Raw genomic sequence first — 62,541 nt, 5'->3', positions numbered from 1 at the left:
TAAAGCGTGTCATGGAATAAATGCGATGACATTGTTTCATCTCTTTAAACAATGATAGAATATGAAGACGATCACTCGACCTTTGTTCTTGCATTTGAAGTGATCATCGACCACCGTAGAATTCGAACCGGTTTCTATAAGATGATTGAGACAACGATGACGATGATGAATTGCGGTGTACATGTACATGGGCCTAAACTTTGAATTTCTTATCCCCTCTCCCCACTACTCCCTTGCTTCCCTACCTCCATGAAAACCACACAACATCAAACACTAAAACAACTTTGGGAGTTTCACCCAACCCCTAACCCTTGACCGGACCCAAGGGAGATATTGGAAAATCGAAAAAAGGAACTGCTACATTAATTGTCCACTTCAACTCTCTCATCGCTGGCCAAGGGCGCCACTGTGACGTCACGCTAGTAGCGATCACGGGGTCACGACATTCAGCCAATGACAAGCCGATCTGAGGCCGTGACTTGTCAATCAGCGGGCGTCAGTCATCGGGCCTCCATTAGAAGTGACAAATTGTCTGCAGCGTAGTGTGCCAACAATACCGCACCTTTCCCCGCAACTCACCCGTACACGACCGCACCAAAAACATACAAGGGCACTGACAGATTCGAACGCTAAAGAGGCGCGATGGGGGAAAAGTCAAAGCCATCGCCAGCCAACACTACCCCTCCCCTCTACCCAATCTCGATCGCCCTTTCTTGCCAGTATTTTCACTTTTATATGACGAGATTTTTGTGTCGGGGAAGCAGGAAAGATTTGGACTCGACATTCCAGTTTTCCCGGGGACCGGAAACCATGTTGGTCTGGATGTATATATTCAGCTGTTGGCATGCTACCCGGGTTGAGCCCATTTGTTTACGTACCCTGATCCCCGATCCAAACTTGGCCATGATCCCCTCCTCTCCTCAAAATCTCACCCTCAAAATCTTACCCCCTTCCATCTACCCACCAACAAACATCCATATTCCCAATGAAGAATGAGAGTGAGAGGTGATATATACGAGGGAGAGTGGAGACAGGTCCAGAGGTAGGGGGATGAAGAAAGAGATGGAGAAAGAATACAAGAGAGAGAGAGAGGGGGAAGAGGGGGAGAGAGAGCCGAAGGAATACACAGAGATAGGGAAGAAGTGAGAGGGAGATACAGAGAGGAGAAATAGTAGAGAGATTGAGGAAATGTGAGAGAGAAAGTGAAAGAGAAAGAAATGGGAGAAGGGAAAGGAGTACCGTTTTTAAGAAAGAGTATAGGTGGGAAAATGATACTAATACATTTATGATCGAGTCAATGAGGGAGAGACATGTACACATGCGAATGATGGAGACACAGAGACGAAGAGAAAAGTAAAGAAAGACATGGATACAGAATCAGTGAAATATGGGCAGAGACATTTAATGGAGGAAGAGTTAGAGTGAGAGAGAGAGAGAGAGAGAGAGAGAGAGAGAGAGAGAGAGAGAGAGAGAGAGAGAGAGTCGAGTGCATCAGAAGGATCGATATATAAAATAACGGATAGAAAATACACATGAAGAGTAAATTACAGTAAAAGACTGCAAGAGAATTTAAAGAATGAAAGAACAAGTTGATTATAAAGGGATGTAGAAGAAGAGCGAGTAGGAAAGTTAATATAGTGAGAAAGAAAGAGAAACGAGAGAGAGAGAGAGAGAGAGAGAGAGGAGGGAGAAAAGGAGAGTAGAGGGAGAGAGGTAGGAGAGAGAGGTAGGAGAGAGAGAGAGAGAGAGAGAGAGAGAGAGATACAGCAGCAGGTACTCTTACCCCCTCTAGCGAGAGCGAGTGGCGAACACTCGTTCCGGTACAGGCCCGCGGATTGGTCAGTTGACGGATCCAATCAACGCCTCCATAAAGTAAGTCGTCGTCGAGTTTTTTTGTTGTGTGTGTGTGTGTGTTCTTCGCGATCCAACCTCCGTGCGGGTCCTTAGCAAGTGAATCAATAGAGTGACTAATTGCTCGATAAACGCTCACAGCAATCCAACTCGAAGAGACTTTTTTTTTACCCCCTCTCTCCCGTCCGTCTTCGTACAACTCTTGAAGCAAGTTGGACGTTCGGTCGGTTGCATTGCAAAAAGGTCCGTCGTCGTATAGCAGCATCCCACGGGGGAAAGAAGATAAATCTAAAAGAACTTAGATAGTGTGACCGTTGTTACTTGCTAGCTGGTCATTCTCTTCGGAAGATATTTATATATACCCACCGCAGACTCGATCATCTACCATTTCGATGCCCTTTACAAGTGCCAGCTGACACTTTTTCCTGATTCCTACAGCAAATTAGCTATATTCCATCTTCCTTCATTTCTGAAAATGGATTGCTATTAGTGAGAGTTTTTAGAAATAATGTATTGAATATTTGATACTGACGTCGATGATACAACTTTAAAGTGTTCTCAGAAACTTTGTTTTGATTTCCATCGTCGTACTATCACTTCGGAGGAGGGAATATAAATCATCATTGATAACAAAAAAGAAGAAGATATATTTCATGCAAAAGTGTAGATGAGCATGCATTGAGATACTGTCTCACTAAGACTACTGAAAACGTCGAGTTTGAAGACATTTTGCTAACTAGGAGCTGTGTTTGACTCAAAGGAAGTTCTTCAATCTGTGCGTGTAACTTTAAGATAATCACTTTGAAAGGGACATCGTGAAATTACCGATTCTTCATCGTGGCTCGTTTTGACCTCTTCCGATCTCCTCATCATCCTCCTCCTCCTCCTCATCCCATGCTTAGAGACACGAAATCGTTGATGAACCACCATCAAGACATGGATCGGATCGACATCCGCACGCTTTCGCTGCTCCGTGGGCCTCTGACCGAAAAAGGCGCACGGAAGCCCAAGTGCGCCCGGTGCCGAAACCACGGCATGATATCCTGGCTGAAAGGGCACAAGAGACATTGCAGGTTCAGGGACTGCCGATGCGCCAAGTGCAACTTGATCGCGGAGAGACAGCGAGTCATGGCGGCCCAGGTCGCGCTGAAGAGACAGCAAGCAGCAGAAGACGCCATTATCCTCGGTCTCAGGGCCTGCTCGCCTAGTGGGCCTTACAACTATCTCCCTCAGGGTCCCATCTTTGGGGCTGCTCCTCCAGGCAGTGGTGACGGGTGCAACGCCGACGAGGACGACGATGATGACGACGATGACATGGGCCAAACGTGTGACTCACCCCTCGATGACGTTGACATGCCGCCCTCCCCAGGTAAGAAACATTCTCTTCGCCTTCTAAACAAAACTGGATATGACCTGAATTAGTGCTGCCTAATCATGTTTCTTATTGACTAAAAATTAATATTCATGGTGCCAGAGAAATACTGACAAAAGATGCTGACTAAAAATATTTCTGAGGTATCCATTTCTCAAAGTTCGTTATTTCAATAAATAATTACGCTAAACATGCTTAATGTATAATAATTATTGTACTAATTACTTGTAGCTAAACGTCATATAATGTCAAATTGTCGCCACTGAATACGGACATCTTTATGAACCAAATTTTGCTTTGCTACATTAGTTTGATGACAAGAAATATCTCTTTATTGACGATAAACGCTTCTGTTGTATCCATTCCCTAACTTTGTAGTTAGTTTCTAATTAAAGAAAAGAAATTAAGCTGAATAATTTACCAACAGGAATTTTGTAAAGTAAATCTACCCATTATTTATTATGTCGTTGGTTTATCATTTTATAGATACTTCGACAATAAAGGAACATAGACATTATGACAAGATTCAAGATTCAAGATCTTGAATCTTGACAATAAAGGAACATAAACATTATGACAAACACATAAATTAAAAAAAAATATGGTAAGAAAAGCCCAGGACTTGAAGCGATTATTGGTAACTTAAACAAGATACGAATCATTCAAAATAGCTTTTAAAAATCAACACGGTTGCTACACATAATAGGTAGCTACGTAATGTGCTAACATGTAATAAATATTGAAAACTAGTCAATATTACAGCGTAAAACTGCCAACAATGATTAAGTACAATAGCAGAATGGAAGTTTCACACAATAGTATACGTGTCGTCGTCTCTATTGTGCTTTTTCAGCATGTGGTTGCAGAACAGAAGATTTGTTTCGCAATATTTAAATTTCGCAAGAAACTCGATATTTAGCAACAAAAAGGGCCTTCATAGAATCACTGAAGGGGAAGTGTACACTTTTCTTTATTTAAATCATAACCGTTTGAATTTCATTTGAATCACCGTCAACTTTGTTATGGTATGGGTGACTCCTGTTAGAAAACGAGTGCGTGTATAATGATGAAACAAATAGTTTGGAAATAATTGGGATGCACAATTGTAACACTATTATCACCACAGTGTCAAAACATTGGAATCTACAGTGGTGAACTTAACTACTGTAAGGTGTTACTCCTACGGGGTAAAATACTTTGATTTTAATAAACATGGTAAATACTTTTTTGAAAAATACACACGGGTGTTACTTCACTCTTTCCTGTTTATGTTGCTTTATAGACCAGAGTAATAATTATCAAAGCTCTTTGGAATAGCATTTGGACATTATTTCATGGTAAATTTATTCCCCATAATGTTATTTCTCTTTTTTTCCAAAGGCATATAATTATAATCACCGTGAAGGAATACATTTTATTTGGTAGAATATTATTGTGCTTCAGCGAAAATTTATTACAAATATTAAACTCAATTGTATAATCTTGATTTGCAAGTCAAACTTTATTACGAAGGCATTTGAAATGGAATAAACCAGATAATTAACATCAAAAGTCTAAACCTTTGAAATAATTTCACTTTTATTGTAATCTTTAATGCCTTTTATGACATTGCTATTTATTAGTTTCATCAAAATCAACATATTTTGACTATATTTGAATATTTTATTAATGTGCAAGGAATAAAATATAATAAAATAAAGTTTAAAACACTAAGTAGAACGTGTCAGAAAAACAACCCAAGCAGTTATTCCTGTAATTAATCATTTTTAATTTTTTAAGTTTTGTTATTCGTAAAGAACTAAAACATCTGACCATGGAAATAATTCACTTTCTTTTTTCTCATTACTTTTACATTTGTTATATTCATTTACACAACAACATTACTGTGTTGAGATATTATTCATTTAGGCATACGGAATCAGAATACTTTACAAGTGAACAATTTAAAACTTTGAAGATTGTTCATTAAAAAAAACAAAAAAAAACATTAGGTTTGATTTAACGTAATACTTCAAATCTTCCGTCCAGGATATCCTTACTGTTTATAATAGTATATTTATGATATTAAAGATACGCGCTATATATTAAAAATGTTTAGATCCTTAGTTTAATCAACATGATACGATTGTTGATCGCGTATCTACAGATATACAGAGGGGATTGAACCATCATTCTAGTTATCAAAGCTTGTATATTCAATAAATACTATCATTATGAGCTTGTAACTACAATAGAAAAAAAGCATTTGAATTTTGGTTACACCTTGAAGCCCCTCTAAATTGGGAGCCACCAATTCGCTAAAATAAATTGAGGGAAAATTTCACTTAAATTGTGAATGATGTGAAAGAGGATGTCATATAACACTCAACTCTGCAAGGATTTTCAAAACAAATGTGTTGGAAGACGAATATTGGTGAAAGAATACAAAGCTAGGGTTTTGTTTTGTACTCAGTAAAACCTAAATTACGTTTTTGTTCATCAATATTCGTCTTCAAACACATTTATTCTGAAAATCCTCGTAGAAGTCATTGTTAAATGACATCCTCTTTCCCTTCATTATACAATTAAAGTGAATGTTTGCCATCAAATCTTTTGGTCTCCCAACACTTTAGAGAGGCTTTAATGTAAACAAATGTCATGCTTACCTAAGATATACTTGTATTTATGCTTCCAAGATGTTGTGAACCATTATTCCTCATGATATGTCCCTAAAGATATGTTACTAGTCCTTTAGACGTTTTAATTAAATTGCACTGGCTAATTCCCGCTTTGCGTATACACAATTTTACTAAGGACTATACACGTCAAGAAAACGATTGTAAATAATTGATAAGTATTAACAGAGGAACACCAGAAATACGATGTTAGTTGGTTTGTTTCCATTAATTCTGATAGTATGTAGGTTTTAGTCATAATGTAAACCAGATTATGAATAATATTTGAGAGATAGCATGTATGTGAGCGGCATCTAAATATTACTTTGGTGGGAATTTTGATTCTCAACATATCCTACTTATTCTGTTTTATTCGTACCTCTGGTCAAAGTTAAAGTTAATAATCTATTTGCTCCTTTCATACCTACGATTTTTTTCTTCTCATTGATACACAAACGAGGCTTTATATTTCCCGTATCTTTTTACATTACATTTAATTATCATTGATTGAATTCAGATGGAGATTTATTTGAATATTTGAAATAACCCAACAAAGCAAGAAATATTTAGGCATTTGGGCGGAAGATGCAAATATCACAGTTGCAACAAAAATAACTCGAAGTTCTTGAATATGAACCTAGTGCCTAAACACACTTAGAAACATGGTCAATTTATATACATACATACATTTCACAGAGGCCATTGATTTCTCTGTATGAGCCATATAGGAGGAGGCAAGATGGCTCAGTGGTGGAGCAGTGGTCTCGTAACCCAGAAGGTCCCGGGTTCGAAACTAAGTCAGTGTGCTCGTGTCCATTTATAAGGTATACATTCTCATTGCCAAGTCCACCGGAAAGGACTTACAACCGTCGGTTCCCTCGGTTGTTTATTTACAAGAATACACATGCTTTCTTAATAATACTAATACTACTAATATTAGATAATAATAACGATAGCAGTAGTAGTCAGGGGCGGATCTAGCTTTTTGCTAAGGGGGGGGTTGACCAAAATAATGACGATGCGGAGCATCGTCCACGAGCCGCGAAGCGGCGAGCCGATTTTTTTGGGGGGGGTTTATTTGAACCCCGTAAGTGATGTTTTCCTGGCATCTATTAACACAATGGAGACCATAAAAAGCAGTGCATGATAACGTCTTTTTAAATCAAGTAACAGTTAAATACACAGTTATATCCAGAGTTATCATGTGTTTGGTTAAGTTACCAGATGAGTTGAATATCTTCTCACAATATTTGCACTTGAAAGGGTTTCTCTCCAGCGTGCGTTCTTTTTTCTTTCTTTTTTTTCCTTTTTTTTTACCCCTTTTTTTTTGTTTGTTTTTTTGGGCCGCCCAAGGGGGGGGGGGTTTAAACCCCCTAAACCCCCCCCCCGTAGATCCGCGCCTGGCAAGGGACTCTGTGACATTTGTTCGCCCAACCCCCCCCCCCCCCCCCCTCCCCCCCAAAAAATAATAATAATAATAATAATAATAATAATAATAATAATAATAATAATAATAATAATAATAATAAATGAAATAAATACATAGAAATAGAATAAAATAAAATTACAAGTTTAAAAAAAAGATAAGATTTAAAAAAATGGTCCCCGGATTTTTTTTTTGGGGGGGTTGCAACCCCCCCAACCCCCCCTCTAGATCCGCTTCTGAGTAGTAATAGTAGTAGTGATAGTAGTGATAATCATAATGATATTGTGAACAGCGACAACTACAACGATAATAATGATTATGATAATAATAATAATACAATAGTTGATGATAGCATTTGTAACAATATAAGAAGAGAACAAGTGGACTGAACGAGAAAAGGAAAACTGCATGATGAGGAGTACGAAAATGATATGAAAAGTACAAAGAGTTCTTCAAACCGTTGTAATGTGGCTGGTTGTTCTAAATTGATATTCGACTCCTTTAGAAGTTGTAGAAAATATATTATGAATACCATTAAGGAGGGACTTTAAATGTCAATATAGCTTCTGTAGATTATAGTCACCTTTGTACCGAAATGAAACTTTGACAGCCTATACACCATGCGAACCACATTGATACCTTTGAGATTTCTTTTTCTTTTAAAACTTTGAATCAAGAAAAGAACAAAAACAGTTTTAATATACTTGTATTTGCACACTTTTGAAGGACAAGCTCAGTTGATAACCATTCTTAAACCACAAAACAGATGATACCTCTTATCTACATACATCATGATTTACCCAGACTGGATTTTTTGAATGGGAGAAGTGGATGGGAAATTGAATGCTTGCAGGAGAGATTCAGCTTTGTTCTACATTTGGAAGAACGGATAAACCTAAACATTACCTTTGTCGTAAATTAATTAATGAATTTGAAAGTGTCTTCTTAGTAGCTGACATGTTTCTCTTTTTTTTCGAATATTTGTTATACTTATGCTTCAGTGTTTATCAGTTAATGGGCGACGAAGAGGAGGATGGGATGAGAAGGAAGAGGAGAAGGGGAAGGAGGAGGAGAAGAAGAAGGAGGGGAGAAGGAAGAGGAGGAGTTAAGAAGTGAAAGGAGGGGGAGCACGCGAAGGGATGTGGTATCTTGATTTGTACCATTTCTTAACGAGATTCAACTTCGTTCTTTATTTGGAAGAAAATGAGAAGGTTGAAGCCTAAACTTCAAATATTACTCTTTTCAATTTTTCTTTTATGCATGTGAAAGTGTATTCTTGGTTGCTGAATTTCGTTTACTCTTTTTCATTTTCTCATATTTCCTATACATTATGCTTCGGACTTTATCAATTAATGAGCGAGGGGAGGAGGTGAGTAGGGCAAGGAGGAAAGGGATGCATGGAGGGCACGTGTAGGGGTGTGGTATCTTGATTGTACTCTTTCTTAACGGTCAAGGTGAAACAGCTCGTGCCCAGTTAACACCCTCGGACGTGGGTGCCACTATTGGTAATGATTGTGGTCAGTGGCCAGCAGTCTGTCCAATACACTTGACCATGAAAGGTACCCGTGGTATCACATTTCTTTCTGTCTACCTTCCCCTGCGGTGGTATGGCTGTCCCCGAAGGGGTAGGAAGGGGGATGGGGAGAGGGGCTTGTCCGTCCGTCGTCTAGCTAATGCCACTTGGATAATCCGCAATTAACATGCAAAGCTCCGAATGAGTGACCATTAAAACAAGGTGTTCGGACATTCGAAAGTGCCTTTCCGTCACGCCCATTGTCACCACCTTCCTGACCACATCGTCATTATCTTCACCCGTCCAACCCTCTCTGAAGAGTCTTAAAATCTGCTTAACCCGTTTCTTACTAGGCGCTTCGCGCGCTCGCATTGTCCACCCATTAGCAGATTACCCTCGCGATATTGAGAGGGTTAAGGGGGTTACGAATCGTCTGCACTTGTTGACACGCGCGTTTCACCGTGAAAACCTTTTAAGCCATCAGAAATTATCTCGCAGACGGAGTTTGGATCGGGGAGGGGTAAAGATATGACACGATACACGCTTCATGTTAACGGGTTCAAGAGACTGTGTCTGTATAATGTCTGAGCGTCGCTACCGTGGTTCCTGCAAAACACACTTAACACCTTTTCTGAAATTCAGTACGGTAGTGACGTCACTGAGCGGAACATCCAATACCGCCGATACAAAGTTTTCAGGGGGTCAATGTCTCCCTCAACGTCAGGAGTATGACGAGAGATTATTATTGATGATCAATATATTAAACAAAGTATAAACAAAAGTATTGATTATCTAATTCAATTTGTATATCATGTCAAACTTATCGAGTCTATTCCTATCGATAAGGAAAAATTAGTTATGACCATATTCTAATTTTGATTCCTACTTTTCAACAGAAGATATAATTATTATAACATTCTTTCTCGAATAAACAGGAGAAAATTATTAATTTTTGTCTCTTCAAAATTATAATAATGTGTCATGACGATCCTTTTGAAGAAAAACATTTATCTTGCACATTTTTATTTTTGTAAGACGAATCACTGTATATTACCCTTTTTCAGACAACTTGAAAGTTTGAGGGAATGCAATTAATGAAAATATAGTATGACCGATACAATAATAATATTGTTACTGTATTTATATAAAAGAATATATTTATACATGTATATCTGAATCAAAATGTTTGAAAAGCAATTTAGAAGGGAAAAAAAATCTCTTTATACATACAAAAATCCATATTTGGAGATCACACGGGAGTTAACACATTTTTGTCAAATATTTTACCTCTTTTGACTCTGGTTCATTTCTTCCCTTTACATTTTGCTCGAATCCATTTTCGCTAAGTCACCAATTATACAAACATTTCCTTCCGAGCGTATAGTTGACGTGAATAATGACGTTCGTCTGCAAATCCACGTCAGATTTGTCGACTAAGAAAATAAATACCGATTCTTCAGTCTTTCCCCTCGCTTAGAACTTGACACTTTTAACACACAAAAACGAAACAACATGGGAAGTGATATTTTACCTGCCGATTTTGGCTGGCCAAATAACGGCTTTTATAACGGGGGTGAATGTTTCCGCGCCCAATTCTTGCCGCTCGCTGTGTTTATTTCACAAGGATTTGTGGCAGATTTGGGGACCGCGGGAAACGATTGGGTCGTCTGTCTAGCTCAAAAGTGCATTTACACCTTGGACGATGAAGGCGGTACCGTGTCTCATCGCTGGTGGGAATGATGGAAAATAAAGTACGCATGTACTTTGAGTTACTTTGCTCTCATTTGGGCAATGTGTAACTTTGATTTCATGGGGGTGGGGGGGGGGGGTGAGAAGAAACAAACATAACATTGTATGAGCCTTGTTTTGCCATATCATCTAGTAACTTTCAATTATGACAACAATTATTTGATTTTCTGCGATAAGGACAAGTGAGATTAATAAATTATGGAAAACACACACTGGGGCAAATTTCGTTTTCTTCAAATAGTATCTCTTAATTCTATTGTACCCTCTTTAAAAAAAATCGTCCTATAAAGTCCCTGTAGTCCCCACAGGGCCTGTCTCCCTCCTCATTACCTCCTCCTTCTCATCCTCCTTCTCTTCCTCATTAATTTCTTGGCCCTTTAACACAAAGCTTACTAATATTCATACGATTGATTTTTGTGCAATAAAACGCAAGCAAATATCCTACGATCAATTGCTAAGCTTTGTGTTATATTAAAGAGGCCTCTGTTTCTTTTATTATGGCGTCTCTCTTTGCCTCATCTAATTAATACGTCATTGTACCCATCTCGCTTTATCTTCCAGTCTCTCTACACTCTCGTATATTAAGAAGGCCTTAAGCACATCTTAATGTAGATGACTCCGCATCGCTCTCTCTCTTACTCTCTCTCTCTCTCTCTCTCTCACTCTCTCACTCTCTGTCAAAAACATAAAGAAAAACAAACAAAACAAAGGTCCATTGCTGTACCCCAATGCTGATAAGAGGTGACCCCTCTGAAAGTCATTTTTTTTTTAATTATCATTGTATTTAAATTAATTCGTTTATAGTATAGTTATATTCCGAGTACTCTCTTTTATGATTAGAGTTGACTCCCCTAAAATTATAATTGTGTAATCTTTGGATCAAACATAATTTATACTACTATATAATTATAAGCCGAGTACTTTCTATTTTTATTTATGTTGCAGGGATAATCTTTTTATTATTGTCATTTTGTATTAGCTTAACGGGGGAGGGATAGGAGGGGGTGGTGGTAAGATTAAAAATGAATATCATACATTCTTAAACAGAACGACTGTGTTACTAAATTATTTAACAAAAATATCATCTCTTTCGAAAATATCAAATTGTTATCAATATGTAGAGGTGGAACAAATGTATTTTTCGTTATAACGAGGGTGCTTTTCGTTCGGATTGACAGAATATCCAGGATGATATCGTTTTTTAAACGAAAATCTAAATTACCTTTCAGTCATTTAATACATGACTTGCAGGCAATTCGGTTCAGTCGATTTGATAAAGCGAGAGAGGAGTAAATTCTTTGATAATTATTACTGAGCATTTTTGTAAAATGTCACCGCGAAAACCAATACCAAATAGCTATAGGAAACGTCTGGGAATAAACTAGTACCTTGCAACATGGATTTTCAGAGTCCTAGTTTTCTTATGATGCGATTATAGATATATATACTTTATCAAAACATACCATTTTGTATTGTGTACTAAACAATTAAGCTTTCGCAGTCATGCACTAGAAATACATTCAATCTTTAAGCAACAGTAAATCTTGGACAAAAAAAGAAGAAAAATCAATAATGGTGAACTATACTGTTTTGTGTCGAAACGTCAATCATAATTTTGTGCCTAATATCCTAACATTTACTCGAATAATCCCGTTGCACCATTTATAATTATGTATCAACTTCTCACTGTCCAAGCTTGGTGGGAGAGAGAAGAAAGAGGAAAGAAGCAAAAGAATTGAACTCAATATGCCCTCGCTCTGAAAAGGTTTCCAAGTCGATGATTTTAACAAAATGAAGACCAAAATTGACATGTATTTTGTAAGCGTTCAACAATGCAAGAATAGACCACCTAAGGGACAGCATACGGATAACAAACGTTCGTTTCCCACGCCCGAACCCCCTAACAAAAATGTCTCTCATGGCGGCTACGTTCGTTGTATCGCATTTCTGCACGTGCACGAATGTCCTTTGGAGCGGCACGGCAGGGCACACGCACGCCTGCCGCACCGGCGATGTTACACCCAACCTCCCCGCCTTCTCATCTGTAAAGCAGAATCAATTACACGGGCTTTTGCCTATTGAAGGGGGTGTGCTCCAAATTTACACGGTGTTGTCATATTTCCTACATCCAATTTCTTTTTTATTCTACATTTCGTCATCCCAAGTATTGGCGTTTTTAAGAAGAGTTTGTTTTGCCAATCATTGAGAAATTTAGTTACCATAAAACATAAAATCATAAAAAAACATGTAGAAATTTCCCACTATACTTGCATTATTAGATTATAACCTTTTTGTTTCATTTAATTGAGATCCCAACCAAATGAACACATTAATACAAACTCTTTTCAAATTAGCTATCATTTTTAGGCCAATTTTTTTAAGATCGAACTTTTTTTTCACGAGTGGTTTGATATAAACCCTGTGCCATCTTAATTAACTATAGCAAGAATGATAATGACTCAATATTTCAGTGTATTTACAGCTTTTGAGCGTATGCAATATGAACATAAGAACGTTTCTAAAGTGAATTTCTTCTTTTTGGTACTTTCCTGTACCATTTCAAACTGATTTATTATTCTAATTGTAATTTCCTTTCAGTAAAAACATAACACAAAGGCAAAACAAAAATCATATGGATCAAATATAAACCTTAGTGTAGTAGTATATAATTTCCCCTTATTATTTAGCTTGTATATATATTTTTTTTGTGGAGGCCTGTACTAATAATGTTAACATCGAAAATATTACCGGTTATATTTTCCTTGTATATTTCTTTCTTTATTTCATTATTCAATCTGTATTTAATTTTTAAAGCTAAATTTTTTTTCTTCCAATTATCTTTTCACGAAATGTTATCACCATTATAAATTTATTTTTTCTCCTTTTATCAATAACGAATCACGGTCATTATTTGGGTATTCAGTATTTCATTGAAATGCTTTTAAGCTTTATTTTTTTGAACGCTGTATTTCTATTTTTTATTTTAAATGTTATCAATATAGTATATCTGATCATACAGTATAACTTTGGTAAGGTTGTGATATTTTTAAAGAGGTCAATATATTTGACACCTTCGTCACCCTGTACGAGATCGTCGATTTTCCAAGAAGTCATTGGAAACGAATCATTTATGCAAATAATCGATATACCATTTCAGAATGAGAAGTAAGTACAAATTAATCATTGCAAATTCCTCAAATATACTGTTTAATCAATACACCATTACAAAAGGATAGGCAAATATACTAATTGAGAATGTCTTATACTTACTAGTAATAACAAAAAGAATAATCAAAACATCGAAAGCAAGAAATGGGGCGGATGGGGGGGGGGATAATGGCGTCGGGACATTTGAAAGTGCCGTTAACCCTGGACAGTTTACCGGAGTAAACCCTATTCTGATTTTTGTTTTCTAAAATCCCTCGACAAGTCATCGACAGTATCCGCGCGTGACTCAACTGTTAATTCCATTCCAAAAATGTGTGACTGAAAAGTGCACTCGTTGACCTATTCCAAATGAAGATAATCCTCGACCTGAGATGATGAAGTCTTCAAAAAGGTTTCAAAAGTTGATCGTAAAATCTTATCAATCCTTGTAGTGACTTATTTATATCAATAACATCCGACAAAAGTGATGATTAAAATCGATCGAAGGGGGTAGTCCTTTGAACATTGTATCTACCATATACCCGTATATTGGATATTCAAAAGATGATCGATTTATATCGTTAGATGCAGCGTGTATGAACGTACTTATGTGTATACATATTGAACAGGTGTAAATTCCACGTTAGCTATAAAATGACATTTAATATTACCTCTATACATTAGGAAACCATTTATAATTACGTCATTGATCTAATAATGTACTGTTGCTAGTTTCTTGTAGACTTAACACACACACACACATACACACACACACAGTAGTTTTGGAAAGGGCGGGTTGTTGAATAAATGCATAAGGATATTGGGGTAGGCGCCCTGTGTTCTTTGAAGGGGCTTAGGGAGCTAGTGCGTTTACGCGTGGGGTTCTTACGTGGACTGTGGGGAGGGGCACGTCGGATGGCGTTTTATCCCCGCGTCTACCACCAAAGAGTCCTCGTGTTGAGCTGACTCACGTACCCTTCGGCTAGAATTGGGCTGGAAACCGGCGGGATGGGGCGGCAAATAGTCATCAAGAGGTTATGGAGTGAGATGAGTCGGGGCGGACGAGTCAAGCACGTCCCATGATACCCCATCACCTCAAAATCGCCCCTAGCAACGATGATAAGGATGATGATGGTGATAAAGAAGATGAAGATGAAGGAGGGAGAACATGGTCTTAGGCTGCTATTAGACACATTAGAGAGACAATGGCCGATACGTTTTTAGCAGTGTTAGATGTAGCCTAAAGGAAAGTCTTAACATGGATCTCTTAAAATAAGTTAATGGCGACGATGATGGTGATGGTGATGATGGTGATGATGATGATGGAAAAATGCCTATAATTAGACACATTAGTAGGATAATGGCTTATACGTATAGTTATTAGCCGTATCTTTAAGTAGAATCTTAAAATGGATCACTGAAAATAAGTTAATGATGATGATGATGATTGCGAAAAACGAATTGTCTTCGGCTATATCATTAGACACACTAGACGGACAACGGCTTATAAGTGTTTATTAGCTAATTGTAGCTTAAAGAAAAGTCTCAAAATTGCACTTAACAAGCTAAGCTCAGGTGGTTTAGTTTTCCAAGATTCTTATTGCTATAGAAGGGGTGTATATATGGTATAGTATTCAGGATGCCATGCATAAGATGGGAGACATCCTGTGTTGGTATGCTTATAATTTATATTACATGTATATGTTGTGTTGTTCATTATAAGAAATTAATTTACAGTGGATAATTATATCAACAAATACAAATTAGATTGAAAGGAATCCAGGGCCTTGTCTTATATATAAAGAGTTGATAATAATCGAAACTCATTTGCGGTTGAAATCAATCGCAACTACATGTATGTACATAAGGGATAGGAGACTGCAAACTTGCGATTGATTGGAGGACTTGCGATTGATTTGGATAATCATAAGACGAGACCCAGTTGTGATTAACCAGTCTCACCCCAAAGAAAACAAGAAAGAAATGCCTTCCAAAGTTGTGAATAACCATCCGGGCACCTCCCGTGTAGTGATACAGAATAGAGAGCGCCAATACTGACAATCGAGAATTGGAGTATATTATGAGGATAACACTAGAAGATAGCAGGACCCAAATGTGCATATTAAAAGAAGAAAAAAATGAAAGATAAACTAAGTTCGAACGGGAAGAGGTTACATCGTTTACGGTCAAACGACATCGACCAAAATATTCTCCCAATGACTTTCAAGGCTCGCATTATACAGCAGCAACACTGATATAGCACCGCTTCGGAGTTGCTTTAAGAGGAAACAGCAACAAAAATTCCTTCCGTTAGAAAATACTCCAACAGCCACTCGAGCAATTTTTGCAAATTCATCAATGCGGTTTCTGCTGTATAAAATATGGATTTTTGTGTGCAAGATACAATTGCAACTTGCGTGTCTTTTCACAGCGCTGCATAGGAAGGAAAACAACCGTGCGTTTCGAAGCGCTTCTCTTCGAAGACGAAGACGAGAAAAAGATTTAATATTCGGAAAGCGTCGTCGGGGTCTGGTTTCAACTTGACATGTCTTATTGGGTGCGCAGAAGTTTGGTCACACACCAGTTGAGAGAGATACAGTTTCATCTTAAAAAGCGCGCCAAAATGACGACAAGTGGGATTAGAAATTCAGCATGCAGACGATCACCGGGTACTCTGTAGTCTGCTGACGCACAACACTCCTTTCTGTACATGCTGATAGGGCATGATATGTAGATCAAGGTGAGGTACATTCTGTATCCAAGGAGAGCACATCTTGGCCGGGTTGTAAAAGACATGCGGGCTTCGGAGATCTCTCCTCTGAAGTTTTGAAATTAATTGAACTCCTGCATTTAACGCTGGACGAAGTAATATACAGCGAACACTATCCTAGCATAAAGCTAGTATAGTCTTACCCTAAAACGTAGTTTTAGCCCAACTTTGAACCCAATCGCAATTCGAGCCATTTATTTGATTACAAGTAGGTCTATACACCCCGGACAGAAACCCCAATGTTTGGTTGGATGGTTAGTTTTACCTGACTGCTACGAAAGCATGTGTATGCTTGTTAGTAAGCAACCAGAGGACGGATGGCTTTAAGTCCTCTCCGAGGGAATTAAATGTATCCTAGACATCTCGAAAAATTACCTATGAGCGGAAGGCCAAGTAGACCCGTCACCGGACAACCAGCCCTTAAGGAACCTATACCCCAAAGCGAGAACTGTTTGATGCTACCCCCTGAAACAAAAAGTGCTTGTCTGGTGAATATCGAGTGGTTAGTTTGCTGTAGAACCAATATGAAATAAAATATCAAAACTATAGCACATACTATTATATTACATGTTTTTAAATATTTTGTACAGCAAAACCTATAGAAACCCTGAAATATATTGGTGACGGTAGACCTTTTAGTTCACAGTGGTTGAATCAATGACAGAAGCTGTGGTATTAATTTGTGTGGACTTAGATGAAAAGTAAATTGGTAAAACCAATTAATTAGTAGAACAGTACTTTGGTGAAATCGCTGCTTATGGACACGGTAAAATGATTCGACTTTGATAGGAATCGACGGAAGGGCGATGTATTTGGGTATATACCAGCAGTATGTTTCATCTGATTAAGGCTATTCTATTGCCAATCTATCATTGAGATCGTTACTCTGTACATGATACAATTTTCCTATCCGTCGTATCATCCATAATCATCATCTCTTCGCTGTATGCATAACAACCATCCTCAAGGAGACACGGTATGCACGGCAAGGACCACAATTATACGAGAGCTTCCCTCAATAAGTAGTAACGTGATAGTGCTCTTGAAAGGATGATACAACCTGGCTGTGAGAGATTCTTAAAGATCTTATAATGAAGCAAACCTGAAACCTTGTTTCCACGTCAACAATCGTTGGTTATCATTTGATACCGTGCATTTTCTTCGGTTGTTTGCGGCAACAAGACAGACCATTCGCACTTGAAGGAAGTAGCTGGATAATTTTGAAAGCATATTTTTGTGAGTGATTCCGCTTTGAAAAAATATCAATTATAAAAACACGGTCGCAACTCCTTTAAAAATACTCATGCAATTTTGGAAGCCATGTACGTTAAATTTTGAAATATGCAAACATGACAAATAAGTAATCGAAACATGATCTTTTTGTTGGATGTACGAATTGCCCAAGAGTTGATATTTTTCGAAAATATTTGTAATCGTGTTAAAGGACATCCGATAAACTGTGTGCTTGTCGTTGTGTTTGTGTTTTTGTTCCTGTCCATGAATCAGTTTTTGATGCTGTACAAGATCAGTTTTGCAATTTAAAAATAAAAAACTACTAATTAATATTTGAAAAAGGTCACTGGGAAGAGTACTCCTGATTTTGTAGTGATGTCAGGGACAAGTTGCGCCTTAATGTAAAAGGGTGTTTTCTTGTCACCCTGATAAATCGAATGCCGTGACAGCGACAGAGAGAGTGAGAGAGAGAGAGAGAGAGAGAGAGAGAGAGAATGAGAGAGAGAAAGAAAGGGGAGCAAAAAGGGAGGGAGAGAGAAAGATTCACACAATACTGATCAAGTTTTTCAAAGAGGTTATATCACCATTTCACTACAACAACAAACATAATTCCATAGAAAGCACTTCTATAACTTGTGCCTATTATGTTTCGGTATAATCTATTATTCGATATAAGTTCAAAGAATAACTTCACCATTCGATCGCAAAGCTGATTCGACTTTAAGCTTCAGATAACTTTGTAAATAGGTTGACTCAAATATAGAATAAAATATATCTGAAAGAAGACAAGGGTAGAAACCGATGGAAATGCATTAAAACCCGAGTCATCAAAATGGACAGAAAAGTGGATGCCGATGCATGACGATTAAAGACTTTCGGGATTTTGGCACGTGCAAGAGTTCTCTTGGAGGAGAACAAAAGTTTAAAAAGAGTAATCTTAGAGTATTAGATTTGTTGCCTTTCTTTGATGCCTTTTATCGCGTTGTTTCACTTTCAACGATTCAGTTTCACTTTAGATTGAATGTGAAGATTGGGGCAAATGTAATGAAATACTCGCCAAAAATATCAAACGGCACTCGAGCACGAATCCAGCTTTCTAAAAAAGAAAGAAGAGCTCGGAGCGGATACGGACTCCGATCTGCTATTTTATCACATTTTGAAGTCTCACAAACCTGCAGTTCTGGATGTACTCGAGCACGTACGTAGTCAGCCATTAGGAGGAATGAAAGTTAAGGCAAAGGCAAATTACGATCGGGATTCATTTTTTTTTCTTCTTCTGTTCCATCGCTGCGTCGTTTTGTCCAAGCTATGAATAAGATTGACGGAGCTAGCAAAGCGATGGATGGAGGGCCAAGAGTGAGAGGGTGCACTCGATACTCTACTAAAGATGTTACCCGGAGCTTGGTGTGGGTAAGCGTTACCCTCATCCTAGGAATCCGATCCGTTGATCGCTGGCAATTCCGAGCTCCGAAATGTTTCCAAAGTGGTTCATGTTATACGAATAGAGGCACGCGAAAGAGAGAGGGAAATATAGAGCTTTCGACAACCAAATCGCCTCGAAAAATGTGATATAAGTATATCATATCGAAGACATTTCCTCCGGTGTTGTAGGAGAAATTGGTGGTATTGATGATGAAGATGGAGAAGAAGATGATGGATGATGATGATGATGATGGCGGTGGTGTGGATGTTCCGATTGTGTTCGAGTTGTAGTTTCGAATCGACTTACAGGAAGTGGGTCGGAAAAGTGGCGATGTTGTTTCGCGTGCAATTGGCTAACATTTACAGCTGAAGTATCCCCGTCGTTTTGTTTCGTCTCATCGCGGATGTCGTTTCAAGAGATGACAATATTTTTCTCCCATGAATACTGAAGACATATAATAATGTCTCGCTGTTGGTTTTGTTACTCAACCTCCCCGTTAGATCTCCATCGGCAAAGATGGTTTGTGAACGTCAGTTGAAGCGTTGAAGTGTCTCCCGTATCATTAACAATTTTATTGTTTTCTCCGTTTCATGATATCGTTGGAGAGCATATACTCGTCCTAGTTCGAGTGATATACGAGTATCTCTTCCATACCTCGTCAAATAAATACGATCATTTTGTGAAGAAAAATTCCATAAAGCCAAGCATTAGAATTCTGTAATGCAATTTAAACACAAATGCCGACACCTTGTTATTTTCCTTTCAAAACAAAATCATCTATCAAAATTTGATGTGATGCATAATCAATTAATAGAGGGAGAAAGAAAGATAGATAGAGAGAGAGAGAGAGAGAGAGAGAGAGAGAGAGAGAGAGAGAAGAAAAAGAGAGAGAAGGAGAGGGGCATACTTTTTTTAAGTTGATGGATGTGAGATTTCGTCAGTAAATATGACAGTTTGCCAACATGTAACACTACACCTTTTGTTTTAATGATAAATTTTGGATGAGCAGCCCTAAAAACTGAAAAAGAAAAAGCTGGCTACGTGAAGAGATCTATCAATTAGCGCCGTAATATGCCACCATTGAACGATAATTTTCTCTGGGGATTTGTTTTAAATATATGACTGCGTGTCATGACAATCAGACATGACGAATCAGAAATCATCCTAGTTTGACACGAATTTCTATATTTGCCGAGACGTGGACTGAAGTCACGTCTTCGTTCTAAGACGCAGCACAGTGTAAGCTGAAAATCATCTTGTAATGAACCAACACCGTTTTCCTTTCTTAAGAACAAATCACCATGTACACAAAAAAGAGAACCAAAACCGAAATGATATTTTATGCCCAATTGATTCCTCATTTGCATTTCCAACCATTTACTTCAAAATGACACGGCCCTTTCCTCCCTTTCTTCCCCTCTCTCCCCTCGCTGAATGCACGATCCGTTTTGGGTCGGTTTTGTTAGGACCTCAAACAAAGCCAATATTAGTTTTGGAAAAGAATGGTTCGCAATTGGGGTGTTACCCAGTCCCGACTGTTTGCTTAAGTTAGTTCTAACAATTCCACTTAAAAGAAACGACAGTGTGTCGAGCATGTATATACACACAAGCGCCTCCTTGAGTAGATAATTCGCCAAAAGAGAGAAAGAGACGGAGAGAGAGAGGGAGAGAGAGAGAGAGAGAGAAGAGAGAAGCAAAAATGTAGACGATAATTTGTGTGTGTTTCTTTCTTTCAGGTTACGCGCCAAAACAAACTGGCAGTGTTTAAAAGGTGTAGCACGCCTGGTCAAATGACGATCAAAAGAGCATGTTCGTATGTGTGTTTTTAAGCCCCAACTTGTTGAAATATCAGGGACTAAAATATGCCAATTTTTGGGGTATGTCACTATTGGGGTATGGTTTCACCAGTTGAGGCTCGTAATGAAGTGAGTAAATCGCTCAAATCTCACGCAACAATCGCCTCTCGTGCAAACAAAGGATTGGGATCGTCGTTTAACATAGCAACAAAACAATACAATTAGGATTAGGACTTTTAACGATACCTATCATGAGATCCTATAGTGCAAACGTTGTGGTAAGGTGATATGTCGTCTGCACATATTTGATGTCAAATCTCACCAAAAAAAAAACCCTGCTTCGATATTTTTTCCTCGTTCCACCTTACTTTTAGTATTTTGTCCTACAACCCTGTTTCAAGGACAGAATCTCGAAAGGTAAATCAAATATCAAATAAAGCCAGACTGATATTAGTAATTGCTATATTAGGAGTGTGTCTATAATAAGGAGGAAAGGTGTAGCATACATGAATGTTTGCTGCACATCAACACATTTTATTCAATCATGGCTATATTCATAAAATGGTTTTGTAGTAGAGTAGAAGAGGAACAAAGCAGAGTAGTAGTTCTTGATTAAATAAAGGGCCCAAAACATTCATGTCCAAGGACAAAATTGGCATTTAATGAGTTTCATATTTGTTCCATGAGTTCATGACAGATACTGGGCGTTTATATGTACACAAAGTAGACAAAACAAAAGACTAGAACCATACAAACATATACAGCCCAGCCATTATCGAAGACATATTGGCATTTTATCAATTATTCCATGAGTATGATATTCAACATGTCAACTCATAATGATATATCAATGATATTCCTAGTTAATACTTATACATTTGTTTACGCTGCCCTACTGCGCTGAAGATTCTTTTAGATACATACCATTCGTGTATACCGTTCTGTTACAGCTTGTATAAGCCCTCATGGCAACACATGAAAGGCTCATTCGTAACTGACATCATTATATAAATCCCATTGATTTTTCCAAACAGTATGGATAGACCTACCTGTAGCAATAACCTCATGTTTTGGAGAATTACTTGAGATGTTAATTTTACCTTTGGTTTTCCCCATAAAGTTTTCTGGTGGCGAATTTTGATATTATTAGTCCCGCACAGTGTGTATCACTCTGAGAGGACTCCTCGAAGAAACAGAAAGGAAATCAGGGGTTGATAATACATTAGTTCACTCATTTTGTTCTATATAAAAGCATGTACTTTCAGACGGGTTCATTCAAACCATGAGGTTAAAACTCGAACGTTCTGCGATCAATGTCTAAAGATTTTCGTGTTCACTCATACCACGCGTACGGGCTGAGGCATCGCCGTCTCGCTATGCGTCCCATAATAGTGCAACCGTGAACAATGTCATTTGTTTTCACCTTTCAATGCCTTTCAAAGGGTAATCGCTTACTCTATTACAAATGAAATAACAATGATGAAAACTCAGTATGATGTTAACAGAGAATTTCGTAGAAACGGTGTAGATATTACGCCAAAACTGTTATTTATTACATAGTTGTCCGTTGTGTAGTTCTAAACCTGTAACTCTCCGAGTTCTGTATATTTAATCCTGATCAATATGTAAGTGATAAATGAGGATCGATACTAATTGTTTTCCTTGATATCTGAAAGAGACCCTAGCCGAAAAGTGTAATTGCTATATTGTTGTTCAAAATTAATGTTGTTGCAACGTTGGAATAGCGTTGAGACCAGAGCACTACATTAACTGTGCTAGCCCATGCAACAAAGCAACTTTCGCCATTCTGTGTCCGTCTGCAACCGAGTTGACCAAACTCTGTAAAGGATGGCTCTGGTTTAAACGCTTTGACAGCATCAGTTTAGAAAAACAAGATAATACAAAATGCCTCCTGCTATATCATAGTAAGAAGAGGCTCAGTGTTTTTTCATTTTTTGACATGCATAAATCCCTCTCATGTAAAGAAACTGATCGGCCAAAAGGCCGCTCACAACACATTTACATAAATATGGACAAACAATTAAATCTAGAAAGATTAGGAATAAATTGAAAAGACTTATAGCGACAACCTCACATTGGCATGAATTGTAGTTTTGAAGTTTTGAAGTTTTTGAAGTTTTATTTATTCCACATTTTACATAGAAAAACAGTTTATATTCTTCTCTTTTTTTTGTATACAGGCGTAAATTATTATAAGAATAGATTTCACACAAGAATTTTTTTTTTTTTTTTTTTTTTTTTTTTTTAGAGAGATTTCAAATCAAATATAATGTACGGAAAATAAGTACGAAATTTCGAAGTATGTATATATAACAGGCTAGGTAGAACAATTTTAAATGTGGGGAGCCTAAATAAAAAGCATAGCATGTATGATTCTCATAACATAACGTGAAGTTTGAACAATTATTGAATATAGAAAGTTAAGGAGCAAACTGGTAAAGGCATCACTATATATTTGCATATACTCCTAGCGACAACGTGGCAGTGCAGCCATGCAGGAATTGTACCATGCACGGCGTTTCCCATGACTTCTCGATAGTTTAGACAGGCATCTACTCTCCATTTGTCATCGGGTCTATAGCAATCGTTTAGCCGGGTATTAACAACCTAGCCATCCTTCCCCGACCTTACATTGAACGATCGATTGTTTACCCTAGCTGGGAAAATAAACATTAGCTTCCAACTGCAACATGGCCACAAAATGAAAGAAATGTCGACAAATGAAAAGAATAAATCCATCCCGACACACATTTTCGAGCTATACTCCTCATCTTTGTGCGATCATTGATTCCTCCATCCCTAACAAATGCCGTTGATGGCTTTATCCAAATTTGTTCAGATTGGTAGCAAATCTGTTGTCAGAGCGTAATGCACTTCGGTTCATTGATTATGCTCTTTGAGATTTCCTTTAGCAAACCATGTATTCTCGGTGCGAATCGATACAACAAATAGTTCATAAGTAACATGTGTGCCTGTACATAGAGACCAAATAGTAACGAGCAAATATGACACTTTTGGGACATCATCGATCTTAATACGACGTGTTTCACAACTTGTCTTCTCCTGTGCCTTCTGTCTTTGGTAAATAGATTATCGATCAAATTTGAAGTGAAGCAGCTAATTACACAAAACCCAGGTCCCACGAGGGGATCTAAAAGCGATTTTAAAAGATGTCTTAATTGAGTAATTGTAATTTTCTCTTTGGTCTCCATTAACGGCGACATAGTTCTGTGTTTGTTTGGGAGGGTTCGTATTAGAGTGGGTGCTTTATCATAACTAACGTGCGCCTAAAAAAATTACCAACGGCCTTACAACTATTTACAATATTATGAAGAATTTTCCGACTCGTTTCGTCTCTTTGATATTTCATCTATGGTTTGCTATTTATGGTCATGATGTTTTGTAATTCCATTCATGTGTCGTGAATGATCTAAACACTGCCAAAGCATGCTAGCCAAAAGGACAGGCTATTTGTCTAATTAATTTTCATACTGCACCGGAATTAAAAGTTTGAATTCTCTTGTTCCTTGTGTTTTTCCTCTATGCGGTCATCATGTTTATACATTACACGTTGTTGTAACCCTTGCTATATTTTTTCTCATTGTAATTTATCTACAGAACGCGAGACGACAGAAGCGCTCAAGGAAATAAAGGATGACATCGAACGTGAGTCTCCTACAACAAGTGTCCCGGAGCCGCCAAAGAAGGTCGTCGAGAAACACGAACTACCGGAACCCTCTGAGAAACCCAACGAAGATGGCGAAGAACCCAAGAAGAAGGCAAAACTCTCTGGACCTTTGGACACCTTCAATGGCATGGCATCCAGCTTCGTGTCGCCATTCCGTCCAGGAAGGCTGTCACAAACAGAGATCCTGACACGGTTGTTCCCTCACCAACGCAAAGCCGTCTTGGAGCTAGTCCTGCAGGGGTGCAGCGGTGACCTGGTCAAAGCCATTGAGCACTTCCTCAGCGCCGGTGAGTCCGTAAAGAACAACGGCAGCGCCTCCTCGCGGTCGGACCACGCGCACTCTTCAGAGAAAGATCAGAACGAGATGTATCATATCCCGTCTGGACTACCCACGATTCCAGGACTGGGTTCTTCGATTTTCCGTACCCCAATGCACACTGACAAGCTAGGCGTCGGTGGTATGAAGTCGGCCTTTACCCCTCTCCCACCTGCCAGCTCAGCGCCTCTCCCTCTTCTTTTCTCGCACAGACCGCCAAATCCTTTCCAAGCAGACGCCCTCCTCGGTCGGACCTCAATCTTCGCACCTTCCAGTCTGAGTGACCTTCATGTTGGTGCAGCAGGACCTGGCAGGTTCGTGTTCCCAGCTATGCATCCGCTCAATCTCTCTGGAAAGTTGGCTGCAGCGGCCAGCGAGGGATATCCTCGATATGTCTTTGCGCCCTACCCGACATGTCCACCAGACTGCACGCAGTATCCGAGCCTCCACAGCACCAGAGCTCCGGCCGGAAGCACCGGAAGTGATTCGGAAAAGAGTCCAGGAGCCATCGCTGATCTTTCGGTTACGAGCAACGTTGATTCAGATTGAGAACAGAGTGAACTTTCAAGACTTTATGAAAAGATGAAAGCCAAGACTTTTTGTTTCTCATGTCTACAGCGCCCAAACAAATACATTCCAGAGTTGTTTTTTGTCGGCATACACCAATCGAAACATGTTCTGACCTCATGGATTGTGACGTCATGGGATATGATGATTTGCTGTGTCGTCTTTGTAAATGTGTCTTTGAAACGTGCCAAAAAATAAATATGTCAGAAATCGCAAGCTCTTAATCGTAAATGTTTGTGAATGCCCTCATTAAGTATAATTACATCACATTTTAGGGCAAAATGTTGCGACCTGGTACCCGCCTAATACTGTTTACACTATTACACTACATTCATGGATGTCATTCTATTTCAATAATTTTATGATGTCATCAAATTTATTTTTCTCATCAAAGGGTATATGACATCGAAAGTGGACTAGATTGAATTGACTGATAATCAGTGCTATTGTTTATTGTTTCCATTACCATGATTACTATCGAAAATGATAGTTAACAAAAAATACTTTTCGAATCGCATACAACGAATAATTTTCGTTATAGATGAAATGTTTCTTTTTTGCCAAAGTATGTGTAGAGAAAAGTTAGAGAAAACAACAATAACCAACGATTTGATTCATAATCATTTAAAGTAAAAACCAAGTATCTTTTTTTCTTCTCATTAATCCCCCACCGCATAATGCCTACAATAACATAATTATCACAATTGACTGTAAGACAAAACTTAAAAAGTTTTGCTGTTGAAAGAACATCAATTTAAATTGTTGAATAATATGATTAATTGGTGAATTTAAACTAGTAAAATATTGTTCTTTTTCTTTCAAATGCACATGTAAGAAAATATTATTTTTTAGAGTAGCACTTGAGGCTTTCATCACCTTTATGTGATTTTATATTAATTTATGTATAATATTTTCTACAGTTTCTATTATCTTCCTGAGGGTAGTAGTGCATACGAAATCTTTATGCGATACTAATTCTAAGAGGCTGAAATACATAATGATGAATTGTATGTTTTGTCATTTTTCTGCCAGGCTGATCATAGTACGTTCCTTTATCATATTTATCTGAAAATAGGCTGATTTATGTATAAAATTGTGTTCAGTGTTTTGTTGCCAATATTTATTTTGAAGAGCCCTCTACCCTTTGAGTGCCACATGTGATTATTTATACACGCAATGAGTAACACTGTATTGAGTTTGCACCAAACAGGTGAATTGTCTCAAATCTCTAAGTGAAATGAAATGTATTCAAACCAAAAATTAATAAAGAAGAAAAAACAAATGTTTTGGTTTCCTGTCATAAGAGGTCTTTAAGTGAAATTGATATTCAAATCTAAATTCCTCTTTGATATGCTTTCAACTGATCATGTTTAAAAGTTGATTTATAATACATAATACCTTTGAAGTTAGCTTTGGCGATTCCCTTTGAAAACAATTGCATAATTTTAAATATATATATATTAGTACTGTGGAAACGGACGACTATGTGTACATAGAGCCGAAAATAACTATTAATTTCTTTTTGCTGAATGGCTGTGCATTTGGGAATCTACGCAATGATTGTATTTATTTATAGTAAAAATGCCAGAATATTCGTTCTTACATGTTTCTTGTAACTTCAAAATGAGTAAAAAAAATGTATAATAGATTACAATTTGTTTCATTCGCTTTCGTTTGAGCAGTATCAAACATAAAATCGAACTATGTAAGACCACCTGTTGAATGTTTGAATATGTTGTTTATATATAGATAATAAATTGGTTGGATTTGTAATATAACAATGAGTTATTTATGTGGAGTATGTGGAAAATGCGAATTTATAATGTTTGCAGTATTTTTGACTCGATGCTCACGATTAAAATTCTAGTCTCCGATTGAGACGTTGTAACATAATCAATGCATTTCGTCACGATTCATTTTTCTTCTCTAAAAAAAGTCTTTGTCTACATACTTGTGAAGAGTCACAGAGAATGGGCGGTGTTAAGAGAAGTCCGTTGAACGCGAGGCGTCACAGTCGCTGACGTAACACTGCGTCAGCGACTGGCACTGTCTTTGACGCAACCATGTGAAAGTGATAGCGTACAGAGGGTGATTGCAAAAAGAATAGTGTAAACACTGCGCTGAATTATTGGCGCATCCACTAACTACCTTCACGGGCCTAATTAGCGCAGGTAATAGCGCAATCGATTGACGTCTTGCTTTTAACTGGGCTCATATTCATACAACTTACTCATACTTAATCATAGTCTTCAACTATTTATGTACTATAGTTTATATAATTAGTTGACAACTATATAATAGCTTAGTAAGATTTTATGAATATGAACCTTCGTATTAAACCAGAAACTTAGTAGTGGTCTCATCTATCATTTTGTTCCCATTGGTTTTGTGCTTACTGACTGACATGATAAGTCCATGATTTACAAACTGCACTCCTTAATTTGAAACCAATATAGACATGTCAGATACGAGCAGCCTTTAAAAATTTGCATTTTTTAACGTGAAAACAATTTAATTGCAAGTGTAGGAAACTGAAATCGGGAGTCAGAGCACTGGGAGCATGGGATTAGCCAGCAATGTAGGCCTCCCAAAAGATATACTCGTCAAAATCAGACACTTAATGGCGGCTTCAGATTTCTTGTCCCACCGGTCGGCGCTATTTCATTTCCCATGCTCTTAGTGTGTATCATATGAAAGAAAACTTATCAAAAACTGCAGATACGTGGCACGTGCAGCCTCGAACGATCATTTTTTTTCCGAAGGAAAGGAAATCTTCTTGTCTTGTCGAAAAATGAAGCTGGGAATTGGAGCACGGGACTAGATATAACTGTACCAAAATACTTTTACCTTTTCTTTGCTTTCATTGAGGTTCGATGGATGCTCGCGATGGAAAGATGATAGAGCTCGGCCGTTTAAGTTTACTGAGGTAAAAACAAGGAAAGACGGGTGGAGTAATTGATGCGCTCCGGGCGGAATTAATTACCTGACTTCTTACTCGAGATGGGAGAAGAGATGCTTGCACAAATTACGCCACTACAGATGTCGATGAGACGCGATCAAAATATGAAGAGGGGTTTATAAAAAAAAGCAGGACAGTTCATTTTTTTTCTTCTTCAAATGGGAGACAAAATGGGAGCAAAAGGAAACGGGACGAAATGATAAAGACTATCAAAACAGGGAGTTGGGAGAAAAATATTGCAAGTATGGTGGGGGCATCCGGTATCTGGCCAGGAGCTACAGAGATTGATGGCGTATTCACGGGAGAGGTTCGGCGGGGGACCCTTGTGCTGAAGTGTACATTGTTTCATCTCCAAAGTGTTTTTGTAACTGCTCGGCAAATTAGGGAGTTAAGGAGAGAAACAGTGGGCGTTTTTTCCTTTTAATTCGAGCTTGGAAGGGTGTTTGTAGGGTTGGGTAATGGAGAAAGACAGAATGCAGTGGAGATGAGATAGAGATCGACATACACGGAGAGAGAGAGAGAGAGAGAGAGAGAGAGAGAGAGAGAAAGAGAGAGGGAGAAAGACAGACAGAGATATTATGAGAAGGGGGAAAAGACAGTTATATGAGGGTGGAGTGATATTGAGAGAGAGAGAGAGAGAGAAAGTGAGACGAGGTTACAGTGATATCGAGAGAGAGAGAGAGAGAGAGAGAAAGTGAGACGAGGTTAGAGTTATATCGAGGGAGAGAGAGGGAGAGAGAGAGAGAACGAGAGAGGGAGATTTAATGAGGAGAAATACGCATCGAGATATAGAGAGAAGAGACAGAGAGGCAGAAAAAAGGAGAAAGTGAGAGAGATAGAGAGAGAGAGAGAGAGAGAGAGAGAGAGAGAGAGAGCAGTAGAGCTCTTGTGATAATGACACTCCAGGCATTTAGAGATAAGTGATGCGAATAAAGACGCTTAAAATGATTTAGTATATATCAACCGACGATAGTGATGGTGATAATGATGCTGATGAAAATAGTGATTAGGTTGAAGATGATGATGAAGGTAATGATGATGATGATGATGGGATGACAGTAGTGGTGATGCTGGTTTTGGCGGTGATGATGATGGATGATTATGATGTGAAGATGATGATGATCATGATGGTGGTAGTTGCATAGAAGAAGTAGCTGCTGATGAGGACGGTTATGGTTAATTATAATAACAATGTCTTGTTCACCCAGGGTAGCCTATTCAATATTAATACTGTTCTCCTTAAGGGTCTAGCAATCATATTATTACCCCCGGCTTTAGCCGAACTACCATAAGGCGTTCAAGCATTTAAGAAATGTCTTTCTACCTGATACCCATTTACTACACCTGGGTGGAGAGTGACAAATATAGATAAATAAAAACATCTTCCCAAAGGACATTAGTGGCGCGGCGGGACTCGAACCATGTGATTCCCACTCCAACGACTTATCCACTAGACCACAACACCTCTACATGACGATTATAACAACGACGATGACAATGAAGAAGCTGTTGATGATGGAGATGATCACAATGAAGAGGATGATGCCAACAACGATGGTGACGACGATGAGGATGATGATCTGCCGATTGATAATGATGATTAGTCATAAGAGTGGCAGATGCCCTGCATGGAGATGACGGAATATGCTGTGTGGTGGTGAAAAGAATGATTGCTATTAATTATGGTCTCCATGGTGATCATGACACATAAACACAAAAACTATTTAAAGAAAATAATGTTTACGGAGAGTGTAACTACTCCAGGCCCCTTGACATCTTAATCAGAGAAAGAAAAAAATCCGGTTAAAATACAGTTATTTTCTGAACCTCTTTGAGGTATAACAAGAAATACTTATTTCTTGCCTTGATTCTGTGTAGTGTTAAATTTTTCAGAATCAATTACAATTGAAAAATAAGACTTAATTTAGGATATCCGGAAAGTAGAATACGTTCATAATTTCTGTTATCAACGGGGGTCGAATGTACACATCTCCAACATTAAAGCAACACTCGGCTATGTTGGAAATATTATTGATCATATTCAATGTATTAGTTCGGTAACCTCTCTGCAGCTCACTATATAGTTTATCAAACTTTACCATTCTCTAAAAAATACGTTTACTACAGAATGGAGTCAACAGCATCAGGGTCATGCAGAAAAATAATCAACTAATATATTCAGAATCAAAACAAGGAGAGAAAATAATACAAAGCGAGGGAGCAAAAGACGTGCTTCTGAAAAACCAAGTAGCGTAAAGAAGATAAGATATCGGAATTTCAAATGAATTGTTAAAAAACATATTTCCAAGGGACTGCATGCGAGAAATGGACAATCTTGCCGAAGCCAGAAAGCAAATACGAAGTAACACCTATAAATATTCGCCTTAACGGGCTGCAACGACGTCAATAGACGGCTAACGAATTCCCGCTCACGCTTTGCTCCACCAAAGTTTACCCAAAGCGAAAACCCTCTCGTTGCTTTTTATCTTTTTCCATATATCGAAATACGGGGAATTATGGCATTTTAAGTTAGAATGCTACAGAGTGTTTTACAAGTCCCTCCTCTCCCTCTCACACTCTCTCTCTCCCTCCGTCTCTCTCGCCACTCGGTGATCGCGGCTGCGGAATCAGTATCTCTCGGTTTTCAATTTGATTTTCATGAAGCCAAATTGAAATTGATAATGAAGGTACTAACGAAGTGCGAGCACGTTTCGCCTGTCAACGCAGGCCTCGTGCGCCATGATAATCGGCCACTCCTCCCGCGTCGATCGGCGGGAAAGAGGCTCGTCGCTCGAGCTTGGAGAGGCGGAATTATGGCATTTTGAACCAGAACGCTACACATTTGACATCCAATAGCCTTCTCCTGTGACTTTGCTCATGGTTTATCAATGTGAATATGTAATATAAACAGCAGTGACTTTTCGAGGCCGAATTTTAACTCGTGTATTTTGCCGATATTTGTATGCGCAAGAATGAAACGTGTGCACGAGTATGAAAAATCAATGCACGAAGCAGATTTTTCTCGGATAATGTTATTGTCAATGATTCTGATTATATGGACCATCGAATAAAAGAATACCTCTGATTTCAAATCATGCTGCAGAGAAATTTATTCAGGGCAACGATATGGCTTCATCTTTCCAGACGTTCTGTTTTGGATAATTGCAATTAATAATGGATTCAGACGAAAGCAAGCATTAAGATTTAAAGGAAAATGACATGAACGAAATGATACACTGTATCTCCAAAACCAGTATGTTAATAACATAATTCTTAGTCATCTTTTTATAGCCAATCTCGAAAAAAAAAAATTCTGATAGCTACATGTATCTTCATGAAAGATCTGAAATAGATCATGAAAAATTAGATGGAGAAGAAAAAGAAGGAGGAAGAGGGGAAGAGAAGCTAGAAAGATGAAGAAAAAGGAGAAAAAGGAGCAAAAGGGTAAAACTGATAAAAAATAACAGAAAAAAAAAGATGGAGAAGAAAAAGAAGGAACAAAAATAAGGAAGAAAAAAATTGGGTTGCAGATCTTGAAACAGCTCTGATAACATCCGCCCCGCTTCATGCATTCTTTTTAGTGACACTCCCAACTAGTCTTTATTTTATATCTATGCCCAATTCCTGAGCTACCCCTAATGGATTCTGAGGTTAGTTCAAGAGGTACCAGCTGCACCCACCTATTACCCCTCCGAGAGCCGACCATAACTCCAGCGGGACCCCTCGTCAAACGTCAACGTACCTTCAGCTGCCTAAACTGTGTTGAAACAGTTCTTCCTCGTGCACTGTCTACTTGCCTAGATCCTGGACTGTCTTTCCCCCTCTCTCTCCCTCTCTCTCTCTCTCTCTCTCTCTCTCTCTCTCTCTCTCTCTCTCACTCTCTCTCTCTCTCTCATTCTCTCTCTCTGTCCTTTCCTCTCTCTGTCTTTCTCTTTCACGCTGTCTTTCTCCCACTCTGTCTCTCTCTCTCACTATGTCTCTCGCGCACTCTCTCTCTCTCTCTCTCTCTCTCTCTCCCTCTCTCTCTCCCTTGACCTCCTCCTTATTCTGAGGTTAAAATCACGTGCTCTCTTCATAGAGTTTTTCACCACTGGGCCCCGTCCTTTCATTAATCTTCCTCTCCCCCTTCTCTCTCTGTCTTATTGTTTGTCTCTGTCTCTGTCTATCTCTCTCTTTCTCTCTCTCTCTCTTTTATCAAACCCAACCAAACCCATTCATTAGTGCTTTTTTGTTGTTCTTACAACTTTTATATTGCTTTGATTTTTGTCTCCCTTTCCCTTTCCTCTCGATGTCAATCTGTCTTCAATACCCTGCGTGGCATTTTCTGTCCCCCTGTCTAACAATCCCTCTTCGGGTCTTTCTCCTTTCTCTCCCTCTATCTCTCGCGCTCTCTCCCACATTCTCTCTCTCTCTCTCTCTTTCTCTCTCTCTCTCTCTCTCTCTCTCTCACCCATCCACCCCTTCTCTCTCCTTCTCTCTCTTCAACTCTTTCCCATTTTCCAAGGAATGTTAATAGCTACCTGTCCATCACACCTGAAAACGCCATTTCTCGTATCGATCGGACGGGGGGATCTCGCCAAGATAACTCCACTTGTGTTGCTTTTACCAGCTCTACGGTAGGTACCGCTGAATTGACAATGTGGGGTTAATACTTCTACCGGTGATGTGTTCAAGGGGCTGTCTCTCCAAGAATAGTGTATTCCCTGATGTAACGAAGGAGGAGAGGGAGAAAAGGGATTATCGATCTAGTATTCACCCTTAAATCTATCTTTTAGTATTATCATCCTATCTAACCACCTATCTTGTTTTATCATCTAGCTAGCTATCTTCCTTTTTCTCCTTTTTAATTTTTATATTCATCTAAACTAAATATCACTTTCTCAAGATTTGCATCTATCTAGTATCCAGCCATCTACAATTCTAGCGTTCTATCTATTTAAGGCATAACTTGTTTATCATTGCTCGATTACCCCAATATACGCTATCTAACGAAAGCGAATTAAAGTAATGCATACATGGGATTTAATATTATACCCCTCGAGAATGTTATTTTATTTAGACGCAAAAAGCTTTGAATAATGACAATATGCCATTTGAAATTCTTTAAACTTAATTTAAAATCAATAATCAAATAACGACACAGATAAGAATGTTATTGTAAGAATGCTATTTTAATGAAGACACAAAAAAGCCTTGAAATTCTCTGTTATCAAAAAGAAATGCTATGGAATCTAGAAAGTACTATCCCATCCTGTAAGAATACTATCTTGAAGACGAAAATTAATTATCGACATAAGAAAGCTATCTTATGACGATAAAAGACAGCTGATCCGACAAAATAACAAGTGTCATCGACACATGGCCCAAAATTCTAACTACAAGGCCCTATTGCGATTGATCCAGATGTATCTTAAGTCCTCCAATCAAGCGCAAACGCACATTTCTCCGACATAGAGTTATGATTGATATGAAGTTTCGAGCGATGTGAAGCAATCGTAACTTTAAATATGACGGGCCTCACATCTGCCAGACCATGAACAAAAATATCAACATTTAAACAGGATTTAGGCTGATATAAAATCATACCCTAAAATTAAAAAAGTGCTGTTAACGAAGAGCTCGTAGACAGAAAGGAATACTACACTGTTCAAGAATTTTACCTGAAAAAGATAACATAGTACAATGGATACGTAAAATGCAATACCATTATGTTACGAATGCCGTCTAACCATTGGCATTGCTTACGAAGACAAATGGATGCTTATGGATACATAGAGCGGCATGTGAGATCGAAACTTTTACCCCAATTAGGAACTTCTCACGGATCTCGTGTATGTAACAATATTCTAAAATTGACCCCAATTATAATCTGAAAAAAAAGACTTGATGTTCATTTCAAGAGCACATCACCCAACATGCTATCACTTTATCATGTCTATTCCAGCTGTGCTAAAGTACTTGTGTATGCTTCTCAGGCACACATTAGGTATCTTTGCAAAATTTCTAGCAGTACCACAATGATGCTAAGCGCCTATTTCAGCTCTGTTTGAGGACCTTAAAAACAACGTTTAAACTCTAAACAATCAAAGAATCTAAAATACTGAATATAGTGAACCATTAGTGACAAAAACTTAATACTTTCAATAGTTGAATGAGTAATTTCTTTAAATGAATATTTTGTTTGCGTTTCAAATAAAAGTGTGTTTTCTTGAATATATTCTTATAATGTTATGAGCAGAGTAAGATTTAAGCTAGAGAAAGAAAAAACAAGATGTTTGTTTATTAAAACAACAATATCATAAAATGGAAACAAATGCAAAATTCTACAAATTATGGAATGGAATGTGTGAGAAAAGGGAAGTAAAGAACACGACGTGACAGAAAGTCAGACTGGGACCTTTTTTTCATGTCTGTGGTCAGTTCATCAGATTAGAAAATAAACTACAAGTTTGTTTTTTGGTATGTACTTAAGAAGCGTTTTGAAATTGTCTTTAACAAACTTTTAGACAAGTTTCTTAAACATTTTGCAATGTAATATTGCTATGCAGGTTGGCCAGTCGTTCAAAACTAAAAGTCAAGAATGGCGCTAATTATTCATTGGCGTACAAGACCTTCCAAGCTTATGAATTGGGTCATGAATAACAGGTTATAAGTGTATTCAATAAAATGGTACTTGAAAGACACAGATTACAACCCAGATGTGAGTGAAAATCCGCTGCAAGCAGTCAGCTCGCGTCCCAAAACCAAGCATTTTCTTAAGCCTTCAAATTGATTTAGAAGGAAGGGGAGAGAAAGAGGTAGCGTTGGTAATTATTGTAACGGACGTGCTTGTTTGTATCCGAGTCGCGTTTCTGGCTTGCCAAACCCCTTGAAGAAAGCCAAATTAATTACGCCGCCATCCCCGCCACATCATGGGGATGTTGATCTTCGCTGTTTCACCATCAATCTTGGGCGGAAAAGTCGACAACTTAACCAAACTTTGGCGTTTTCCTTAAAGGTTGTTGACTCTCTGCAAATCCTCGTTTCGAAACCCTCTTCCGGGACTGGGTTTTGAGTTTCTGGTTCGGGGTGGATGCTGGTTAAAAGGAAGGGACATGAGGAGCGATAGTGACATATAAAAGATATACTGAGAGAAAATATATATAATACACACACCCACGCACAACGCACATATCCACACACACTCACACGCACACGACGCACACGCACGCACACCCATATAGCCACAGACTCGGGATAAATTCCAGGCGGAGACAATTCTCGCTATCTTTGCAGTTATTTCTACAAAACAAAGTGAGGAAGTAATGAGTAAGCATGAATTCACTGTACTTGCAAAGAGACAGAGGAAGATGAAATGACTGAGCTTAACATAACAAGATGAAGGCTTAAAGCTCGAACCATTAACTGACTTTGCAAATCGAATGTAGGGGATGCTAAAATGAGGTTTAGCCTGCGGTCGCTTATGTTATTAGGCAAAATATGAAGGAGGGGCGATGAATGTGAAAAGGGGCTATCGATTGCTGAAAATAGTGAAAAAAGCAACCTCGGAGCGAGATACGCCGAGGTCGTGTTTCAGACAGACGACAGGAATATTGCCTTTATGAGGAAGAATATATATGGGGACCATCTTCGCGCGCTCTCCCCGTCCGATATTACTGCTATGGTAACTCAAACGTGATAAATTCAAAACGGAAAGACTCTCTGAAAAGAGCTCCATCCGAAGAACTTGTTCTATTCATTTCTCAAGTCAGAAATGATAGAAGAAAAAATAATGATGGTTATTATTTGAGTCCGCTTGCAGTCATGTTATTGGACAGCGTGAGGGGCGAAAGAAAAATGCGCAATATAAAGCGGCTTTTTATTCATTTCGTCCATAGTTGTCATTTTTCGCGCTTGGGATGATTTTGTATTTTGTTGATGTAATATTAATTTTGTCACCTTATCTCCACAGGAACTGAGATGAAAGAGAAGAAGATCGACCGACAGAGATGGGAATTCTTTACCTTCTTCTGTCATGTCATGGTGCCTCTTTTTTCTGGTCGTGTGCCTTTGAATTTTTTTTTTTAATTTTACATATCCTACACGCCCCTCTACACCCTCATTCCAAGTCAGATAGAGATAGAGAGAGAGAGAGAGTGAGAGAGATAGAGAAAGAGAGATAGAGGAAGAGAGAGAGAAGCAAGAGAGAGAGAGAGAGAGAAAGGTAGAGGGTGAGATGAGGACGGAATTAGGAGACAGGGTGACAGGAAGAGGGAGGGGAAGAGAGGGAGAGAAAGATATATTTCAGAAGAGAGAAAAGGAGATAGATTGACAAAGAAAGAAAGAAAGGGTGAGAGAGAAAGAAAAGAGGGGGAGAGTTAAAATTATAGTTTATAAAGAGAGAGACAGAGAAAGACAGAGAAGGAGAGATAGAGAGAGAGAGAGAGATAGAGAGAGAGAGAGAAATGGAATGAGGGAGAGATGATGCCAATAAGTGAATAATAAATGTGAATGCCACCATTACATGGCTGATGAACTTGTGATAAGTCGGGCATCAATTATTAAAAACTATATTTTGATTTTGACGAGAAAAAAAAACAAGACACCAACACATACTTGTCGCACAGAGGGGTATATTAGTATTATCTTTATTGATAGCCAGTACTTTGTCTCGCCGGGGGAGGGAATACCATAAACTGCCAAGCATTTACGGTATAATTTCTGCTTATGAAAACAGACGTCAAACGCTTCCACTAACAAAGGACATTGGTAATACCATGGATCATATTCTTTATTAAAATTATTAAGAGCTCTTAGCAAATAATTTGGAATCTGACAAAGCAATATTTGCTTTATTGAATAAACAACTGCTTTTAGGGGGTATACCTATTGATTTTTAAAAGCCTGGTTCTCTCACAAAGAATGAAACTTTGATTAAGCAGAGTCACTAACACAGTAAAACTAATAACGATCATTAATTATCAATATTTATTTAAAGATAACCGAATGAAAAACCAAATGCCTTGGAAAAAATTGTCACCAAATCTTTCATGAGAAAACATCGTTCCTTTAAAAAGGATTTTTTTTTTCTTTTCGATTGTTCCAGGTATTGGTTTGATTCCTTAATTATGATGGACATAATTCAGATTAGATTTCGAGCATTTTGTTTTCCAGCATTTTTGAATAGCTCATTATTGCCGACCAACAACATTTAGAGCGATTACAATTAAAAAAGGAAAATACTTTTAACTGGTATATTTCATTGGACTAATTCTGAGCCCGTGTAAATATCGTTCAATTGCAGGGTTTATCCAGGATTACAAAGAATGCCGAATGTAAATGCGGGAAAATAGCCCCGGTCATTGCCACTTTTTCATGCCTTTGCGCGCGAAAATGAGAAAAGTAAGATCTGTAATAATCGACCCGCGCGGCGGCGGCGGCGCGCCGAATCCCGGCGGAATTTTGTCAAGCGAGGCGAACTAATTCTATTAGGCAGTGACTTATTGTTAAGCAACAAGTCACAAATTGTACGACAAGCTAGCGTTATTAGCTCAACGATCTTCTGAAGAAAAGGATCGAATAAGCGTGAGCAATTCCATTTTTTTTCCTCCTACTCCTCCTCCTCTTTCTCTCACTCTCCTCCCTTTCTGGTGTGCCGACGTTTTTTCTCTCTATACAACCGTGGCGCATTATTGAGTGCGAACATCGCTAGATTAAATTAAGTTGATTTTGCATTTCAGTTCTTAAAATATCAGGAAGTTGCTTAATAAATCTTGCTTGGACGTTGGGGACTTGGAAAGAAAGGACGATTGGAATAATACAAACATTTAGAGGAAATGTATTTTGCTTCAAAGGGAAAAGCAATAATATTTTGAAGACTAAATGTTATTGCTTTCGTTATTGCAGGAAGGGGAGATGAAATAAAGTTTATTAAAAGGGTCGGATAGAGGTAGAGAGATAGAGAGAGAAAGAGAGAGAGAGAGAGAGAGAGAGAGAGAGAGAGAGGAGACAAATAAGGTCGATGAATTGTGAGGTATTTTGATATTAATGAAAATAACACAAATCAATTTTTAATTTTGAAAAACGGTAAACTTGTACTGATGATATATAATAGCTTTTACTAAATAAAATGTGTTACTCATTTGACTAAATCTCCGGTAATTTGTCCATTTCATCAAATACAATTTTGTTAATTATTCCATTGTCTTCATCATATAGTATACATTTATTTTAATTAACCTTCAAGATTTTCTTCACCATCATCACCGTCATCATCTTCCAAATCACAACCCGATTATTTTAGTTTTAACTATTTAAAGTTGTAAATTAGGAACAAGATATACAATAATTTGCATCAATTTGAATTCTGAATTGTTAGAAAATACTTGAATTGATTTATTTGGAGTTCCTAATGATTATAAAGACAGCAATAGATAGAAAATATCACATTATTAGAAAAGTGGAGCTTTAGGGACGTAACTTTTTCACATCCATGATATCGTTAGTTATCAATAATCTTTTTCTCAAAACTACTTTTAAAGATCAAATTGTTGGCACGCAGCCATATTCTTTTAGCAAACTCTGCAAATCCACTTGCAACCATTTTAGGCAATAAAAAGGGTACCATGTGCCAACAAAGCTTAGTATATGGTATCACATAAACAGAAAGGGTAGCATGTGAAAGCCTTTGAATATTTGGCGTTTAACAAGTCTTACCCCTTTCCCTTTTCCTCCACTCTTTCTCAAACATTCAGGAACACGAAAGCGAGGAGAAGAAATAAAAATCATCACACATTTATATTGGTTGGTTTATTATCAAGAGGTATACAATGATGTGTATGGAAGCGGAGTGTTTGATCACCCCTTTGGTTATTTACAAGTCTTCAAACGCGAAGGTGTAAGATTTCCCCCGGTAATAAACCGAGGAACAAAAAATTTAATCATCGTGCACTTAAACTGTTCCCCTGCGTAAAAATGGAAGAAATATTTAGGGGGAGGGGTGGGAGAGGAAGATGTAAACGGAGTTGTGGCGCGGAAGTTTGACAATGTTGGGTTTGAGAGTAAAGGAGCGAGGATTTATATAGTAACAATGATCAAAATGGTCTCCTTTGTTTCTCTTACTTACGGTGTCTGTTGTAAGCTCCCTAAGTCCATATTTGCAAATATACCACTTTCCCTCTCTCCTGCTTGCATCTTCTCCCCTGCTGAGCCGTGCTTGGTAGAAGTTATTTCCCCGGAGTGCCGAGCGCCTCTTCCTCTACCCTCTCTCAATGACATGCTTTCAATTTCCCGTCCTTAAAACCAACCCTCCAGGTACTTTCCCACTGCCAGGGATGTCTTCAAATCCACCCTAGATTATCCTAAACGTTATCAACAGTAACGCACACGATCCTTGAAACACATTACCATTAGAATCCGACACCTAGCTTAAGCCTTTAAACACAAGCGCCTATTGCCCGTTGCATTTTTATGATACAATGCGTTATTAAGCTGACGCAGGTCTGTGTCGACAACTGTTGCGGTCTTTGACGCACTATAAAATGAGAATTACATCGTACACAAAATTAACCCAAAACAAACAGTGTAAAGAGCTATTGAACGATTGGCGCAAGCACCAATTACCTACACAGGCTTAATAATTGACGTAGCTAATGGCGCAATCGAAATGACACCCCATGCGCAATGGGCTACACAATTTAACGCTGTGTGCAACAAGCAGAGGACGCCGCCCCGTAACCATAAAATGACGCTAGTGGGAACTGCTCCCTAAGAAGTGAGTTTGGCGGACGGTGAATATTGACTAGCTAGTGTGGCAGGCTTGGTCGGTGTTGGATGGTACGGCACAGGGTGATAGGATAACACAGCCCCTACGGCTACTTTGATATTTTTTTCCACGCGAGATTTACTCCGAGCATCGGGGCTCATACCACCGACTAATGATGCAATTTTGCGTCACCTCTCAATTCGCGCCCTACCTTTCTTCTCCCTCTCCCTCCCTCTCCTCTTTTATGTTTAATATCTCTGCCAAAAGGGGAAAAAATGAGCAAAAAGTCATAAAAATCACGTCAGATAAATTCAATCTTCTTCGACTTCTCGGCTGTCAATAAACCCTTGGGTCTTATCACTTTTGCTCCGAATTAAAAACGTAATCCAGGCAGATCATTTATTTTTGGTTGGAGAGAGAAGAGTGCTTATTTCTGCTCGATTGATTACAATCTTAGGTAGTTAGTTTTCTTCGTAAAAAACTTGGAAGCGTGATTCATTCTGTGGCATGCATAACGCATGACCTGCCAAGAGGGGTAGGCCTATGTATATCACGTGATCATGTGATTGTGGGGCGTGTCACGTGATCATATTTTAAATGTCCAGAGGTGGAACGAGGAAAGAATAAAATAACAACTGACAACAAATCAATTTTGATAGGAATAGCTTAGTAGCCAGGGTAATATTGTGCTTTTGCTATTTTTACAGCATCGTTATAAATCTATTCATTGATTTATATACATCATACACGCAAATGTGCTTGTTTCCTTATTTCGTAAGTAAAGAGACAATAGCAATTCACATACCATGTACGCAATAAAAAAAAATAAAGATAAAAAAATGACTCTGATTTTAATGACATTAAAAAGAATAATAGGTCTTCAACAAAAGGCAAATGTACACTGCTTTAGTTTAATAATATTGATTTAAGATATCATTACTTTATCACAATTTTAAATTGATATGAAATATTCTGTTGCCATTTGAAAAGATGGTACCATGGATATCTTTAAGCATAACTATATACACGAACACATTTTGTGCCTGTTTTTTGTTTATAGTCAAAGCATTAATCATACAATTTATCCATTCTTGACTCTGTTTATTGGAAAATGTTTGCTTTTCTGAGAATAGTTTATTTTCTCAGATTTTTTTTCTTTTTTTAAATAAAAAAATCTCTCACCATGAATTCATGACAAAAGTCTAACTTGCATGAAACTCGGGAAAGAGGGAAACAAGTTGAACAGAAAGTACCACTCATTATCAACATTATATGGCATTTATTAATACTGTTTTCCCTTGGAATTGTATTACGTGTTTTTAACGTTTTTATATTCTTTCTTTCTACTTTTCCCCAATTATGACAGACATGTTTTGATAGAGTTAACGCAGCAAGGTCGGGCATCAACTTCAGGATGACGCTCCAAAAATTAATTATCGTCATCTTTTCTTCCCCAATAAACAATCTTTCAATCTGGCAAACCAAATAGTAGGAAGGACAAGAGAAAAGAAATCGATAATCTTACTGGGGGGATGGTCTAGGCGTATATAATCAGATCGTGTTGAATTAATAATGCATGAAGCATAACAAATTGGTGCGATCTACAAGCGTGTTGGAAATTATCGCTCACTCGCAGAGTGCAACCGCTCCGAACTATTCACTCGCGACCTCATTAAACCATTTACAGTTGATGCGTTGCTGAAAGAAAACAGATAGCAAAAGATCGAAATTCCTCATTTTGATCTCTGATATTGAGTTGCTTTTGTTTAGTCAAGACATTGAAGCTTTACCTTCAGTTTTTAATATATACATACTTATATCTTTTTGTTTTGATTCAATTCGTTTATTTTGCAAATTTTATTGTTTTGCTATCTTTTATTTGTACTATAATTTGCATATTTTTTATTCAGTTTACACGGACTTTCTTTAAAAAAAACAGCCGTTTAGACTAAGAGAGTTAAATTGTATATATAAATAAATGTAATGAAGTATAATGTATATACACATGTGTATATATAGAGATACAATTTATTTATTGCTGAATTTTTGCATATCAACACTATGATAATGTAAACTACTTTTCTTTATTTTGGAATAACTAATTATTGTTAACTACTTCATATTGATATCGATATCACAAAAAGTCTTATTCTGATGTGCATTAGTGTTCCTCAAGTTTTTCAGTGCAATGTTGAGGATAACGAAGGGAGATGACTTAAAATCTCCTAAATTGAAGGGCACCTGTAACACCGTCACTTCCTTGATACATCTAGAAATTTCCAAAAGAGTTGCAAAACTACATAGAAACGATAACCAAATATTGAAACTTTTGTTATTCTGTGTTCTCTCGTCCTCCGACGTGTAATCACATTTTACTTTAATTCGCGCAAGCAGAGTTGATTCAATCTTCTAATCACACACACACACACACACACGCACACACGCATACATACACACCCTCACAGCCATGTATATACATATATACACACACACACGCACAAACACACACCCACGCATATAAAGATATATATATACACACAAAGAATTACTAACCACACATATACAAAATGTACGTAAGGGCCAGGGTCATATATTTGCCTTTTTTTAAATATGTTATGGTTCCTTTTTGTTTTGAATGTTTGCTTTTATATGGTTAAAGAAATAATACAATTTTAAAAAAGTTTGATGAAATTTGGCGGATTTTATTTTATTATTTTTAAGATGTTTGTTAAAAAATGAAAAAGTATTTGGATGAAAAAGCGATCTCGACCAAAAAAATCAATGTGTGCTGATGTAAAACTGACAGAAATCTTAACTTCTGGTTCAGCTTTAAAGACTTATCGAGTGGCGCCTTGAAGCATACGCCATGGAACCACGCGATCAGAAAGGCCGCCATTTTGAATCGTGCTCTTTCATACAACTCATGATGCAAGACTATTATCAAAATAAACAGGATCATTTCGATTTTCTCCCTTTATATAGCTCTCTTATGTCTTCTGGATAAGCAGCGAGCGAATCTGACATAATGGGCGATAAAGAATAACAAGATGGAAGGGCTAGCAATGCGTGTAGCTGGTTCCTAATTGTTTTTATAGCAAACAGAAAAACGTGATCGCGCATTGCCAATCTAAGGAACGATCGCATGCCAATACGAAACCGACATCAATCACAAATTTATCGATTCGAGTTTGTGGTTTATATCCCCCTTAGTATTATACTTCATGATCTTTTGTAATACTCCCATGATCTATATTTGGGTGGGACTTAACCTCCGTAAGCTTGCGTTTAAACAAGATTTATCTACTTAAAAAAAGTTTGAGAAGAAAAGTGTGTTGTCGTTTATTTTATGTACTGAATATACGCTGATACTTAATGTCTGTTAAGTGCCTCGTTACATATTATGTAATTCACCTGCTATGAATAATTTTATTTCAAAAGGCAGAATGTGAATTGCATACATTCCGTGTTGTTTATAGGTAGGACAAGCCATAATGTGAGTCGAATTACCTAGAAACTATTAATGTATACAATTCTCAATTAGACCTTTGAAGTACAATTATTCGTAACAAGGTGTATGAAATAATTTGTAACATGGCACTTAATACAGATTTAAGCATTACATTCGAGTATAATTATTGTCTGTTGTTTTGGCATATACATTTTGATTCCCATTTAGATTCGTCAATTTGATGACATGATTATGTTATCACATCATTTCGTTCTTGAGCACCTATACTGTGAATCATAATTGACACCGTTTTCAAGTGAATGAATAGTCACCAGCATTCTAGCTGATCCATTGAGGGTAACAAATTACCAGACTTATTATTCTTTAAATGGGTATTCCAGCTGACGAATCTTCAAACTCTTCTTCATCAGTTGGGGCTAAAAATTGTCAATATCCTGTCGTCTTTTATGGCGTTTTTTTCTTGATGTTCTTCGGTTGTCAGGATTCTTGCGCGGTCGGTCTGTCAGTAAATGTAAATGAGTCTGAGAAGAGGGAGCTTAGGGAGAGCTGAGCGAAAAGGAAAGAATCGTTTGGTCGACTTGAAGCGGTCCCCCGTCATGCTATAGCCCTAAGCTCCCTTAAAACAGCTCCTTAGCTTGGCAACCAAGACGGCTTGAATTAAACAAGTGGGTTGATAACTTCAGGTGAGTATGCGCGCCAAAGTATGGTGGTCGTAAGTGTCAAAGAAAAGGGAGGAAGAGGAAGGCAGTGAAAATAGGGACGGGTATAAAGACAGAGAGAGAGAGAGAGAGCGAGAGGAAGAGACAGACAAAATGAAAGACAGCAGAAGAATGAAAGACAGAGAGGGACAGAGAGAGAGAAAAGTAGACTTATTTTGGCGGAAAGTTAGAAACGGACAAGTGGCGAGAGATAAACACAGTAATCGAACCGCTCTCCTTCTCAAGGCTGTTGCGCCGCCAACTCTCTCCCGGGACACTGTAGTGAGTTTTCCAAGAGGTTACCAACAGCTTTTCTCCCAATCTCTTTCCTTTTCTCTTGACTCTGCCTCTATCTTTCTTCCCCTCTCCGTCTTCTTCTCATCCCCCCTTGTATAGCTTCGTGTGACATTTGCAACCCCGTGACGAATCGGAGCGCCGATGTATGCTGGCACTCGAGTGGGGGATGAGCACCGGACGCGGGCGGAACTCAACCGCAGCAGCTGCGGCGAGGGGAAGGGGATCGAGAACTCCTGATCACGTTTGATAAACAAGAGGATTTTTCTCCTCCAAATTCACCCTCTCTCTCCCTCTCCTCCTCTTCATCTCTCCTCTGTTTCTCCTCCAGGATTTGGTTTGTCTTATCGAACGATCGGCCCTCTTCTCCGATGCATCGTTAATGCGGGATTCGTTGAAAAAAGATTGTAGCCGTGAGCTTCAAAATTTGCCAATCCTTCGCCTGTGCGCCAGTTATCGACTTTCTACCCCACTCTCTCGTTGCATCTTCGATTTTCCCTACCAACACCTTCAATTATACTTCACAATCATAACATTAGAATCTTCTATCAGTCACTATTATGGTTTGAGAGGGGCACTCGATAATCGCTTCAAATGAAAGCAATGGACTAAAGCAAAGCCTCTCTACTTGGCCAAGTGATTTATTTTATATTAGGTGTTGTGATAGTATATCAACACTGATAGCACGAACTGCACGATCGCTAATAGCCGACATTAGCATAGTTCTTCATCTAATCGGGGATATGTGAGTTTAAAAGAAAGGTACATTTTATCATGTGTACATTTTAATTTATGACTATTTAATGACTATCAAAGCTTTTAACAAACATATTTGTTTTTAACTTTAAAATGCACTCTGTGTTTTGCAAACCACTACGAAAGACAAATATTTTCGAGTTTTAAATTGCGATTTTACACAGACTAGGGAAACAGAATAGTAGACAAGGATAATGAGATAATGAGTAGTCATATAATTGTAAATTTCTTTATGATCTTTGTAGAGTACATGACATTTCTGATATATAAACAGAAAAAGGATGGAAGGATATGCAAGGGTGTTACATTTAGTCTTGTATATTTTACATTGATTTGATTTACCATTAAGTAATAAATAAGTGATAATAAATCTAGATTTATATAGCACTTAATACGAAACACAGCCTCTAAGCGCATTACAGATATTATTATTAAGTAATAGATACGTGATAATAAATCTGGATTTATATAGCACTTAATACGAAACAACGTCTCACAGTGCTTTACAAATATCATTATTAACCCGGTTATCAGATTTATTAACGCACAGTGTGCACCATCTCCACTCTCTGGGAGTATTCCTACCTTATGGTAACCGTGAGGGCATATGGAAATAACAATCACAAAGGCTATCGTCATCCTACCAGTACCCCATGTCCCTCCTTGGTACGGTATGTGATGGCAAATATTGATTAGTACCTTACCAACATTAATTAGTGCCGCGTCGGGGATCGAACCCACGACCTTTGCCTTGGTTTATGACCAGGTGCTCAAACCACTCGACTACAAATGAATCGTTTCTCGATATGAAAACATAACATTTGCACAAGAGTGATAACAGCAGGATGGATAGTAAACATGTTTAATGTTGATAATGAATGCTCATTGATTATACTTCTATTTGGGAGAGGTTTCCACTTAGGATATTTGGCAAATTCAATGGAGAGCGTGAAAATACAAAGATCATGACTGTCATACTACGGAGTTTTTCCATGAGTACATGTAGGTGGGATCAATATGGTCGTCTATTCGATCATTTGGTTTTCCCTTGACCTGAAAAGTAAACGATGTTAATAAAAGAATCTCCTATAGATAGACATTTAATACCAACTAATATTATTGATCTAAAGAGAGAAAAATTAAACTCTTAAGATACTATAGATGACGCTCAATGCATACAACAATATATATAAATTATAATAGACGCAGTTTGAAACGTATTTCCATTGTTTGCGACTCTATGGGATATTTCCACTTTAATGCGATAGGAATTTTACACTCTGTCTCGATAAGTTTAAAATCATCCCCTTTTAAGAAGCATTATTTTGGAGGCATCATACATTGGTAGTGGTTTTTATCATACCTATTTTTTTTTTATCAATGAATGAATATAAAATGACGGAATGATATTAATAATCAAATGTTTTACTATATTGGGTTCCTCTTTCCCTTTTCCATTTGTCTCTCTTTGCTGCATGATTCAATTTGATCGCATAATAATAGCACATTGGGATAAATGAGTTTCAGTTGTAGAATTGTGTTTGAAGAGGATTAATTGCCGTAATGATGATTACAAAACAAAAATATTCGGATTGTATTAAGTCCGCTGAAATATCAATATCATTTTCATTTCTTTTATTTCCACTTCTCATTAAAACATATAACAATTAACATACAATATGTGATTAAAACAACAAAACAAGAAAATAGCAATAGAAAAAACCATATGAGAACGAATTTAGAGCACCAAGAATTTATACTTGAGACTGTGGTGGATCCAGCAGAGGCCATTGACCTATCAAGGACTGGGCTCCAGAAATATATTAAATATATATAGTTAAGTACAAAACATAGTTCAAAGTACACAACAAATGGAAAACAGGCGGTTTTTGTGAAGAAGAAGTATACACAAAGAATAGTTCAGCATATTACTTCAGGTGGTGTAGTAACGTTAAAAAAAAATCAACATACAGTATTTTAGGATTTTAAAAGGCATTGTTTATACTAATGTTTGAAAGGGGCAAGCGATGGGCCGTTTGTTTGTATTTCATCAGGAAATACATTCCATAGTTGAGGTCCCAAGTGTCGGACTGTCTGTCTGGACGATGCGTACTATAACAATTGCAAACGTGGTCTATTGCAATATCTGGTATTGTAATGATGAATTTCAGATTTTAACATCAACATATTATTATCAAAAACCTGAGGCAACAAGTTGGTGAAATATTTGTTCTTACAAAATGCTGTTTGCAATTTACAAATGTCAAAAATAGTTAAGTACTTAAACCAGATAAAAGAGTTAAAACATACCCATATCTGTGACAGTGAAAAGTGTATTGTTGTCTTTGTACTATACATGCCATATTCAACAATACACACATACGCGCACACACACAATCACACACAAACACAGAATAATAATAACAACAACAAAATAAACGCAAAAGATAGGAACGTTAACTTTTTTCAAAACGTCTTTTGTAACATCATTTGATTTGATGCAAACAATAGAATGATACAATTTATTGCAATAATACAATTCTGCAGCACTAGAATAAACATATTCTATTAATGTTTCAAGGAAACAATCACATCGAAGAAAAACTGACCCGAATCGTGACTAGTTTACCTGAAGGCTTACGGATGAATCAGTGTGTCTAAAATATGCGAGAACAATATCTCTTTTTTTAAAACAATCTAGGTGCCATTGTATTCAATGCAAATTAAATGACTCAAAATATCGCACCAGACAAAATATTTGCAAGCACACTTCACTATAAGGCTACTGTGATAAATTTGGCCTAAAGGATTCATTGAGTACGTTGTAGATCGCTGTTATATGGTGACTGTCCTTTGCGTCACCATTAAAGCTGTAGCAGGATTACACCAGTTTCATTTTATCTAGACATTCAAAAATATACGACACTACATCTTCTCTTTTGTTAAAGATAGATATTAATGGTATTAAATGTTTATATTTGATTCGTATCCCCAATTTCAAAATGATGTTCATAAGGTATGTCCAGGTGCCTCCTTGATTTAATACAAGCATTATGCTTTTTTGTAAAGGTAACCTTTTCATCTATTATTTTCTAAATTTGTGCATTTCTGACTTTTACTGTTAGATGTGTTTTTTAATGTTTTTTTCCTCTCATTGTTAGATGGTAAATAAATTGAATTGAATTGAACAATACAAAATTACCTCGTTGATCTACGCTAATAGTATACTTGAATTAAGGGTTCCGTATTGGAGAGTTTCAAACTTAACGACTAACGTTTAACGAGTTAACTCATACATTAGAGGTGTCGTGGACGAGAAGATACATCGCCGGACTGTCGATCACAAGGTCCGCGGTTCGAATCCCGCCGCGGCACTAATGTCCTTTGGCAAGATAATGATCTGAATATGTGCGCTATATAAATATCCAATATTATTATTATTATTTGTGAAAAACGAAACATTACAAAGATTGTATATTTATTATGCATAGCGAGAAAGAATGAGAAAGTGAGTGAGAATGATCTAGAAAATTTAAGATTAAAAGAGAAAAACCGAATGTGTAAATATTATAGTGGCTCATTAAATAAACTTTCTTATCATGTCGTATTTGAATATTATTAATTGGTTGAATTGAAGTTGAATAATTTCTTAAATCAACGATCCCTAAAAAATAAATTGAAAGTTTTACGTAGAGTGTTAAACATAACTTCTTTATATGATGTCGTACAATCTTAGGAAATAAATAATTAGTCTAATTGTTTGAATATAAATATTGTGATTATTCTACCTTTGATTACTAACATTAGAAATACATAATATTTGTATTCAATCATACATTTTGTAATGATATACATATTATAATTGCACCGGCAGAATTCACAGTGGTGGTTTAATGGTACAACAATTATGTCAAAGGTTTCAAGAAGGCATGATAAAAAAAAACAAGCAAACAAAAAATTGTAAATGCATATGTATTCACTTGTTTTGTGTTGAAGAGCAGATTTCGATTATTTAAAAATGAGGTGAAGTAGCTTCGACTTTATATCGATAAGCTATTTATAAAGATGATAATTGGTCACTATATTGAACAAAGATGAAAGTGGGCCTCTGGGAAAAGATAATATCACATCGCTCTTCGTCAGTTTTTGAAAGATTGGTGTAATTATCACACGTATATACCCCTCTAACTATTTACATGACACAATAATTTATTTACTCAAGCTTTCAAAGAGGAAGGGGGAATAGAGTCCAAGGAAAACAGAGCTTTAGAAACAAGTCCTGCTCTTGATCACGTTCGTCCGTGAAGAAAGAGTGTTATCATAGAGAAGACTGCGTGGTTTGAAGGACTCTTTCCTTACCCTCGCGATGCTTACACTGATAACATGTCAGATTTGAGACAAAAGTGAAGAGGTTTAGATTAGGAGAAAATCAATGGTGTGCCTAATGAAAACTTTTCCCTTGGAAAACATGGGCTTATTATTGAGCGCGGTGGGTGAACATGAATATGGACGACTCACTGACTCTCAGAGGCTGAGTGGCGAGCGGAAACCTCGGGTAAGACAAGCCCTGATCCGCCCGCGGGCATCCCGCCACGCGAACCCTCAACCAACCCGTGGGGCAAGTCCCCAACCATTTTACAGATAAAACACAAGTTAAGGTGTTTAGGAGGGAGGGGAAAAGAGGAACCTAACAAAAAACCTTATTTTGTCGATGTTCCAAATAGCCGCTAGTCGTGGTACGCTCGCACAAAAGAGGGGCGGTTAGGAACATGCTATATACCATTGCCTGGCGGGCGAGGAGTCGTTTTGGAGGAGAAAAAGTCACGGCTGTAATGTGAGGGGCTTTTAGGCTTGTATCATATATCGGTTTTCAGTGCGGGTGAGAAGCGAACAGCAACAAACCCGCGCAACTCGTGACGACGAATCTCTGACTGTCTAACAAGTTACATGTCTAATAGTTTCCACGGCACGCCTGCGCATTTGATAATCAGAACAGGGAATTGGCGAAACTTATCTTTCACCCTATTCCTGTCCGCTGTGAAGAGCGGATTTTCCCGCGCCATCTTAGTTTTCCTTCATCATCAGCTGCAATTGGAGCTAGCCATCGCGGGCAAGCGAATCTTCATTTTAAAAGGTTTTCCCGAATACTTCCGCGCTCTATAGGTCATTGTGCTCTTGCCACTCTCCGACTCCCTCTCTTCAATCTCTCTTTTCAACCCCTCCTTTTTCTCGGATATTTGTGACAACTGTTTACAACACGCCCGACGCAGAGGACGATCCACCGATATCCTGCCTAAATAGGTTTGGTATCGATCAGCAGCGATATGCTCTAAAAAGGAACCAAGAAAAGCGTGCAAGCACGGCGGATTCAAGCGTAAAACCTCTAATTGTTTTCAATTTTAATAACCCCCAACGTATAGGTGGCAACAACTGAAAGAGCACGTTTCCTTGTGACTTGATACCTCTATCTCTACTCCCCTCAAACTATAAAGCACTGTTCACACTCCTACAATAATTTCTCTGCCATGCAGGCTATTACAATGTACAAGGGGCGCCGAACGCAAGGATGCGCACGCGCGCGGAAAGCATCGCACCCACCAATTCGCCTATCCTAAAAAGTGAAACAATGTGGATCAACCGTGAGAGTGATGAGTGTGTAACCGCCATTCTAACCGGCTTCCTCTGCGCTTTTTCCCCGCAGTATCTCGTCTCAGAGAGCATTAAGTCTCGTCTTAACTCTTCTTCTCCCTTCCGTTCACGACCGACCATCGCCGCATCGATTTCTACGATGACAAGGTCTTCCGATCACGGGGAGGCAGCGCCTCTTGGGAACAAACGACCACTATCTCCCCCAACCTCGCTAAAATACAAAACGAAATCCTAAATGTAAACGATGAACGAGTGAGAGAGAGAGAGAGAGAGAGAGAGAGAGGAGGGGAAGAAGAGACGGAGGAAGAATATCGGAGAAATGTATGCTACTCTAGACCGCGATGCCGGTGGTGTCTTACAGCTAATAATATAAAGCGATCGTTTAGTACTTAATAACGCCGTCGATTTTTCGTATCGCTTTGGGCTACAAAAACGCACGTGTACCGGGTTCTCAGCAGCCTTATTATTCCGCCTTCTTCTTCAACACCCGATGCTTGCGTTTCTAAATTTTGCGGGTGTCGGGTTTCACGCCAAATTCCCCCTCCTTTTTCGCGGGACGTGCAGAAGTGACAAGACAACAACAATTGGCGGGATATTGTTTCTCTTCGAGACTCATTCTTTCCACCCACTTGCTCGGGACAATAGACCGTCGCGTTTTTCTGCATGGAAGATTTCCAAATTAAGTAGAATTAGCACTTGATTTTTGGGAAGATGAAATCGGATTACAAAGGCCATCCTTTTATTAAATAAAGTCCCCCCTCCCCCCGATCCTTCGTCGACCCCACCAACTTTTCACGATTCTGTCTGCAGATTGAATAAGGTTAAGGTAGAAACCTGTTGGTTGGATGAATCTGAAACCAAAGTTTAATAGAACATATCTCAAGACCTATATACTGACACTAAATCAAATCAAAGAAATAACATTATTACCCATATAAGTTATTAAAATTTCATATAATCAGGATAATAATGAAAACAAGCATTATGTCCAGTTTAATTTTGAACTCCGTTACAAGGTGGAAAGGATATGAAAGAACGTTGGAGTCATCAACTCGTCTATATTCGTTGAATTCTTACACTTGAATATTAATTTCTGCCAAGTACGTCTATTATACATAAGCACATGACTCAAATATGAACTAGTGAAAATAGACAACAAGGACAAAGGTGCCAAAGGGGATAACACAAAAAGGGTTTCATAAGAGATTCCAGGATAAAAAGGTAAGACGTGTTTTTGTTATTAAAAAAAAGTCATCCTGCTTTTAATATAGGAACCTCCAGATAATAGACTCACAGCCCCTGGGAGTATACCGTCGGATTGTCTTCAATTGATAAGTCTAAATAGTAACTGAAGTGTATTTATTTCGTTTCTAAGTGGATCAGGGCCTTAGGAAACCCAGCACGTCGTGCCACATTATTGCGCGCGCGCGCATGGAGTGGGTATCGTGTATCGTCTGCGCAGAGCACAAAAAAAGAGCGGGAAACTGTTTTTCATCATGGTGGAGAATCCCTACAAAACATCCTTCTCTCTCTTCCCCACTCCCCCTTTAAGTGTCGTACACCCCTCCGAGGGGAAAATGAGCGAGTCTTCTCGTGAAGAGAGTGTCCTATTGCTGAGATAATAGACCGAAGTATCATTGCCTATAGCAAATCCATTATCATTTTAATTGAAAGACTCGGGACAAGCTTTTACACTCGATAATATGTATGACTTCATCATCGTGTCAAGATAGTCGCCTCATCTCGAGTTCTCTTTTGTTGTTGTCTAGTCCCACGTGGAGTGCTTTGCGTCAGGTTTTGTGTTGGGACAAGGGCATCTCGATTATTTGACTTGCGTTGGGGTGGAAAGTATCGTTTAGGGCGAAAAAACTTGCGAAGGCGAGAGTGTTTGGTCGTGAAGATTTGCGTGAAATTGGCGCCAATATCAGGAGGAAAGGTGACATTGTGTGTCGAACTTTACCACGTCACAATGGCGTAGGTGTAGGTATGGATGGTGGAAAGGTAGGCTACATATTCCAGGGTCAAGACGTCTCACAAGGAAATGAGACTGATTGAAAATAATTCAACCTTCCCTCTTTCTATTACATTGCATCTTATCCGTTCTCCTTTCTCTAATATCTTATTGAATCGTGGTCATTCTCCTTCAAAGCTTTATTTAATCTCAACATTTGTTCTTTTCAGTAGGTAAGGCATGATTATTTCCTAATTGCAAAGAACTGCTACAATCTTAAACCCAACTCTTATTCGTCAAGACAATTGTCCTCACTTATCATAAAATGCATTGTTCTGTCTCTACTTAACATGCATTACTCCTTTTCTGATGACATTCATGATTGCCCTCATAGGGAATATCGAACATGCACAATTTGATGAAATAAATCAGCTGTTACAATGTGAACGTATCGTGCAAAATATACGTTTGGAAAAAAAAAGAATAAAACAGACAAAAAGGGAAGAAGGAGAGAAACAGGGCGGAAGAGAACCGAGAGAAATGAACATGATGAAGGAGAGATTTGTCATCACCTGTATCTTTCGTGCGGTGTCATTGACTTTTGTTGCGTGACAGAAACAAACATTTGAGACCACGAAATTCGTAAGAAAAGCTTTCCAGTACATTGCCACCGAATCCCTGGACTAAATCCTCTCGGATCCCAACCCCTCATTCCTACCAGGTGAGACAGACTTACAGAGAGAGAGAAATAGGAATGGAGTGAAAAGTTTGAAAGACATAAGGTACGAATTGTCACCTGTAACGCTGAAAAGTATCATTTACCCACTCAATAAATATCAAATTAGCCAGACCTTGAGCAAGGGCTTCCAGTCTGATCTCAATAAACAACCTTAAAAACAGAAGTAGGTTAAGATCTTGGCAAAGTCCAGGGGTTTGTGGGAGGGTGGATGAAATCCGTCAACTAAACGACTCTCATCCGCGAAATTGATGTAGCGGTTTAAGATTTTCGCGACTTTGCGATAGTGCAAGCCACACTTTCGAGGGTAAGAGTACACCTCGGTTGCAATACGGGACAGTATCACCTTACCAGAGACTACACCCTATTTCTTTTTGTTGGGTTTTAAGACGCCCTCTTAGGCTAAATCCAAGCAAGGATTTGTTGTCTAACCCCGGTTCATCGCTCATGGTGTTTAGTTCCTACCCCACACACTCGGGACAGTGTAGCTTTCCAATAGCCCGGTACAACCGATCGGGGATTGCGTGCCTTAGTCCCAGATAGTCAAACTTGTCAAACTCGTCACTCGCACCCAGCGGTTTTCTTTGCAGCTAATCTTCTGCTCTGCGATTTCTTCATTTTCATTTCGCCCCGTCTCGTGTTATTCTTTTCGTTTCCCCCATCGTTCGCCTCACTCTCGCATGTCAACTGCTAAATACTGCACATTCTTCGATTGACTGCATGTCATGTCATTTTTTTTCTTTCTTCTTCCTTCTTCTTTCCCCTTCTGAACTTCTTGGAAGATGTGTCTATCGCGACATGGTGCTGCTGGACCCGAGGGAGATGGAGGTAAAGACAACAAAGAATTGCTCTGACATTGGTTTGCACGCCAAAAGAGATCAGAATGTAACAAACGATGCAGCGTGAAAACAAACATAGCACCATGACACGAAACGTACTGAGTGATTCCTGGGGCCCGTTTCACATAACGAATATAACTTGACGACTTGACAACAACGTTCAAGCAGGGTTGGCAATGAGCAAAGGACAAGCCGACGACGACTTGAAGACAAATTTAAATTACACGAGTTACTGCTGAGTTGGAGATCGAACAAGAATAACTGAAAACAGTTAAAAGACAGATAAAAGACGAGTTGACGAAAAGGTGACGAATTGATAGGTTGACGTCGAGTAGACAATAGATTTGGAAAGTGAGTTGACAATAAAACGAAGACTAGGTAATTACAACTTAATGACTAGTTAACCACGAGTAGACGATTAGCTGATGCGTTGTTGCCGATTAGTTGAAGATAAGTTGACGAAAGTTAACACGAGTGGGTGACGAGTTGACGAAAGCTGACGACCTACCCCTCTTGTAACTTTTGTCACATGCTCTCTCTTAAAAAATCGTTCTTTAAAAGACATGAACATTTCAAATAAACTAGAAATAATGAACAATAAATCTAAATCGTATAAACTATCAATGAATCGACATGTGCTCTGATGGGGGATATCGATTGATCTGTTTCTGTACAAAAATAATGACGACTAAAACATACATGTATGAAAATCATAAAATTAGAATAATCTGAATACTAACATTTTCTGTTAAAAAGTTATTCCACAGAAAATTGAACACTGAGAAAATACTTCACTTCCCTTCATATAAAGTTTGACGTTTCTCAGGAAGCTCGAGGTGAAACATGTATATAATTTGGCTACTAAGTAAGATCATTCGATTTGAAAGAGTGTTTCCCACACAATCTTCTAAACTGACTCCAGCTCAACTTTCCGATGTAAAAAGGATCTTCACCAGGTAGTCCGGGCAGGCAATATCATCACACCAAGGCTTGGATTGTTTTACTTTTCTTGACATGCAAGATTGCTGGTGCAGATGAGCCGTGTGCAACTATTTCAGGGGGATTACCGACTGACTTTTAGCTTTGTTTATTCCAAAAAGTTTTCTTTTTTCGTTATTGGTGGTGAGGTATAATGTAGAGAATAAAGGCTATATTTGACCTGGAAATATGGGAAAGAAGAACTGAGGAGTGTTTCACACGAACTAAGATCGACTTTAAGTTGGACTATGGCAAACCGTTTGATATCGACACAACTTTAAATCCCGAATATCTATCTGAAATAGAAGAATTGATTTTGTGATGTGGATCATGCGATCAAGTTCTATCAACTTGTCATTCCAGAGCCGTGTGTGCAGTGGTAGATGACGACTTAGGAATGTTTGCTTCCTCTCCCTCACTTCCTCTCTCTCCTGGAGGTTGTGTCCATACAGACTCTTTTTGATTTTCTAATTAATCGATCGAGACACTTGAATTCATGCATGGTTTGAACAAAATGCAGATAATTTTCCTTGAATGCCTGATCAAAACATGAACTAGACATGGATGGCATCATTGTCTGCAGTGTGCGCATACAATTGTAAGTGTATGATTTTGAACTATTTTGGCCTCGCTCTGTCACTGGGGACTTTTAGATTTGCACGTCGACATATTGCTACGTGTGACGTCCTTTTAAGGCACTGGCAGTGCCTTAAAAGGACTTCATAGTGTCTTAAAGGAATCGTTTAACAATGTTAAATTTGAGATACACGGCCCTACGTGTTATCAGTGTCTATGATATGGTGTAATATTGAAGCCCTTACAAAATTGCGCTTCAAAATGATCAAGAAGTGCCTCAAAAAATTAAAAATCTTTGAGTGACCGGTTTTACCATCCTCGTTTCCCCCAATAGACTGTAGTGTTATGAAAACCGTCAGGCGAACGGTTTTCAAAATTTGTAATTCCAATCATAAATATCTTGATAATCAGACAGGCCATCGGCTTATAAAAGGCATGGGGTTCCTGACTGACCTAAAGGTTTATAATTATCATTGCATCATGAGCTAAATCCAGAATTTTGTTTCAGAATCTGAGACAAAGTTACCGGATCCCTTTAAAAGGACTTCATAGTTCCTTAAAAGAACTTCACAGTGCCTTAAGAGGACGTCACACGTAGCAGTCCACTATGTCGACGTGCAAATATAAAAGTCCCTACTAACTGTAAATCAACAACCATGAAAGAAACAAAGAAACAAACAAATAAAAAAAGGGAAAACTAGAAGTCTAACAGAAGATCCTCCTTCTAATGCAAGAATATTTGCATCAGCTGATTAATTCCATCTTGGATGTGCATGATCGTTTTATTTTCGTGTTTCGTATAAGGCCTGTTGCTTTATAGAAGAGGAAGAGAATGCTTTTTGTGTGAGTATTTGTTCCGGATATGCTACATAATGCTTGGAAATATCTGCTGTCCATATATGAACCTCTCTGATTCGATTCAGATACATAAAGGTTTGTCCAAAGTTCAAGTTGACGGGGTAAATGTAGAGTTCAATGATTTATAGAGGATCTATATGACTTTAGTGTCAACCTCCTCAACCAATAAGAATTACCATGATAATGAATGACTTCCGAAGAAGAAAAATGCCGTCAAAATGAAATCAACATCCCTTTTTTATTCATCCGTTTATTAATTTTGCAAACGAACTACAATAATAGAGCTTGACATTTCAAACCAACTTGGTAAACCAGCTTTAAGTTAAACCAAGCTTATAACTTAGTCCGCTTTCACTACATGAATACGAGCCATTTTCCACCACTGCATCGGGGAAAGAAAAAAACCTTGTGCAGACACTCTCTACCAGAATCAGAAAAGGAGAGACAGGTAAAAACAAGTGAAAACAATCATGATAGAGACGTTTGTCTCCCTCCTCTAATCTCTGATGACACCAGGATTTATCTCTCCCGATGAAACACTGAAGTCCAAGGAGAAAGGATTTCCTAAAATTGTCAGAATATTTGAACTTTATTATCTTTTACACGAATTTTCTAGTTCGTCCTCCCCGTCCCCTCTAGAAAAAAATGTATGGTTCCACAAAAAATTTATAGCGGCTATAGTGAGAAGAACATGACAGGTCATGAACGATGGATAGAAAGGTTATACAGCATTATCGAAGAGATGAAAAAACGAAATGAAGAGGGAGAGAGAATGGAGGAAGGGAAACACATATATAGTGTGTGGCAGAGCAACAGAGAGAGAGAGAGAGAGAGAGAGACGAAGATAGAGTGAGAGAGAGGGAGGGAGAGAGATAGAGAGAGAGAGAGAGGGAGAGAGATATATATAGAGAGAGAGAGAGATAGAGGAGAGAGAGAGAGAGAGATAGATAGAGAGAGAGAGAGAGAGAGAGAGAGAGAGAGAGAGAGAGAATGGGGTTGATTCAGGGAGAGAAATATACAAATGTAAATAAAAGTGAGCTGAGCGGGGGGGGGGGATGGGTTATTAGAGCATAATGTGGAAATAAAGATGAGATGAGAAAGACAAAGGTGGCAAGAGAGGGTGTGTGAGAGAGAGAGAGATGATGAGAGAGAATGTTGTACGTTCGTCTTCAGTAGACGTGAACCTATTACGTAATAATGGTTCGTACGTCACATACAATGATTATGAGTGAGTCGTGAAGAGATTCGTTCTCCGATCTGACGGTATACATTTAGAACGTCTGGCCATAATGCTGTCACAACTAACAATGCCAGAGTGGGTGAGAGACTAGGTGAAGAAAAGGGCACGACAAATACAGATGTGGACAAAATGAGAGAGAGAGAGAGAGAGAGAGAGAGAGAGAGAGAGAGAGAGAGAGCGGTGAACACAATCATAAGGAACGAAATAGGGAGAGTTGGGAGGGAAAGGTGGAGAGGGGGAACAAAATGAAAACTTAAGAAAGACAGAGAGAAACAGAAAGAGAGGGGGGTGGGGTCGGGCAGTAGATGAGGCAGAAACGCAGGGAGAAGGAGGGAGGGAAAGACAGACAGAGATGGAGAGAATGATATAATAAGAGAGAGGAAGAGAGAGAGAGAGAGAGAGAGAGAGAGAGAGCTCAGGACCAGCATCCTTCCACCCACATCTGTAACACTTACTGACGTACCGTGTAAACACGCTTAATCCCCGTACCCACCTTAGACCAAGGTCGAGGCAACCCGACAATAGGCGGGTCGGGTCGGCCAGGCCAGGCCAGGCCGCGCGGCGGGGACAGGCAGCCGACGTATACAACGCGGTGTATATTTATTCGGGTTGTGTCGCAGCCGCAAGCAGGCAGCTAGCGACGAGCGATGTTCATAACAGATGAAAGGGGGAGAGCTAGGTTCAAAAAAGGGGGATAGGAAACCAACAAAAATTGGCTACCCCTAGTTTACAGGCGCTCTGTTCATCCATTCGACAATTATATTCCTTACAAGCAACTCATTAAGGACGGCATTTTTGTCCTTAAAATGATTCCATTTTGTCTTGAAGTACTGTTTTCTCATTGAATTACTACTATACTACTACTACTACCACTACTAATGATGCTGCTGCTGATGCTGCTGCTGCTACTACTACTACTACTACTACTACTACTACTACTACTACTACTACTACTACTACTACTACTTCGTTCGTTCATGTCTCCTTAGATCAAAATAGCTTATATGTAAAGTTCCTTAATTAAAATTAAATTAAATTAAATTAAGTTCTTCCATCACCCGATTGCTGCAATGGCCGTTTCATTGACAAGGGCCAGGTCTTCATCTGAGTCTCTCCGCAGTCGCAGATAGTATATCCTACTACTACTACTACTACTACTACAACTACCACTACTCCTACTACTTTTACTTCTTCTACTACTACTACTACTACTACTACTACTTCTACTACTACTACTTCTACTACTACCACTTCTACTTTCTTTTTCTTCTTCTTCTATTTCCATTCATATCTTAGATGTTTAACAATATCTCCAATTAATATTTTCCTTTTGATTACAGCAGTTAAAAAGAAGTACTCATTTGACTTAACTTATACATGCAGAATTAATATTCTTCTCACCAGTATAACTGATGATGATTTTCTTATCAGAAAATTAATTCTTGGCGAATTATTATTTTTTGTTTAATGAAGAGATTTAAAGTGGTAGTACTGAATGATAGAATATTACCTCATTACTTATCAGCGGCAACTATAAGAATATAGTAACAACTAACACTTCTATGCAAATGTATTTTCCTACTGCTTCTCAGTATAACTCAACCCACTAATAAAGTCGCTCACTCTCTCTCGTCCTGAAGGGGTGTCGAGAGAGATGGCAATTATTAGAGTGGTGAAAGTCTGATCGAACCAGACCGGAAACCAAAGGTGTACAAGTCAACAAGTAGCTAGCCAGCCGACCAGACCAGGATTCATACAAGACTGACCGCGACCCCTCCCTTCAGTGTAGTCTAAAGGATATACCGGAGTGAACCCGCGGTAAAGTCTCTACAAATTGAACGACATAATGGTCTTAATCATTCATGTAAAGATTTTCATTGTAAAGATCTGTGTAATAAACTCATGTTTTTGTAAATAACAGAATTTTTTTTTTCTCGAACGATCACATGTATGTTTCAACCCAGCAGTCATTATATTTTGAACTCGATGTCACATGCAAATACATTTGACTATTATCGGGATAATTTGATAAAAAAAGACAAATGATACTTACAATCATTTTGATCTGATTAAAATTGCAAATAATTGAATTGAGACTTAAGAATGATTTACGCAATTGCAATGACCTGATTACAGAAAACATAAAGTAGAAAAGAGACTCGTGTTGCAGACTATTTCTACAGGTACTTAAGTAGTATTTTGACGCCTTTTCCTCGTCTGATGTCTAGAAAAAACAAAAACCTCTCCTTACAAGTGTCACATCCGTCGACTGAGGGAAGGATATTATGATGGACTATATACAGAGAAGGGAAGATTCGGCAAGGGGGTACTAACGTGTACCCTCTCTGTAACAGCATAGACTTACTAGTAGGTCCGTGTTTACAGACCCTTCAAAACTCTACCATCCTTCAAACTCTAATACATCCATCGAATTAGATAGTCGTCAAATTATGTCACAATACTGCGTTGCGTGTCCATAACGTTTGAATATTTTATTAAACTCTTTCATGAAGGGATTGTGAGAATATGATTGATTCTTGAAAAATAATGCTCTGAGAATATGAGTAAACCATATTTTCACAATCATTTCATGAAAAGAGGAAAGAAAAATGTAATCAACTTGTACATTATTGTCACTATTAATGGGCATGTCCAAAGTATTTGGTTGTTAGATGTTCGATACGTAATACCGAGGAAATAGACGAATAAACAACGTACTAGGGGCAACATTAAGGAAACAAATTTATAATGAATTTCATGGATGGGGTAACAAGTTTCAATATTTCCAACGCAGCGACACGTTAACAGATCCAAATAAGACAACGAAAAGCACATATTCGAAATGTATTTTTTCTTCAAGCAAATGCAGGAAACAAAATAAAGGATGATTTGGTATTTTGATTCGGTTTTTACCACTGTCTTTCAATATTTTAAGTATCTCTTTCTAAACAATTAAGTAAAGATTAATTAAATAGTTTAAATTTATTTATTTTATATATTGTTTGAATATGAATTGTTCACTGTTTTAAAAAGCATATGAACAGAAAAGGACAACATAATTATATGAGAACATTAACATAAACAAAGTGATTCAATTATAACTAATCATTCTTCTCTAAGGAATTGCATTTTTTTTAAACCAATGTTGATATGGGTGCCTTCCTGTAACTACTATACTCCTTTTCTTGTAATCTGTTCTATCAGCCCCACTCTGTTTCCTTTTGTTGCAAGTCATAGACCGATTCGTGATGGAAGTATACCAATGCGCCAGCGGGGCTGGGCGGGGGAAGGGGGCGTTGATTGCGAGGGTAAGTGGTGTTGGTGGTGGTGGTGGTGATGTTGGCGAAGCTTTTAAGCTAGATCTCAGATTAACTTTTTTGAAAGGCCACCCATTGCTTCGTGAGAAAAGAAACCGACCAGGTGAGAAGAAAATAGACCACAAAGGTGAGTTCAAGTGTCAAAAGTTGACTTTTTAGACTATGGTTGATATATACATGTAGATAGAGAGGTTATAATTTTTTAAGCTATTATGCCTACGTGCATCTAAATCATTTCCTTAAGGCTCTGTATGATTCCGTTAAAAGCACAGTGATTGCAGGGGTGACTAGTTGTCAACAATAATATCACTTCGTCGGTAAAAATCAATATATTTTTGACACGTGAGTATAATTTTTTTAAAGAGCATGAAGTACACTCCCTCCTCCTGACTCTCCTCCAGAAAAGAACGGTACGAGAAGAGAAAGAGCTTATTAGAGAGAGAAAGAGAGAGAGAGAAAGAGAGACAGAGAGAAAGAGAGAGAGGGGGAATTAAAGAAAAAAGAGAAAGAGATCGAGAAAGTGAAAGGGAAAGACAGAGAGAAAGTCACACAGAGAGAGAGAGAGAGAGAAAGAAATAGAGAAAGAGAAAAGAAAATACAGAGAGAACGTCAGAGAGTGAGAGAGAGAGAGAGAGAAAGAGAAAGAGAAAGCGATGATGAGGAGCATACGTAAGCTGAGATGGAGGAAAGTGCAGCTCACCCCCACGGCGACCCGGATCGCATCTTTGCGTTAAGGGGGGCTCGCCGGCCGGAGATCACCGGTGAAGCCCCGCTTTACACTCTCCTAAAGCACCCTACACTAACATGATACTTAAGTCCCTCCTAGTACTCTTTACTTCTTCCAACCCCTCCGACGACTCACTTGGGTTGCTGCTATTGTTTAGTGTCATAACACCCCTCTGAGGTTGTTTGCAAACGAACTGTACCACCAAGACATCAATCATAAGGGATT

The 62,541-nt window shown here is 38.3% G+C and overlaps 1 protein-coding gene across 1 annotated transcript; it reads left to right on the top strand.

Moving 5' to 3' along the window:
- Positions 1–1,937: 1,937 nt before the first annotated feature.
- Positions 1,938–27,423, top strand: LOC100889993 (doublesex and mab-3 related transcription factor 3, truncated). The gene is made up of 2 exons (XM_030996393.1): positions 1,938–3,220; positions 24,574–27,423. Exons 1-2 carry the CDS (start codon positions 2,746–2,748, stop codon positions 25,506–25,508), a joined length of 1,410 nt encoding a protein of 469 aa, XP_030852253.1. The 5' UTR covers positions 1,938–2,745; the 3' UTR covers positions 25,509–27,423.
- The last annotated feature ends 35,118 nt before the right edge of the window (positions 27,424–62,541 follow it).

Source organism: Strongylocentrotus purpuratus, unplaced genomic scaffold (assembly GCF_000002235.5).
Source record: "Strongylocentrotus purpuratus isolate Spur 01 unplaced genomic scaffold, Spur_5.0 spur5_scaffold_3, whole genome shotgun sequence".
NCBI classification, from domain to species: Eukaryota; Metazoa; Echinodermata; class Echinoidea; order Camarodonta; family Strongylocentrotidae; genus Strongylocentrotus; species Strongylocentrotus purpuratus.
Note: the sequence above shows the minus strand (reverse complement) of the source record. Positions and strands in the feature narration are given on the sequence as shown.

Coding starts and splice junctions, on each gene's coding strand:
- LOC100889993 (XM_030996393.1), top strand. CDS start 2,746: ATGCTTAGAGACACGAAATCGTTGATGAACCACCATCAAGACATGGAT. Junction 3,221..24,573: donor TGACATGCCGCCCTCCCCAG/GTAAGAAACATT, acceptor ATTTATCTACAG/AACGCGAGACGACAGAAGCG.